A 72089-nucleotide genomic window follows, 5' to 3' on the forward strand; every position below is an offset into this window, starting at 1 on the left:
CAGGACAGTTCCAATCCTGTCAATCTTTTTCTAGTTATCATATCTGGGGTCTGTCACAACATGAGGGCTTTCTCATGTACCAGACCCTCTTTTCGGAAGTCTTAAATCAGTGAAGTGGCTTTCCCAACATCAATTTTATCCCATAAGTAGCAGCAGTATGGTTTGGGGAGTTGATCTCAACTTAAGGGGTAGGCCTGTTTAGTCAAAATGTTATCTCGTCCTCTATACCAGTCACTGATTCAAGTATGAGCATGTGACCGAGTTCTGGCCAAAGAGATAGGAAGAGATGTTTCCTGGCATCTGGAAAAGTTGATCTCCCAAGAGAAGTTTGGGGGAATTCAGTCTATCCCCGTCATCTGAATTGAAGAAAGAAGGTCTGATTGTCCCTGGAAGCCGTTCTACAAACATAAGGGAAGTTGATTTAGGATAAAGCTTACATAATCTAGAGCAGAGCAAAAGGAAGGGAAACATTCAATGATACACAATGGGATTGCTAAAGCAATGACTCTGGAATCCCACCTACCTTTACACTTCCTTTCCGGTTAGCCCACCCAAGATGTAGAGGCTTAAATCAACAGCATTTTATCATTATTTAGCTTCTGAATGCTATAGGGGCAGGGCTCAGTGGGGAAGGCTGCCTTTGCTCCACTAGGTGTCGACTGGGGCAGCTCAACCAGGGGCTGAAGGATCCAATTCCAAGATGGCTCCATCGGCTCTGAGGGTCTTGGCCCTTGGTTCTTTTTGTGTGGGCCTCTCCCTGTGGGTCTCTCCACAAACTGCTGTGGCTTCCTTAGAGCAAGGTGGCTGGATTGCAAGAGCAAGCACGCAAAGACAGCCAAGTAGAAATTGTACAGCTTTTTAGGTCCTATTTCCTTATTTCCACATTCCATAATTTCCATAGTACTCTCTTGGTCAACCAGTCACTATTGGTTAGCCTACATAAAGGAGAGAGGACATAGAGCCCAACCTTTGATGAGAGGAATTTCAAAGAATTATGAACATGATTTAAGCCACCACACAAGTTAATACATTTCCTTATTTTTATGACCATTTCAGTTGGTCTTCTTTTTTTTTTTAAAGATTTTATTTATTTATTTGAGAGAGAGAGAATGAGAGAGAGCACATGAGAGGGGGGAGGGTCAGAGGGAGAAGAAGACTCCCCGCTGAGCAGGGAGCCCGATGCGGGACTCGATCCCGGGACTCCAGGATCACGACCTGAGCCGAAGGCAGTCGCTTAACCAACTGAGCCACCCAGGCGCCCCTCAGTTGGGTCTTCTTGTTACTTGTGGCTGACAGTATCCTCATTGATACAGTTAGCGTCATCTCAGCGCTTGGCAGCAGAATGTCCCACATTAACAGCTTTTAATTACAATGCCAATTGTAGCATGGCTTCCAGTGATTTGTTACTAGTAATTGAATACCAAGGTTTGAAACTATTTACTTTTTTTTCTTTTTCTTTTTGCAAATTGGAGCAGAATCAAACTTACCACTATAATAGCAGAAGAGGCATTTATTTCAATTCTAGTAGACTTCTCTGAATGGGTGATAAACGGATGGAATCAGAGCAAGGATATGTTACATGGAAGCATTAATTCTCAGTTGAGAGCTATTGGCCTGGATGCTTCTTTAAATAAGAGTTAGAAGGACCTCTAGATAGTCTGTGTGCTCAGGGTCAAATTCTTTTTCTTCTCCACTAGGCACCTAAGCCAGTGAGGTTAAAGACTTGTGATCACATTTTATATTCTCTTTCTAGTTCTGTTGGTCTTTCTGTGGGCGAGGAAAAGAGTGAAGACATTCTTCTTGGTCATCTGCATTGTCCTGCCCCACGATGAACTCTAACAAAGCAAACAATGTTTAAGTGTCCACTGTGTTCTTAGCACTCCCCTAGGCATTGCAACATAAAGATAAGATGTGGTTCTCTAGGAGCCTAGAAGATAAAAGGCATTTGGAGAACAAGAGGAGGCAACTTAAAGTTGAGTGCTAAAGCAGGTGCATAAGCCAGCCTTGTAAAGAAAAGGAGAATAAGAGCTGAGCACTTACTGGATTTCAGGGTGCTTCCCTGCCCACAAGGTGCAGCAGCAGATCATGTGATCCTCCCTTCCCCACTGCCTTGGACTGGGCCAAGGTCAACATCTGACCCAGGGGTGCCCAACTGTAAGCTGAGGAAGACCAGCCAGCAACCTGTGCCTTGTGTGTGGAAACATTGAGCTGAGCCTATCAGATGGCTGGAATCTGGAAAGGGACATGCAGTTACTTCCTTTGGGTTGTGGGCCCTGAGCTCAAAGGTCTAGCAGAGTTGCCCTCAAGGCAGACTGTGGGACTGGGTGCAGATTGCAGCTCTGAGGGATTAGAGACTCTAAGAGGTGGGTTTGGATGTGCAGGTGTGCAGAAAGAAGCAGTCTCTGGAAGATGTGGGGCCGAGGCGTGTCTGGTCTACCAGGGTCTACCAGGGTCCTGTCCTTCCTGGGGCTCATTTGTTGAGATTCCTGAAAAAGTGTGTTCCTTTTGTCTCCTTGCCCAGAATACCATGTTCTATCTTTTACTTGAACTAATTTGAGTGGGTTTCTGTTTCTTGTAACCATTGGAGCTCTGTCTGGAAGAAGTCAAGAATTCATAGAGGAGATGGCGATTTCAATGGACCTTAAGTAATGAATTGGATTTATATAAACATAACTCCTATGTCTGGACTTCCCAGTTTGCTGACCAAGCCTGTGATTTAATAAAAGGAGCTTGACCTTCAGAGTCACACAAAGCCTCGGGGTCAAATCCTGACTCCTTCATCACTTCCTGTGATCTCAGAAAGGTTATTTATTTATAAAGTTTAGATAATAATCCCCACTCTGCAGGGTTGTCACAAGAATTAAAAAAAAAATATATATATATATATACATATACACACACACCATTACACAGTGCCTGGCATATGATAGGTCAGCAGAGAATGGCAGCTATTATCATTCCAAATGTATTTGGATGGGAGAAGGGAAGTAATTTTTAACCCTCTTCTCAGTAATGCCAAGTGGTTTTGATTGAGGCATTTTGTATTTCTCAACATTTTTAAGTGGCTTTATATGTTAAGTATATGTATATGTTAAGTATGCGTATAAGCGTGTAGGCATGTGTGCATGCGTATCCATTTGGCAAGGGTGTTGTTTGTTCTCCTGCCCCCTTTTCCTATTGAAGTTGTATTCACTATGTTCTCGGACTAGTTACTGTTATTAATTAGGCATGCGGTATGAGATGAACAGGGGTGATGAGTTGGCCAGACTGCCAAGCTAGTTCATGTTTTGCAGGAAATGCCAAATTGTTTCCTGAGGGGATGTTTTTTAGGAATGGGAGAGTATGCTTCACTGGGCCTCACAGACCCTGTCCTATCCCTGGAGTGTTGTCACCTCACAGAGTGATACAATAGCTCTTTAAAACCCAGTCCATGGAGCTGCTGTCCAGTTTTGCTGGAAGTGTGTTTGCCTTGTTGTTTTTCTTTTTCCTTCTGGTAAATGAAGCTCACATCAAGTAGGAAATGGATTGCAGACTTCCCACATTTCCTCAAAAAATGTCCCAACTTCATCCATCCCCTCATAAAGTAGAAGGGTGGAGGAGGAAGCTAGCGAAAGGCAGGGAGTCATGGGGAAAGAAGGAATGTCTGAAGAAAAAAATGACTGTAAAATATTTTGAGGACACCTCCCCTTCCAACCAATGCCTCTAATATATATAGATCAATGCATGCTTCGAACTAACAAATTAAGATGAAATTGTCATAAGAATACATCTTTGCATATGTGGTTCATCTGCCAACCACATTTATTCATGAATTTTCCTTATGGAGTTGGAGCAATTTTAAAGAGAATGAAAGAAAGTCTTGGCATCCTACACTGCCCGGGGATTTTGCTGGGCGGATGAGTTTTCCTAAAACTCTGATGAAAACAAAAGTCACAAATGATAGCCTTCAAATTTTATTTCAGATACTGAGTTTGAGTTGCGTTTGTAAACAACCACTAATCTTCAGACGTAGTCTTCCGAAGAGTTTTGAAATCTTTCTCTTTTCCTGTTGTGTCAGATATTTAGATTTTATGTCTGACCAAAAGGATAGAAAATGTCAAACAGAATTTTATTGAGGGTGTGGGGCCGAATCCTCTTACTTACTGTTGGCCCAGTTAGTGCCCCCTGGTGACTTGAGAGGGCGTCCTGGGCACACTGGCATGGAACTCTGGGGCCACAGTGGGCTGGGAGCACCTCCTCCACCTCACCACAGAAAATTACGGTTGGGGGGCGCCTGGGTGGCTCAGTCGTTGAGCATCTGCCTTCAGCTCAGGTCATGATCCCAGGGTCCTGGGATGGAGCCCCGCATTGGGCTCCCTGCTCAGTGGGAAGCCTGCTTCTCCCTCTCCCACTCCCCCTGCTTGTGTTCTTGCTCTCGCTATCTCTCTCTGTCAAATAAATAAATAAAATCTTAAAAAAAAAAAAAAAAAGAAAAGAAAATCATGGTTGGGGGTGTGTCAAGAAACTATTGCTGTGTAACAGTCACCATTTGCCACAACATAAGATGACAATCATCTCTCATTTCTCATATGTCTGCTAGTCAGCTGGGGATTAGCTCATCCAGTCTGGGCTTATCTGGAATGACTCCACTCCATGTCTCTCATCCTCCTTGGATCAGCTGGCTGGCTCAGGCAAAATCTCCTCATGGCATTGGCAGAAGCACAAAAGGGTAAGCAGAAACATGCGAGGCCTCTTCAGCTAAGCTCAGAACTTTCACATTCTTGGTTCTGTATCACCTTATTAGCCAAAGCAAGTCAAATAGCTGAACCCATAATCAAAGGGTAGGGAAATATATTCCACTCCTTGAGTGGAAGAAATTCAAAGTCATGGCAAAGACGATAGGTACAGTAAGGGATGAAGAACTGGGACCAAGACTGTAATCTACCACAAAGAGGTGTATATGTAAGACTGTACCCTTGGTGAGTGAATCCACACAGCTTGTCTGCAACTGTGACAGGCCAGTCTGTTCTGTGGTATTGATGATGGCTATCATTACTTGCTGCTATTAATCACTCGGTATTTCCTAACTCCTTTAATTTTGGTTCTACTTCCCACCCCAAGCAACCGTCTGATGATCATTCAGCCTCCCATGTGGTTGTTTCTGCAGGGTGTAGTGTTTGGACCATAAGATAGAAATGTCTGGGACCTGCAACAATTCTATTCCTCATGCTATATTCAGAGATAGGCCCTATTAATATTCATAGACCCTATTGTCTAGCTTAGCCCTTAGTGAGCTTGACTGAGACTTCTTCTTCAACAGAGTTTAACTTATAATGCTAAAGGGGAAAGGAAGCAAGTTTCTAAGCTTGAAAAGTGGAGAGTCAGTTTCTTTTTTTTTTTTTTTAAGATTTATTTATTTATTTGACAGAGAGAGACACAGCGAGAGACGGAACACAAGCAGGGGGAGTGGGAGAGGGAGAAGCAGGCTTCCCGCGGAGCAGGGAGCCCGATGCGGGGCTCGATCCCAGGACCCTGGGACCATGACCCGAGCCGAAGGCAGATGCTTAACGACTGAGCCACTCAGGTGCCCCAAGAGAGTCACTTTCTATACTACAGTAGAGTCATACCAGAGGACAACTAAATAACTACCCTCACTTGGAGAGATCTCTACCAGTGTGTAATTTTACCTAAATGTTTGTAGTCCTATATATAACACCAGCACTTTGTCTTTCATAGGGGAAGGGAAGAAAGGTACAATCCATGTAATCTTCCCACTGGGCAGCCAAGTACATGCATGGCAAATCAGAGGGCTTCCATGAGGGAAGCAGAACCATTAGAGTATTAATAATGTAAGAATAAGATCTTACAGAATTGTGGGAGAAACGGGGGAAATAAAGGTCTGGAAGTGAGATTGAAGGATCAAAGTCTAACCTGCCCCCAAGAAGCCCTGGTGTAGGTGAACTTTGAGGGTCAGAACTCAGAATGCATCTAGAAAGTGGGGCACACCTAGCCCCTCAAGTAGAATCCACAGAAGAGCTGTGGAAAAGCCTTTGGACAGCTGTCAGCTCTGTAGATCCCCAGCCAAGCTTTGGATGTGGGCCTGGGACTCAGGTAGTCAGCAGGGCCAGTGGTTAGGAAGAAGAGTGAGACATGGGGAGCAAGGACAAGCTAGAACCTGACAGCATCTCTGTTTTTCTGCCACTGTAATCATGGGAATCTTTCAAGAGTAAAATCTTTGTTTCATTTGTACCTTCCAAATCTTGTCCAAATTCTTCTTTTGGTCAGTCTAACATAGAACCATATAGAGAAAGAAATTGTGGAAAATGTAGTTTCAGCTTAAGCAAGTTGGCACAGTGTAAGCCACTGTACATGGAGTCCAGAAGAATGCAGAGCATTTTCTTCAGGTTTGAATCATTTCTTCCAACCCACGCAGAGTTCACAGGAAGTAGGGATTTAGATGTCTTTCTGCTTTATTCAGTGAGTCTGGGGGCATTTATTCTGGAATCCTGAGGCAGGTCCACATGATGCGCTCCACCTGTCTTTCTCCTCTTTGGACCAGCTTTCCATCCAGGTGAGTTGATATTATCATTGGTAGAAAATCCTCTTTTTTTCTGAATCTTCTCTTTCTTCCTATCCTCTTTTATAACCTTCCTTTGATCCCACTGGTGCTATTCCTCTTGTCCTAGGGGCTGAATATTTTTCATTTAGGCTTCCATGAAACCGTCAGCCTTTGGTGCTATGAAGTTTCATTGATTAACGGGGTTTGGAGGAGGAGGATGGTCATGTGTTGGGGAAGGACTTTGGGGCAAGGGCACTGAGAAAAGAGGCCTCCATCATGTTAGGTCTCTTGGTGGAGCATCTATGACCAGCCATTTTCCCACTTTTACCTTAGCTTTAGTGGCTACTAGTTACCCGGGAAAGAAGATGACGGGAGAAGGAAAAGAAAAAAGAAGAAACTCACCCCACTGTAAACAATCCCGTTTATTCAGCATGTGTCCTGAAGATTAGCATACAACCTCTCTTCTAAGCCTTCAGAGCTTATCTCCTCACTCCTATTTTATATCTCTCAACAAACAGTTGACCTTTGAACAAGGCAGGGTTAGGGGTGCCAGCCCCTTAAGCAGTCAAACATCTGGGTATAACTTTTGACTCCCCCAGAACTTAACTAGTAATAGCTTACTGTTGACTGGAAGCCTTACTGATAACATAAACCGTCAATTAACACATATTTTGTATGTTATATATATTATATGCTATATTCTTATAATGAAGTAAGCTGGAGGAAAAAAATGTTACTAAAAATCATAAGGGAGAGAGAATACATTTACAGTGCTGTCCTGTAAAAAATTCATGTATAAATGGATCTGTGCAATTCAAACCCATGCTGTCCAAGAGTAAACTCTGTACTCCACTTTGAGGGACACTGGACCTCCTGCAGCTCACTCAGGGAAATTCTTCAAAGTGTATGTAAGAGATTCACAAGGGCTGATAAAGATGATGGAGATGATGTGATGAATCTGATTCTATGCTAGCTTTCAGGTCAAGATGTCAGCATTCTTTTCTTTTAAAGATTTTATTTATTTATTTATTTGAGGGAGAGAGAGCGAGAGTGAGCACACACACATGAGCAGAAGGAGGGGCAGAGGGAGAGGAAGAAGCAGACTCCCCACTAAGCAAGGAGCCTGATGCAGAACTCTATCCCAGGACCCTGAGATCATGACCTGAGCCGAAGGCAGATGCTTAACTGACTGAGCCACCCATGTGCCCCAAAATGTCAACATTCTGATCTGGTGGCCACCTGAGAGAGAGCACAGAGAGCTGTGTATCCATAAAGATATTTATTTGTCCACTTGGGACAAACTTAAAGTCTCTATGACCTTAATACCTTTGATAGATTTTCATGTTCCATGTCTCCCATGCAATCCCTAGAGCAGGAGACAACAATTTTCTAGTGTCTTAATCTTTATGCCATCATTTATGACTGTGTTAATCAGGGTATATAAAGTTACCTGCGGGGGGGGGGAATCCACAAATGTTAGTAGTTCATACCATAAAGTTTATTTTTCACTTACATCACAATCCAGTCAAGATTTTTTTTTTAAAGATTTTATTTATTTTTTAACAGAGAGAGACACCGCGAGAGAGGGAACACAAGCAGGGAGAGTGGGAGACGGAGAAGCAGGCTTCTCGCCAAGCAGGGAGCCTGATGCAGGGCTCAATCCCAGGACCCTGGGATCATGACCTGAGCCGAAGGCAGACGTTTAACGACTGCGCCACCCAGGCGCCCATAATCCAGTCAAGATTAGTGGGTGGTGGGGGGCGCCTTGTTCTTTGAAGTCAATCAGGGACCTGGGCTTCCATCTGGTTGCATTTTCAGCTTTAGCAATGGTCTAAGGTAGTCAAAGAATGGGAAGAAGGAGAGAGTGGGGAAAAGACTCACCAGTTCTTAATTGCCTAGACCCAGAAGTGAAATTCTACCTCTGCTCAAATTCCATCAGTGAGAACTGGCCACATGTATGGGGGAATGGACAAAGTAGCTTAGCTTTATGTTCAGGAAAATGAAAGTTTGGTGAGCATTTATGGCTCTGCTGAAAGGTCACTTCCCTCTGAAGCAAGTGCTCAGGACTGTTCCTGGTACATCATGGGTACTCAAGATTGTTAGTTGCATAAGCACATGAAAGAACGAATGAATAACTATGTACAGGCTTCTGTTTTCTAGGGCAGAAAATCTGTCTGCTACCCCTTTCTATCCAAATGACCATTTATATTTGCGAAATTTTTTCATGAGTGCTCTAAGAGTTCATATTCTTTTAAAGATTTTTCTTTTCTCATTCATTCCACAAATACTTGAGGGCCTTCTATGTGGCAGGTACTGTGCTAGGTGCTTGGGAAGTCATAATTCCTGTCTATTGGTAACTCACATAGAATGAGTTTAGTAGGAAGAGGGAAAAGAAGCCAACAATTACAATTATTGTGTAGGGGCCATGACAGAGATATGGATGCATGGTGGTGGGAAGGCTGAGGTAGAGTACCTAATTCACTCTGGGATGGGTTTTATGAAGTTTCACCTTCCAGAAGAGGTGATACTTCAGCTGAATGAACATGTATTTGTCAACTCATGACCTATAAAATAGAGGTCAGGGGAACAGAGGTGCAAATTTGGCAATTTAGGGAATAGCAACAATTCAGAAGGTCAAAAATGTGTGGTGGGGGTAGTGGGAGGTGAGGCTAAAAGGTAGGGCTGGACTGAGTCACCAAGCATTTGTAAACTGCATTGAAGGAAGGATGAATGAAAAGGGATTAGGACAGGGATTAAGTGATTTATCTCTATCAAATGAAAGAATAGGGATAGCAAAATCTAAGCAGCAGTGTTATCTGCATCAACCCGATTATATTTTTCTCCTCAGATCTGCTCCAACGAATAAAAGACATTAAACATTAAAAACATATTTAACATTAAAAATCAACACACAAAAGCCACTCGGAATGTTGCAACACTTTATGGGAAGAGTTTAAACGGAAGGACACAAAGAAAGGTGTGCAGTATCCTCCATCCCTATCAGTGTAGCCTTTTGCCTCTGAAAGCAGAACAGGAAGAAGGCCCATTTCAAGGAAAACAAAGGGAATGGTTTCATTGTTTCAAAGAACTCTGTCAATAGGAGTGGATTCTTCTAAGAAAGACTTTTTAGATGGAAGATGGACTGAAACTAAGAACAATTCAGGGAGTGCTTTCTCTTGGGACTCCTCCATCAGTGAGGCGGTTGTTAAGATTGTTCAGTTAGGGAACCAAGTTCTCAGTCTAGTTTAATAAGTATTACTGAGCATTCACACATTCACTCATTCTTTGTTCATTCAGCACATTCGAGTGACAGACACTTCTGTGCCCTGCACTATGATGTCAGGTGCCCCAGGAGAGTAAAAGATAGGTAAAGGTCCTTCACCTTGAGAACTAACACAGGCATCTGGAGGTTGCTAGCCAAGGATTGGCTCTATTTAAGGGTGTGAGATAATAGAAAATAAATATTGATCTCTGCCCCTGGTTCCTAGCTGAGCGCTCCTAAAACTCATGGAAATTTCCAAGCGATAAGAGCACTAGGAGCATCTTTTGTTCTCATGAGGTGACTCTATGTGGGCTCCTGGATGAGGGCCAGTCACCAGAAAGACCAAGCCATGATTAGAAACTCAGAATTTCCTACCTACCCCCCGCCCCATCCTCCTAAGAGGGGAGAGTGGCTGGAAATGGGGTTAGTAAGTGATCATGCCAATGTGAGGAAGCTTCCCAATAGTGCAGGGATTGGGGAGCTTCCAGGTTGGCAAAGATATCCACACTGGAAGGGTGATACACCCCAACTCCATGGGGACAGAAGCTCCTGTGTTCAGGACCCTCCCAGACCTTGCCTTATATATCTCCTCATCTGGCTGTTCATCTGTATCCTTTATCATATCCTTTGATAAACTGGTAAAATTAAGTAAGCATTTCCCTGAGTTCTTCTGTGAGATGCTCTCACAAATGAATTGAACCCAAGGAAGGGGGGGGGGTCATTGGAACCTCTGATCTATAGTTGGTTGGTCAGAAGCACAGATGATAACCTGGGCTTTTGGCTGGCATGTGATGTTGGAGGGGGGGCAGTGCAGGGAGGCAGTCTTAGGGGACTGAGCCCTTCATCTGTGGGATCTGATGCTCTCTCTGGGAAGTAATGTCAGAATTGAATTGAATTGTAGGACATCTAGCTGGTGTTGCAGAGAATTGCGTGGTGTGGGGGAAAACCTTCACATAGTTGGAGACCAGAAATGAGAAACAATGAAACAATGAAAGTGTTTTGTATGAGGAGTCAAGAAGGTACAGGGGCAAGAGAAACACAGGAGGAAAGAACTGGGTTTTCCCCTACAACAGGTGGAAAACTGAGTTTTTCTAATACAAAGTGTCAGAGAAAATATATATATTTGCTTTCTCATTTGACCTTTAAGTACAGCACATCATATATGTATATATACATATATGTGCACACACATGTTTTATATAATATATATTTAAGAGCTTTGGAGTCTGAAGTCCAGAGTCAATCTTGACTCTATACTTGGGCAACCACTATTTGTTTGACTCTCAGTATTTTCAACTGTAAAACAAGGATAATAACAGTTACCTCATAATTGTGAGAGTTCAATGAGATGACTCATGTGAGAGCTTTGTGTAAACAGTACAGGACTTTGCAAACATTTGTCACAGAGAAATTATCGAAGGTGAATGTACGAGGGCTTTCAAGTAGTGTTTATCAAACTGTGTGCATCTGAACATTAATGGCCCAGGATGGCGACAGGCATTTCTTAAGAAGACAGTTGTGTGGTGTGTAGGGGAAGCAAAACGTTACCACCACCCTTTTAGGGTTTCTGGCTGGGGCTGAGAATTAAATTGACACAGATTAAGAAGAGCAAAGCATACAGTGTTTTACATGCTGCACAGCAGCCCTTGTAGGAAAACGGAGATCAAAAGCAGTTAGAGCTGAACACTTACACACTAAGTTGGACAAAGGGTCGTAAATAGTGAAAAAGGGGCTTGAGCTGAGGCAGTTAATGGTGAAGTGACTAGGAAGGTTTGTGTGTATTGATTTCCTTTGTCCTCGACTCCCCGTCTCTGGTGATAAGAATGTTTCTTGTCTCCTGGTACAGGGACGATGTGTTTCGTTTGGGAGTTTCATCTTCTGTTTTCAGGAAGAAAAAGGAAGGTCAGAACGATCTTGTATCTGCTGTTTCTCAAGTGCTTTTAACTTAAAAAAAAAAAAAACAAAACCGTTATGCCAAAGTGGCATATTTTGGCCTGCCACACTTCAGGTCAAATAAATTTGGGAACTACAGGATGATACCAAGTAAAACACAGTTCTTAGGTCTGTAAGTGTGTCGTGACCCTCAAGGAGAGTAATTTCAATTTATACCTCATCAGCCATTCCAAAGCTGAGCCATTCAACAGATCATCTAGGAAGTCACTCAACAACTTCCTAAGAACAGTGTTGAGATTCCCAGCACGGGAAGCATAAAAGGGCCATCCCACTCCTTGTCAGGGCGCTAGAAGGGATTCCAGCGTAATATGGGGGGCCAGGGCACTGTAGCAGATGCCTTTAGGATTCCTTCCAACATACCTATCGCTGGCAAGGTGGTAGTAGGTGTAAAGCCACAAAAGTGAAGAGAAGCAGGCTGATTCTTAGGTAACAAATACAAGGCAGCTTAGAAAAGGTTCTTCTGCTTCCAAGAAAAGGGTGCAGCCACCCCTCTGGCAAGAAAGACCGCTCCATCCTCCCTATACAAAGAAGTTCATCAGGCCAGTAACTTTCCTCCTATGCCTCTCTTCGTTTTTAATCTCCCTTCTGACCCCTCAGCGCACTCCAAACTCCGCCTGGCTCCGAGTTAGATCTTGCCAGAGGGCGCAGCCCAGAGCAGGGGCTGGGAGTGGCGAGACGGGAGAAGCCGAGGGCGCCAGCCCAGCGCGCTCAGGTAATCGGCGGGGCGGCCCCGCCCCGCCCCGCCCCGCCCCGCCCCTCGGCGCGCACCTCCGGGGGGGCGGGGCGGACTCGGAGGGGCCGGAGGCGGGGTCTCAGGGCGCGGCCGCGCGAGGTGACCGGGCCCGGCTCCCGCGGGAGGCCACGGCGGAGTGGCCGCTGCGGGCCCGGAGGTACGCGGCGCCGGCTCAGCGCGGCGTGGAGCGGGGGCGCCCGGGGAGCCGCTCGTGGAGACCCCGCGCACGGCGGCCGGGCGGCAGGTCTCTGGCGGCGAGGGGGCCGCGGGCTCAGGTGCGCCGTGGGGCGCTGCCGGGCGCGCAGCGTGGCGCGGGCCTGGCGCCGCAGCTGTCTCGGGCCTCCGGGTCGGGCGCGCGGAGTGCGGGGGGCGGGGGGCGGAGCGAGAGCGGCCCCTGCCCCAGCAGAGGAGCTTCTCGCCCCCAGCCGCACCGGGCGAACTGTTCTGTATGGGGTTTCATCTCCTTTAACTCTTCAGAAATATCGTCTGCGTTGGGGGGCCCCGGGGGCCGTTCCCGGGTCTCCTCAGCGACACCTGCTCTCGGGAGCCCTGGGCAGGTTTGGGGCCCCTCGACGGCCGGGTTCACCGTGGGCGGGGCGGGGGGTTGGCCGTAACGTGGGGGGGGGCGCGAGACCGGGCCCCCGCCCTGCCGGAGTCTGTTCAGTGGGAGCCCCCGACCGCAGGGAGGGGAGACCCTAGTCCGGCGGGGCTCTGGGCAAAGATGGAGAGTCGGATAAGAACAGGTTCGCTGAGAATCTTTTATCTGTGATGTTCCTGAAACTTTTAGAAGCAGAGAAGGGGTGTTAACAATGGTACTTCCCTATGGTTTTTGCAAAACACGAGTTGTACACTCAGCTTGATTTTAGATTTGGCTTCTGTCTCTTCCAATTTTTTTTTTTTTCTTCCTCCTCCTTCGCCGTCCCTTCCTTTAAATAAAGGGAAACGGCATGGCTGATTTGTGGGGTATATTGCACCCAGATAGACGTCCAGATATAGGCAAGATAGATGCCAAGCCAAAAACATGGATTCCTTTAGAATACTTAAAATACAGCATGTGAAAGGATTGCTTTGGTTTTTAGAATATTATTCTGATTCTTACTCCAGGTAAGCTTATAGTAGAATTTGTTTTGTAAAAAGTGGCCTGGAAGACATTGAGTTAACAACAACACTCCCTATTTACTGATTTAATATTTTGATATGTAACTTTATTGTGGTTAAAAACTGCTTCTTCTGGAAGGAAATGTTAATATTGCTTGCCCTTGAGAGCTGGAATTGGAGATTTACCTTTTATCTCTTGTATTTTGTAGTTTTTGTCAATGGCTGTGAGTTACCTTCATACCTGGAGGAAAAAGTCTTCTTAAAAATTTGTGTTTCTTTAAACCCTTCAAGAAAAATATTTCAAAAGTATCTCTTGTATTGGCTCCACTTGAATTACCATTGTATTCGTGAATAAAGCTAACACATGGAGAGAGAGCACATGGGCGCTCTCTCTCAGTGGATAAAATCTTAAAAAAAAGGAACCAGATTAATTCAGGTTGAGAGAAAAGGAGTAAGGTTCTTGTAGGACGGCTGGCAGAACTGTTTGGTTGGCAGATGTGTTAGTATTGGGATTTTCTGTAGTCAAGAGTTGTAAATGTTAGAAGCATGGTGGGTTTGCGGTCATTAGTCCTGTGGGAGTGGAAGAAATCACTCAAGTAAGTAGAGTGAGAAGAGAAGACCAAGGATGGGAAACACCAACATTTAAGTGATGTAGAGAGACAGCCGTGGAGAGTGAGGAGAAGTCAGGAAAGAAGGAGGAAAATCTAGCAGACAGTAGTTCATAGGAGCCTGGAGAGGAAAGAGTTTTAATCAGGAGAGAAATCTATCTCAAATGAGTCAGAGGGATCTGGAAAATAGGAACTGGTTAAGGGTGTCCTGGCTTTGGTAGTTAGGATAGGAGGTCATTGATCTCAGCAAACACAATATAAGCAAAATGATAAGGATGAAAGTCAAATATGAATGAATTTGAAGAGTAAATAGAGAATGAAGAAATAAAGATAAGGAGAGTAGAGTCCTTATTTTGAGAAACAAAGATTAGAAGAGGTGACAGGGTGGTAGAAGGGAGTTTACAGTCCCATTTGGAAAGAACGTAAGGACAACAGAATAATACCTTTATGTTAAAGTGCATCTCACAGCGTTGTTCCTGTCTCATGGTTAAGTAGGAGAAGCTGAGAGCAAGTAGCTGAGCATATTGAATAGAACTACTATAAGAAAGATTTTCATCTTCCCCCATTCAAATTATGACCACTATCATAGTGGTATTTTGGTCTGTTGGGTTCAGGTGTTATTAGTGGTAAAGTGACACTTTCACAAACTGTGTCAGATGGCATTTCACCTAAGTTCCAGTACTGTGATACTCCCGGCTTACCTTTAAGTCATGTGATTCTTTCTTGTCTATCTATGATTCTTCTCAATATCTTATGTAGAAATCAGACGTTTTGGTTAAATCAGAATTCATGAGGCATATGTCAGGGGCTTTGCTTCAGTTATTATTATGCATTCAAGGGAAAATGCTCTTAGGTGAAAATTTCTTTATAAGGGGTTTTATTTCAATCATCATTGAAAGTTTGTTTTTTTGTTGTTGCTTGTTCAGACACGTTTTATGTGTATTTACATTTGGAATATGAAAATAATAGCTAAAATGGAAAAGGCCAATAATCAAGTGTTGGCGAGGATATAAAGCAACTGGAACTCTTGTACTCTGCTGGTAGAAGTGTAAATTGGTAAATCATTTTGGAAAAATGTATCAACAACAGCAAATCATATGCATAAACTATGTTCAAACTGTACCTGACAAAATTCTAGAAAATGCAAACTAGCTGAAAGCAACAGAAAACAGATTAGTGGTTACTTGAGGATGAGGCAAGGGAAAGTTAGGAGGGATGGATCGGAAAGAGGGGTGAGGAAACTTTTGGGGTTGGTGGGTTATTCATTTTCTTGATTGTGAAGATGCTTTCACCAATGTATACATATGTTTGACTCATGAAATTGTACATTTTAAATACGTGCAATTTACTGGAAGTCAGTACTTAAATAAGGCTGTAAAAAAAGTAAACAAAATCGTGGAAGAAAACACACTATATTTTTTCTTTTCCTTTCTTTTCTTTTTTAGAGATTTTATTTATTTATTTGAGAGAGAGCGAGCACGAGCAGGGGAATGGGCAGAGGGAGAGGGAGAAGTGGAAGCAGATTCCCCACTGACCAGGGAGCCCAACATGGGGGCTTGATCCCAGGACCCTGAAATCATGACCTGAGTCAAAGGCAGGTGCTTAACTGACGGAGCCACCCAGGCGCCCCTATTTTTTCTTCTAAATATTGTAGTTACCTCAGGGTGTTGGGATTATTGATAATTTTTATATTCTTCATATAGTTTTCAGTATTTTTCGTATTTGCTACCATGACCATACATTTCTTTAATTTTTATTTTATTTATTTTTATTTTTTATTTTTATTTTTTTAAAAGATTTTATTTATTTATTCATGAGAGACAAAGAGAGAGAGAGAGGCAGAGGGAGAAGCAGGCTCCCAAGGGGCAGGGAGCCCGATGCGGGACTCGATCCCAGGACCCTGGGATCATGACCTGAGCCAAAGCCAGATGCTTAACCATCTGAGCCACCCAGGCGCCCCATTTCTTTAATTTTTAAATGAGAAATTATTTCATATGTACAAAATAGTACTTTTGACCCATCCACAGATTTAGAGAATACAAATAAAAGCCACTTATATCATGCTTTAGAGATAATACATTGTCAGTATTTTCAAAGCCCTAGTTGTATCTTTCTGCGTCTTTTTCTTTCTACACTCCTTGATTTTCTGTATAGTTTTACTACATAAGTCTGTATTCATAAATAATGTAATGTTTAGTTTTGTCTATTCCATGGCTTTTTTATACATTATATTTATGAGATTCATCGATGTTGATGTGTTATAGTTCATTTACTTTTTATTGCTCTATATCATTCCATTGCTTTACCACTGTTAATCCATCTCCCTGTTAATGGATATTTAGGGGTGTTTTCAGTTTTCTTTTTTTTAATTTAATTTTTACTTTTTGCCATTAAAAGCTGTTTTGTTGGGCGCCTGGGTGGCTCAGATGGTTAAGCGTCTGCCTTCGGCTCAGGTCATGATCTCAGGGTCCTGGGATCAAGTCCCGCATCGGGCTCCCTGCTCCTTGGGAGCCTGCTTCTCCCTCTGCCTCTCTCTCTCTCTCTGTCTCTCATGAATAAATAAATAAAATTAAAAAAAAAAAAAAGCTGTTTTGTTATGGCTATTCCTTTTTCCTTTTTTTTTTTAAGATTTTATCCATTGAGAGAGAGAGCACCCACGAGTGGGGGGAGGGGCAGAGGGAGAAGCAGACTCCTGGCTGAGCGCAGAGCCCAACATGGGGCTCTATCCCAGGACCCCAAGATCACGACCCAAGCCGAAGGCAAATGCCCAACCGACTGAGCCACCTAGGCGCACCTGTTAGGGCCATTCTAATCCATGTGTCTTTGCCTAGGAGTAGAGTTGTGGGTCTTCAGTTCTGCTAGATAATACTGAATTGTTTTATAAAGTGGTTGTACCAGTTTATACTTTCACAGGCAGTGTGTTAAGTGTTCACTTTGTTCCCTTCCTCAACATTTGAGACATTTGTACACCATTTGTAGTTATCTGAATTGTTTCTTTTCAACAGTCTGGCAGGTAAGAATTGGTACTCCATTAGTGGTTTAACTTACATTTCCTTCATTACTGATGATGTCGAACCTTCCGTAATTCCTCTTGTATGAGATATCTGTTTTTTGACTATTTTTTTTTTACTTTTATAAATTGATTTCCAGAAGTTGCATTTATTTATTTATGGTACTTATTCTTATCAATTATGCATATGGCAAATATCTTTTCCCCAGGCTTGTTTTGTCTTTTACTTTATGTGTTTTTTTGTTTGTTTGTTTACTTTATGTCGTTTTTGATGGACACATTCTATAGTGTAGTTGAATGTGTCAACCTTTTCCTTTACGGTTTGTGATTTCAGCATCTTGTTTAACACATCTATCTCTTCCTTGAGGTTGTAGAGATATAGTCTGATATTTTCTTCTGAAAGCTTTAAAATACTACCTTTCATATTTATGTCTTTAATCCATGTGCAGTTGATTTTTGTGTGGTGTGAGGTGGGGATCCAGTTTCATTTTTTTTCCATATGGGTAATCAGTTTTTCCCAGCATCATTTACTGAATATTCTGGTTTTCCTCCCTGTGATCTATAAGCATCATATGTCAAGCTTCCATATATGTGTGCATATGTTTCTGGACTAATCTTTCTTTGGTCTCTTTGTGTATCCTTGCCTGCAATCTTATTTACTTTAGTTGGGTAAAGAGACATGATACCTAGAAGAACGAGTCATCTACTCATAGTTCTTTTAAAACTAGACTCCCTTTCAAATTAATTTTTTTCTAAAGTAAACTTTTCCCTGGAATATATTTTTAATCTTAAATATCTGCCGTAATCAGCTGAGGTCACAAGTAACACTGAAACTACTTTATTTTTTTATTATTTATTTTTTGGGGGGGAGGGGCAGAGGGAGAGAGAGAGAGAATCTTAAGTAGGCTCCACTCCCAGCATGGAGCCCCACGTGGGGCTTGATCTCACAGCCCTGAGATCATGACCTAAGCCAAAACTGAGAGTCGGATGCTTAACTGATTGAGTCACCCAGGTGCCCTATAATACTGAAGCTACTGTATCAGGCTGTCTTTTGTTTTTGCAAATCCTGTCTTAACTCCCTAGAGTTCATTTTAACTTGAGAAGTAAATATAGAATTTTCATGTTGGGAATATAGTTAAGATATTTGGAAAAACCTTCACACTGCAAATAGCTAAGAATGCTCATTTAAGCTTTTTTAAAAAGGTACTTAGGAATTAATATGCCAAAATCTAAAAGAAAGCTGAAAATCTGAGACTAAAGGAATCCATAAGTCTTATTTGCTCTGAGGGCATTTGCTAAACCGGGGCAACTTGGTTAGATTTGATTAAGAACTTGGTGAATTTGCAGGACTGGAGGCATAGTTAGAAGTCAGCCCTGGGCTTATTAAAATACAAGGCAAGCTAACAAAAGACTCTCTGCCTTTAATTCTGGGATTCCCAAAGGTGTGTGGTGTCAAGGACAAAAACTCACTTTACCTCTTTCAAAGATCTGTAAGGAAAGTTGCCTTGATGCCAAGTAAAACAGGGGAAGAAAACCTGTCCTTAGGAAATTGTAACCACCAGTCCATGGGTGGTGGTAGGAGCTTGTTCACATCACCTTGGTGGTCCAAAAACATTTCAAGGTCTAATTTTTTTAATATCTTATTTTTCTTTATGTATAATTCAAATACTATAAAATTCACCCTTTTAAAGTGTGCATTTCAGTGGTTTTTCATATATTCACAAAGCTGTGCAACCATCATCGCTAATCCTAGAACATTTTTATTTACCCCTGAAGGAAACCCTGTACCCTTTAGCAGTCACTCCTCATTTCTCCCTCTCCCCTCAGCCCCTGGCAGTCACTAATGTACTTTCTGTTTCTATGGATTTGCTTATTCTGGGCATTTCATAGGAACGAAATGATACAATATGTGATCTTTTATGTCTTGCCTTTTTCACTTAGCATAATGTTTTCAAGGTCTGTTTATGTTGTAACACAAATCAGTACTTCATTCTTTTTTTTTTTTTTTTAAGATTTTATTTATTTGACAGAGAGAGAGACAGCGAGAGAGAGAACACAAGCAGGGGGAGTGGGAGAGGGAGAAGCAGGCTTCCAGGCAAGCAGGGAGCCCGATGCAGGGCTCGATCCCAGGACCCTGGAATCATGACCTGAGCTGAAGGCAGAGCCTTAACGACTGAGCCACCCAGGCGCCCCTTCATTCCTTTTTAATGGCTGAATAAAATTCCCTTGTGTGGATATACCACATTTTGTTTTTCCATTTGTTAGTTGATGGACATTTGGGTCATATCCACTTTTTGGCTATTATAAATAATGCTGCCATGAACATTTGTGTACAAGTTTTTGTGTGGCTATATATTTTTCATTCTTGTAGGTATAAGAGACCTAGGGAGTGGAGTTCTTGGGTCATATGGTAATTCTGTGGTTAAGTTTTTGAGGAACTGCTGAGCCATTTTTCATTCTCACCAACAATCTGTGAGAGTTCCAGTTTGCCAACACTTGTTTTTGTCTGTCTTTTTGATTATAGCCATCCTAAGTGTTTGTGGATTGGTATCTCATTGTGGTTTTGATTTGCATTTCCCTAATAACTGATGGTGTTAAGCACCTTTTCATGCGTTTATTGGCCATTTATCTGTCTCTGGAGAAATATCTATGCACATCATTTGCCCATTTGTAAATTAGATTCTATGTCAAGGTATGAATTTAAAATGATACCGTAAGGGGCGCCTGTGTGGCTCAGTTGGTTAAGCGTCTGACTCTTGATTTCGGCTCAGGTCTTTTTTTTTTTTTTTAGATTTTATTTATTTATTTGACAGAGACAGAGAGAGAGAGGGAACACAAGCTGGAGGAGTGGGAGAGGGAGAAGCAGGCTTCCCGCAGAGCAGGGAGCCCGATGCGGGGCTCGATCCCAGGACCCTGGGATCATGACCTGAGCTGAAGGCAGACGCTCAATGACTGAGCCACCCAGGCGCCGCGTCGGCTCAGGTCTTGATCTTAGGGTCGTGAGTTCAAGCCCCGTGTGGGACTCCATGCTGGGCATGGAACCTGCTTAAATAAAATGATACGGTAAACAAATGCAAATATTCTCTGAGAGTATATTTTCATCTTTGGCCGTAAAGAGTTCTACAAGTCAAGTTTCAAGGTCACTGAATAATTTGTTAAAGATAACCAAGTGCACAGGAAATAACACAACCTGAATAAGAATCAACCAAAACAACAGATAGAAATAAACTTACAAAAGCTTACATATTGGAATTACCTGTCATAGATTATTAAAATAAGTATGATGGTGGGGGGCGCGCCTGGGTGGCTCAGTCAGTTGAGCGTCCGACTCTTGATTTTGGCTCAGGTCATGATCTCAGGGTTGTGAGCTCCATGCTCACAGTGGGGAGTCTGCTTGAAATTCTCTTTCCCTCTCTCTCTGCCCTTCTTCCCTCCCCCCAAATAAATAAATAAAGCTTAAAAAAATAAAATAACTATGATGGGCTATATTTAAGGAAATAAAAGACAAGTTCTTTTTTCTAGCTGCTTTTGAGATTTCCTCTTTATCACTGGCTTTGAGCCATGTTATTATGATGTGTCTTGGCATGGTTTTCTTCATACTTCCTATGCTTAGTGTTTGTTGAGGTTCTTAGATCTGGGGTTGGTAGTTATCAGATTTGAAGAACTTTGGTATTATTTCTTTAAATATTTTTTCTTCCTCCCCCCATCTCCTTCATGGACTTCTATTATGAGTGTATTAGGCTGCTGGAAATTGTCCCGTGGGTCACAGATTGCTCTTTTGTCTTTATTCTTCTTTGCTCTTTGTTTCATTTTGGGTAATTTCTTTTTTTTTTTTTTAATTATTATTATTTTTTTAAAGATTTTATTTATTTGTTTGACAGAGAGAGAGAGAGCAGAAACACAAGCAGGGGGAGTGGGAGAGGGAGAAGCAGGCTTCCCGCCGAGCGGGGAGCCCGATGTGGGGCTCGATCCCAGGACCCTGGGATCGTGACCTGAGCTGAAGGCAGACGCTTAACGACTGAGCCACCCAGGCGCCCCTTGGGTAATTTCTTTTAACTGTACCTTCCAGATCATTAATCTTTCCTTTTGTAATATCTAATCTGCTTTTAATCCCAGCCACTGTATTTTCCACTTCAGATATTGTAATTTTCATCTTTAGAAGTTGGGTCATTTTTTGTATCTTTTATGTCACTTCTTAACTTTTTGAACATATAGAGTTAGAATGGTTTTAATATCCTTAACTGTCTGTGTCATTTCTGGGTGGGACCCAGAATTGATTGATTTTTCTCATTATTATTTTTTTTTGCATGTTTGGTAATTTTTTTATTGGATGCTAGAATTTTATTTTTTGTGCTGGATATTATTTAGATTTTTATAACATTTGTTTGATTTGGGACATGGTTTTTTTGAAAATGGTTTGATCCTTTTGAGTCTTGCTTTTTAAATTTGTTAGGTGGAAAACAGACTAGTGTTCAGGGCTATCTATTCCTCACCAAGGAAGCAAGACCCTTCTGAGTATTCTACCCAATATCCTGTGAATTGTGTGGTTTTCCCAGTTTGGTGGGTGGGGACAGGCATTATTACCAACCTTGGTGAGTGTTGGTATGGTTTTTGTAATCTTTTCTGGTGGTCTTTGCCCAGACTTGTAATTTGCTTGCATGCATGCTCTGATCAGTACTCTGCTGAATACTGCAGTGGGACCCTCTGCTGATGTCTGTGGTTCTCTCTTTGTGTACCTCTCTGCCCTCTACTAGTTGGCCATGCAAACTCTGTCTGCCTTATTCTTATTCACATAAACTTGTTTCCTTTGCTGCCTTCCTCCCCCATAGTCCCCAGTTCATTTTGGATGACTCAAGGCCATCAACTTTGAGGACCTTTTCCCCAGAAGTAGTAATCATTTTTAACCATCCTCCCACGGCCTTCTCACGATGAATGTAAAGTATTTGCAGGCTGACTAGGGTCAGAAATGTGGTTTGATGAGTTTGTTGAGTTTTTATATGAGCTGGTTGTTCTACTTTGTTCCCTTCTCTATCAACTACATATTAGCTGAGTTCCTACTATATTCCCAGCATCATATAGGGTGCTGAGTGTGAAGTAGAAAGTGAGTATAATACTGTTTCTGAAAAGTTTATATTCTAGAAGGGGAGAGAGAACAAGTGTCACAAAGAAAAATATAAAATTCTTTTTTTAAAGTTCACTAGATGTTTACAAATGAGAGAAATTAATATGGTCTGAGTGGTCAAGGAATGCATTCTTTAAACTAGGGCTGAAAAGGGATTTTGAAAATGTATAAATTTTTAAAAAATACTTATTAGAGAGACAGAGCACGAGGTGGGGGAGGAACAGAGGGAGAGGGACAAGCAGACTCTGCTGTGAGTGCAGAGTCCGACATGGGGCTCAATCTCACAACCCTGAGATCACGACCTGAGCCGGACTCAAGAGTTGGATGCTCAACCATCTGAGCCACCCAGGCACTCTGAAAATGTATAAATTTTTAAAACAAACTAGTTACAAGATACAATGGAAGAAAAGATGCCATTTATGAGAAGCATACACTTAACAAGAAAAGTTCTGCATTTATATGAAAAAAACTGTAAAAACTCCCAAAGATACAAACGTAGACTTAATGCTCTGAGTAGGCATACACAACATCTTAAGAATGCAGGTTTTTTCTAAAATCATTTATAAATACAACAGAATCCCAATGAAAGTACCATTAGATTTTTCCTCCTGGGGCTAGACATATTATGAAATTTATTTGCAAGAACAGACAAGCAAGGATAGTTAGGAAAACCTTGAAATTGAAGAGCAGTAAGGATGGGAAGCTAGTCCTCCTACATATGAAAGCATATTATTATAAGCTGTTACAGTTTTTAAAATGTGGTACAGGAAAAGACAGACCAATTGAAGAGAACAGAAAATACAGAAATAAGCCCAATTGTGTGTAGAAATTTAGTCTGTAATAAAGACAGCATTCTAAAATCATTGAAGAAAATATGGAATTTTAAATAAATGGTGATTTATTCGATACCAGAGTAGCCAACTGGGAAAGGTAGGATTGGATCTACTTCTCATATTATATACCAGGCTGTTAGTATGGAAAGTAGTAACATCATACGAAGTATTAGAAGAAACCATGAGTCAAGTCTTTTATGGCCTATGTATGGGGAAAACTTTCTTGTGACTCCAAATCCAGAAGCACAAAGGGAAAACATAGGTAAGTATAACTACATGTGTGTGTACCCAAGCACTCATATGTTTCTATATATATGTGTACAAATATTTATATATACACACATTCTCTGTCTCAGTAGAAAATACCATAAAAAGACAATGACAAACTGGAAGAATGCTTGCGACTTACATCATGGACAATGTATTAATCTCTCAAATATATAAAAATACTCTAAAACAGAGGCAGAAAAGGACCAATAACTTTATAAAAAGATGGGCAAGAGATAATGAACAGCAAGTTCATGGAAACAAATATAGATTAGCCTTATATGAAAACGTGCCCAGCCTCACAGTGAAAGAGATGCAAATTAAAACAACACGAGATATCATTTCTTTCCCATCAGATGGGCAAAAGTCCAGCATTTTGACAAATAATTTGTTGGTGACTGTGTTTGGAAGCGAGAGCTAGTATATTACATTGAGAATATGCAGCTTATGACCTGCTGGAGGGGGAGGTGCAAGCCACCTACCGGGGTTGGCAGGTAGCTCCCTCATCATCCAAGTTCCCATTTTGGGGAAGTGGAAACCCCCGGGGTCGTTTTGATTGAAGGCGCAATTTCAGTACACCCACACAAAGGAAGTAAAGTCAGAAGATTTGTTACTTACTGATCCCAGAAACAGAAGTGGGGACGCAGAGATGAATTAAGATTCGCTGTGAATTGGTAACTGTTTAGTCTGGATGATAGGGGTTTTCTTACACCATTTTATCATCTTCTGTGAACATTTGAAATTTCCCATGAAAAATGTACAGAGTAGAAGTATGCATAAATGAAGAGAGTGCATTTGGAAGTAAGTCAGTGAGGTCAAAGTGGGCAGTTGGATGTGAAGTTCTTAGACAATTTTATGTTCCTGATTAATTTACAGCAGACTCCCGGGGTGCCTGACTGCCTCAATCAGTATAGCACGTGACTCTTGATCTTGGGGTTGTAAATTCAAGCCCCATGTTGGGTGTAGATATTACTTAAAAATAAAATCTTTAGGGCACCTGGGTGGCTCAGTTGGTTAAGTGTCTGCCTTCGGCCCAGGTCATGATCCTGGAGTCCCTGGATCGAGTCCCGCATCGGGCTCTCTGCTCAGCAGGGAGTCTGCTTCTCCCTCTGACCCTCCCCTCTCTAGTGCTCTATCTCTCTCATTTTCTCTCTCAAATAAATAAATAAAATCTTTAAAAAAGATAAAATCTTTAAAAAAAAGTAAAGCGGACTCCCTTCATTTCCAGTTTACGTTATATGTGGTTTAGGTAGCTGGTAATCTGTGTGTGTGTGTAAATATAGTGTTTAAGATATATTTTTCTGTTAGTGTAATTCTAAATGTTAAACCAACTTATAAAGTATGAAGTTGTTTATTGGCCCCATTATAGGACCTTTGGATTACCAAAAGAATAATTTGGAGGAAGTGAAATTTTTCTCACACTTTTATTTTATTTTATTTTATTTTTTTTAAGATTTTATTTTATTTTGTGAGAGAGAGAATGAGAGACAGAGAGCATGAGAGGGGGGAGGGTCAGAGGGAGAAGCAGAATCCCCGCCGAGCCGGGAGCCCGATGCGGGACTCGATCCCGGGACTCCAGGATCATGACCTGAGCCGAAGGCAGTCGCTTAACCAACTGAGCCACCCAGGCGCCCCTTTCTCACACTTTTTATGAGTGCCATATTTTCTAGGAAATTTTGCTTGGGCATTGATTTGGGTGTACCTTGCAAAAAAGAAAATTGAGGGTGGAATTTTTCTTTTTTTTCCAGATTTAACATTGGGATTGTTCAGTTAGTGATTTTTGAGTATGTCATTTTAATAACTTATAAGGTAATTTTGTATAACTGCGTCATACAGAATTACATATAAGATGAAAAACCTATTTTCCTCTAAATATTTTTGCTTTGTATTCCTCATTCATCTTAGAAAGACAGATAATACAATTTATTTAGTGATACCTAATGGCATTAAGCATGATCATGTTAACTTGTTTTCTATTCTACGAACAGATTAATATTAAAATTGGAAGTTTGGATCAATTGCTGAATATTGGAAATTGGATGTAATGGCAGCAGAATTTATAAAGAGTTGCTGTAGAGGATGTTTCTATGGTGGAACAGAAGAGCACAATTGTGAGTTTGGCTTCTTTTGACTTCAACAAACATGTATTTAATGTCTTTTTTATGGGTGGCATTTTTTAATACAAAGATAATGAGACGTATTTCCTAACTTCATGGGGGAGACAGAAACATAAATAGGAGGCACACTAGGTAAGTATTAAAGTACCCTGGAGCATGGTGGGAGAGAGAGAAATTCAACATTCAACCCCAGAGACACCCTGGGACATCACCACCAAGAGAATGGCATTTGGTATAGGAGTCTAGAATGGATTTCAGCAGCTGGGTCGGAAGAAGGAAGGAAGAAAAGGTGAAAACTGGACCTGAGTATGATAGGTGGATGAAATTGTACAGGCAAAGGCAGGGAGAGAAAAGTGTTGGGTGTGTTTGGGGACAATATACTCTGGCAAATGTTTTCATTTGAATAAAGACAATTTCTAGTTTATGAACAGTACATTAAAAAATGCCTTTTCACAAATGAAAGACTAATGGAGAAGAGATCCATTATTTCATCAAGACCCCATATTTATAAAGGACTCCTGGAGAGTTCCCTTTCAATTGCATGGTCTCCTCATCTCTTCAGAGTTACGATTGGAACTTTATTTTTCTCTGGTTTTTTCTTGTATTCCTTCATCTAGAGCATAGCTTTCTAGTATATTTGAGTACGAAGGCTTCTTTTTGCATTAAAACATTTCATAAATTCCTACACAGTAGTTGTACTTTCATTTCTAAAGTCAACAGACAATACTAATTGTACATAAAGATGAACTCTGGGTGTCCCTTACCTCCCCATCCTAAGTCACCAGCTTAGGAATCATATAGCATTTGAGATAGGGATGAAATGGGTCAAAGAAGCTAGCACAGGGAGAGTTGCTATTATATTAGGGTAAAAGTACATTTTATTTTGCGATTAGGTGAAGGTTTTTGTAGACTTTGAGACCTTCAGCTTCTTTTCAGAATTCTTTTATATATTTAAGACTGATGTTAACCACCAGTACTGACAACAAGAATTGCTTTATTGACAGTATTTTACTCGAAAGCATCGTGGAATTAAGTACAAAATAAACTTGTTTTCCATCTGTGAACTCTTTTGTGGGAATGAGTTTCTTTAAAAACTGCTTTTACCATTATGATAAGCTAATATATTTTGGCAATAGTATATTAATTTCTCAAATATTGCCTGGACAGAATTAATGTAGATTCCAGAAGTGCTTGGTAGGATTTACGAGTAGTAGTTTCTGTATCTGCAGTTTGATTACGTAAATACCAAAGCATGCTAACTTTAGATTATTATATATAACTCTACATTCATATTTGTGATTTTTCTTTTCTCTTCTTTTACATGCAGGTTCCAGGGAGAGAGACATTAAAGCAGTCTCCGAGAGTCAGAATACACCTGTCTGTGTCCCTCCTTTGACTGCTGTTTCGGTAAAGCCTCAGGTTGGCTGTACTGAGGATTACTTACTTTCCAAATTACCATCTGATGGCAAAGAAGTACCATTTGTGGTGCCCAAGTTTAAGCTATCATATGTTCAGCCCAGGGTACAAGGAACTCCTTCACATCTGGAGGGACTTGAAGGTAAACAATGACACGGCAGGATTTAAGAATCAACACATAGCATTTAAATGCTATTGTTTCTGTGATTTTGCTGTTTTGTATCTTGAAAGATATAAAATTATTTTATGTATAAATTTTTATTTTTTATGTTTTGCTTTTTCTGTAGAGGAACTTAATGTATAATATTTTTGAAAGGTCCCATTATGAAATCTGACCACAATCAACACATTTGTATGTAAATGTGGCCTTTAAAAAAATTTTTTTAATCAATTAATTAACATAGAGTGTATTATTAATTTCAGAGGTAGAGTGGAGTGATTCATCAGTTGCATACAACACCCAGTGCTCATCACATCATGTGCTGTATTTAATGTCCATCACCCAGTTACCCCATCCCCCCACCCATCTCCCCTCCAGCAACCCTCAGTTTGTTTCCTATGGTTAAGAGTCTCTTATGGTTTGTTTCCCTCTCTGATTTCGTCTTATTTTATTTTTCCTTCCCTTCCCCTATGTTCATCTGTTTTGTTTCTTAAATCCACGTATGAGTAAAATCATGTATTTGTCTTTCTCTGATTGACTTATTTCGCTTAGCATAATACTCTCTAGTTCCATCTACGTCCTTGCAAATGGTAAGATTTCTTTTTCTTTTTCTTTTTTTTATGACTGAGTAATATTCCAGTGTATATGTAACTTCCCAGTCTAAATAGCCACTTGAGTGAGATAGATTCATTGGGTAGATTTTGGCTGATGTTGTTAGAGGCCAGTGGAGTAATGATAAGAAGAAGAAACAACATGTAATTCTTGTATGTTAAAAATAATTTGGGGTGCCTGGGTGGCTCAGATGGTTAAGCGTCTGCTTTCGGCTCAGGTCATAACCCCAGAGTCCTGGGATCGAGTCCCGCATCGGGCTTCCCGCTCCTTGGGAGCCTGCTTCTCCCTCTGTTTCTCTCTGTCTCTCATGAATAAATAAATAAAATCTTAAAAAATAATAATAATAATAATTTGCTTTAGTCCATTGAAACACTGTCACAATGTTTTCCCCCCCCTCAAAGTTTTTTATGAAAAATTTCAAACATACAGAGAAGTTGAAAGAATACAACAGTGAATACCCATATATCCACCACATAGAATCGATCATTAATATTTTACCATACTTAATCACATATCTATTTATCCATTCCTCTTTCTGTTATTAATCCTTTTTGAGTTGGGGGTGGTGGAGAACACATTTCACAGTAAATTGCAGACATTAATACACTTCCTTCTAAATACTTAAGCATACATGTAATTTACCAGAGTTCACTATCTGTTTACAGTTTTCTTCTTTTGACATAAACCTTATACACAAAGAACTGCCTCAGTTTTAAGTTTGTTTTTGTTGAGTTTGGACAAATGCATGTAACAGTGTAATCCAAAATCCTATCAAAATCTAGAATATTTTTCCAAATATGTTTTTCTGCCCCATCCTTTCTTCTCATTCTGGGATTCCAATTAGACATATGTTGGACTTTTTTATATTGTTTTATGGGCCTCTGAGACTTCTTTTGCTTGTTGTTGTTCAATGTTTTTTCCCCCTCTCTTCTTAAGATTGGATATTATTAATTTTCAAGGTCACTGTCTCTTTCCTCTGTCAGCTCCATATAGCTGTTAGGCCCATCCAGTGAATTTTTATTTTAGACATTGTGTTTTTCAGTTGTTGAATTTACATTTGGTTCTTTTTTGTAGATTCTGTTTCTTTGCTGTGATTTCATTTTCTTTTTTGCATTATTGTAAGCCTATTTTCTTCTATGTCTTTGGGCTTTAGTATCTTTATCTGCTAATTCTAACATCTGAGGCTCTTAGGTTTGGATTCTGTGGTTTGTCTTTTTTTGGAGAATGGGTCACCTTTTCATGTTTCATTGTGTATGGAGTAATTTTGGATTGTATTCTGGGTTTTGGATGTTGTGTCGTGGACACTTTAGAATCTGTTATATTACTCTGAGATGAGAGGGTTTTGTTTTTTTTTTCTTTTCCTTTTCCTTTTTTCTTTCTTTTAACCAGGCAATCAACTTGGTTGGGCTATGCTGCAAATTCTGTCTCAGCTTGGTTTTTGTATCCTTAGTTGGAGTCTGCCCCGCATATGTGTGGCTCAGGGATCAGCCAGATATTTGAGCAGACTTTATTCACAGAATTCCGGGCTTTCTCCTTTCCAAGGTTCCCACCTTACTTTCTAGCAGCTGTGGTTGCTCTGAACTCTGCCATCTGGTTCTTTAGGCCAGAAAGAGTGTGGATTTTCCTTTGTCATTCTATCTGCCCTGTGCAGTGCCAACTTTGGCTTGTGCTTAGGCTAACAGTGGCCATTCCCTTTCTTCCAAGAGTCCGTGCTGTCCTGAATATGCCCTGCTTCTGCTCACTCTCCAGTCCCTTCAGGGTTTTTGTTCATTTTGTTTTTGGTCTACAGTGTACTGTTGTTATCTGTAGGAGACTTGGGTTTGGTAGGAGTGATTGACCGACCTTCCTTCCTTCCCTCCTTCCCTCCCTCCCTCCCTCTCCCCCACTTCCCTCCCTTCCTTCCTTCTTCAAGGAAAGAGGAACCCTGTGCTTGGCCCACCACCTTGTTTTGCACGTCAGCAGTGTCTCTCAAAAACAGTGTTTAAAAGCTCTTGGCTATGGTGTACCCTGATCATTGGTCTTTCTCTTTCTCTTGTACTTGTTAACAGGATTGGGATTAAACCACGTAAACAGTTTTGCAGTCTGTTCTATTCGTATCACACATTGTGAACATGTTTTCATACTCATTGCTTTTTAATGGCCCCATAGTATTAAATCTAAAGATGTACCATAATTTATTTAATAAATTCTGTATTCTTAAACATTTAGGGTATCTTATGTATTATTTTCATAATCAGAAAATAGGAAATACCTACCTGGCAATGTGTGGTAGTTCTTCTTTTGTCTGTTTTATTAGATCACTAGAACACAGATTGCTTTTTGATTTGAATGAATGAGGAAATTGGTTTACACTTAAATTATAGGCTCAAAGAGTATGTGGTAAAGCCATCTGATTTTGATCATATTGGAGAGAAAGATGACTTTATTAGAGTCAAGAAAGTGTTCTTGGTGTCTAACTCTAGAAGTCAGGCGCATGCTGTATGTGTATGTGCTTGTGAGTAGTGATGGGCTGACAAGGAAATTTTGAGAGGGAGATAGGGCAGACCACTGTCAGTAATGACTGAAATTATGTGTCAGGTATTTGAAATGTGTTTTGTTTCATTGCTTATTTACTGATGGGTCTGATTACAGCCGTTGCTTACTGCTTTGTAACACACAGATTCTATCATTAACATCTTACTGAGCTTGCTTTATACCTATCCATTAAGAGAATGCATTTTGCATAAATATTGAAATTTTAAATAGAGCTTTTGAGAGGTATAATGTAAATGTTACTTTATGTTAATTTTATAGCACTGTGGTTCTATAAATTGAGAGAAATTCCTCTTGAACTTTAAAAATGGTATCACTGTATACCGTTTGAGGGGAAAATTGGAATTCTGTAAAGGAGAAATGAAATCAGAATATTCTTTTTTAGGTATAGCCTATAAAGGTAGTGAGTCATCTTTGGTGCTCTACTCCTGACAGTATTCTTGTTACCATGAACAGACTTGTGGTGGCGCTTGTGTGCTGAATGATTTAAGGGTCCTTACAAAGGTCCCTGGCATCATAACTCCCTCTTGGCACCCCTCTGCCTATGTATTGTGCTTGGATTACACACATAGCTATTTGAACTGGGGTGAGTCTTTTTCCGATTTGGGGCCATGCTGGATAATGATGCTTATGCACATTCTTGTACGAGTCTCGAGGTGCACACGTGCGCGCATTTCAGTTGTGTGTGTGTCCCAGAATGAGAATTGCTCTGTGTATCTCAGCATGCGGTCAATTTTTATAAATGTTCTGCATCTTCATCAAAAAATGATAATCTTTTTACTTAAAAGTTGTTCTTTGTGTAAGTAGAAAAATGAAAGGAAACTCAGATCACAAAATACAGAATTGTTTATGGGGCAAAAAAAAAATGCTAAAAATTTACCAGACTGTCTTGAGAGCAGGGTTCATGGCTGATCCCTGGCAGAAGATTCCATGCAGAGCTCAATAAATATGTGCTTATTTTTTTATATTTCAAACACATGTGATTTGGTGTCACTTGAGACAAAATTTTTTCCTCTGCCTTGGATGCACCAGCTGTTAGCTAATAACTCCAAGAAAAGGGTGTTATAGGGCGCCTGGGTGGCTCAGATGGTTAAGTGTCTGCCTTCGGCTCAGGTCATGATCCCAGGGTCCTGGGATCGAGTCCTGCATCGGGCTCCCTGCTCGGCGGGGAGCCTGCTTCTCCCTCTGCCTCTCTCTCTGTCTCTTATGAACAAATAAATAAAATCTTTAAAAGAAAAGAAAAGAAAAGAAAAGGGTGTTATAAAACTTTAGACTTACTTTCAGGATCTGCCAGAGCATCTTTTGGAGATCGAAAGGTAGAACTTTCCAGTTCATCCCAGCACGGACCCAGCTGTGATATATACAACCCATGCTTTAGTTATCAGCACATTTCACCCGATTTGAGCCGGCGCCTTCCTCCTCGTTCAGAAGCAGTGAGACTGTATGGATCAGGTATGAAAATTTTTTTGTGTGTTTTCTCTTTTATTTATTTATTTATTTAGTTAGTTATTTAGTTATTTATTTAATTCTTATGTTAATCCCCATACATTACATCATTAGTTTTAGATGATGTGTTCCATGATTCATTGTTTGTGCATAACACCCAGTGCTCCATGCAGAATGTGCCCTCCTCAGTACCCACCACCAGGCTAACCCATCCTCCCACCCCCCCTCCCCTCTAGAACCCTCAGTTTGTTTTTCCGAGTCCATCGTCTCTCATGGTTCGTCTCCCCCTCCGATTTCCCCCGCTTCATTCTTCCCCTCCCGCTACCTTCTTATTCTTCTTTTTACTCTTTGTGTTTCTCTTTAACAAATGTAGAAATCAAGTTAAATCTAAGACCCTGGAAGAAATGATTCTTATCAAAAACAAAAAAAAAAAAGAGAGAAAAGCAGGCTTCAGAAGTGATATGGTAAACATGATGATGTCTCTGTGGTATTCTATTTAATGGAAAAATTGAAGGATTAATTAATTATGTGTATTGGTAGTTCCAAATTCTATTTTATTTGTCCTTCTTTGAAAAGTTTCATTTTTTGTATATCATCTATCCATTCAGAAATTCTACAACAGATATTTATTAGCTTTTTTTTTTTAAAGATTTTATTTATTTATTTGACAGAGAGAGAGATAGCAAGAGCAGGAACACAAGTAGGGGGAGTGGGAGAGGGAGAAGCAGGCTTCCCGCGGAGCAGGGAGCCCGATGTGGGGCTCGATCCCAGGACCCCGGGACCATGACCTGAGCCGAAGGCAGACGCTTAACTATTGAACCACCCAGGCGCCCCTTTTTTAGCTTTTTTCTTTCCTGCTTCAGTCAGTGAAAATTATAAATTTACAAACTCATGAGATTACAGATGTAAACAAAGAAAACAAAATGCCTACATGATCATAGAAGTTTCTTAGTTTAATATTTGAGGACTGTATCAATTTTAGACTGTCATACATATCTGATTCACAAAATTCTGTGTTTTAGGTTTTTAATGTATATAGCTATCTCAACAACTGAATTCACGGTGAGGTGCTAAAAACAAGGCAGAAGTATTTATTTAAATATTTATTTCAGCACTGTGTTAGAATACACAGTTAATATACCGAGTTCCATTCTTTAAGAATCTTCTAGTTTATCTCTCTCTGTCAAATAAATAAATAAAATTAAAAAATAAAGGGGGGGTGCCTGGGTGGCTCAGTTGGTTAACTGTCTGCCTTTGGCTCAGGTCATGATCCCAGGGTCCTAGGATTGAGCCCCCACTTTGGCTCCCTGCTCAGCGGGGAGTCTGCTTCTCCCTCTTCCACTTGTGTTCCCTCTCTCTCTCTGTCAACTAAATAAAATCTTTAAGAAAAAAGAATCTTCTAGTTTAGGTGGGAAAACTAGAAATATAAACTAGAAATACGGAATTCAGTATTTTTTTTAATGTAGTAAATGCTCATTATGTAGATGAATTGCATTTAGCACAGAAAACCTACATTCTCTTACTAGAGTATTCCTATGGAATGGAGAAATGTAATGTAAGCAAAAAGAACAAATTTTTCCTGCTTGATATTTGATGTGGTTGTGAAAATGTGTTGTTTGATTTATGTTGGTTTCTATTTAGAACAAAAGTAAAATAATTGAAAAAAAAATTTAAACTTTAGTAGACTTTATTTCTTAAGTAGTTTGCATTAATATTCATGATGCAGTCCTATAGAGATTTAGTTCATGGTGATTAAGTAAAATTCCAATGTTTATTCTTCTTTAATATAAAGAAATTTTTCCATGTCCCTTCATAGTTTGTGATTTAAGGACCAGCAAACTTCCCAGTTCCCCTGGACTAAGCAAGTCTATGTTTGATCTTACAAGTTCATCTCAGTGGTTCATGCAGGTGAATTATTGATATAAATTTAATTGTATACGATAATTTATTTTCAAGCTAAAAATTGAGGAATGTGTGAATTACGTTAGAAGCAACATGTGTAGATCTTTTGTAGATAAATCTGTGGTAATAGCTGAAGAATAAACACTTAGCATTTCCCATGTGCATTTTTTCACTCAGCTGAATACTAAAAGGCAGTCTTTTTTTAAAAAAAATCTTACATCTCTCAGTTGGTAGGTACTCAGGCAATCTTGAAGGCAGTTGGAATTTAAAATGGTATGGTTAGAAGTGCTTATTGATTTAACCTTCCTTATTGAAGATAGCTACCTACTTAGTAAAAATTAGTATTTCTATTGAGATACAGGATTTTAATTATTCATTAATATTAACACAGCATCCTCCTGTTTTTGAAATAGAATAATTTTTTGATGTTTAAAAAGTTTCTTTTAAAAGTATAAATAAATTGTGATTATTATTAAAAATTAGAAAATATAGAGTTAAGCAAAGTAAAAAGACAAATCACCTATATTCCTGTAACTGAGGTTAAAAGCACCATAAAAATACTGTTACATATACTTGCCGGCTTTTTTCCATGTGCATGTATATGCATGTATTTTATTAAAATGGAAATGTATTCTAAATAATCGTTTGTAGTCCTCAGTCGAGTTAATTTTTTGCAGAATTACTTCTTTATAGCACCAGCTCTTGAACGTGTATCAGAATAGGTTGGAGAGCTTGTTAGAATACAGGCTGCCCGGTCTCACCCCCAGAGCTTTTAATTCAGTAGCTCTGCACTGGGGGCTTCAGTTTATATTACCAACAAGTTCCCCGCTGATTTTGATCTTGCTGGTTCAGAGGGACCACACTTTGATGACTGCTACTTAACAGGTTTTTAGGTAATAGGACGCTTCCAAATGTATTCTTATTTTTATGGGTACTTTCAAGTAGGAAACATAAGCAGTAACCCCTTTTTCCTTATTATAAAACCAAACCCCAAACAACAAAGGCTTTCCCCATATGTGATTGAGTAAGCTATTGAAGATTTTCCTGATAACACACACAGAAAGCTTTTCTCCCCCTTTAGTGTCTAAAAGAGGGGCATTCTGACCAATAACACTTTCAACATGGTTAGCATGCAGTTTGATACTAGGGTGGATGTTGGGGCATAAGTTTGAGAATCTTTAAAGTTTGATGTGTGATACCGGACTTAAGAACAATTTTTATCTCTAGAGACATGATTCATGGTCCAGCATGCCTAGTACTTCTTCTTCAAGGAAAAATTCCCAGGGCAGTAACAGAAGCCTGGGTAAGGAATAAAGTGCCTTCTTTTTATATTCTTTTTTGAAGTGAATTATTTCTACCTAATAGTAATTTGAGCAAATATATGGTAAGGTAAAAAAGAAAACCTCCAGGTGGTTATATCTGTTATCTGCATATGAATACTCAGATCAGGTGGCCCATTTTTTAGTGTTCAGACATGAATGCATCTTTAAAAAAACAAAACAGTTAAATGCCTTTTGTTTGTTTTGAAGTATTCTAGTGAAGGAAGTTCCAGAAGCGTCCAGGATTAAAGCCATATCAGTGTTATTTGGGAAAGTTTATCTTAGTTTTAACTTAAGTCTCAGACTATATTTGAGTTAAGTTTTCAAGCCATGTACTTTTTATAGGAGGTCTTTCCCTAGCACTCCAATAATAACATTGAAGTGTGATTTTTGTCTTATTAAAGTGGCAAATTTCCATTTTTTAGAAAAAAAATAATAATGGTATTTTTCAGTTGTGCTCTTAAAATTGGATTGTATCAAAGCGTAATTGGATTAGAAGGATTGCATAGCCTTTCAAATGTCCTTGTCCTTTTACAATTTAGATACAATTACTCTGTCAGGAGATGAAAGAGATTTTGGGAGATTGAATGTGAAAGTGGTTTATAATTCTTCAGTAGAGCAGATCTGGATCACAGTTTTGCAGGTAAGTTAATTTAGTTAATATCAGCTTTTCTTACAAAATTGAATGTTTTCATTATAAACATCTGTTACTCTCTCTGTGGAACAGGACAATACCTTCTTTAGAATTTAGGATTCTGTGGTATTTTGTAGAAAACAATATTTTAAAAAGACTCTAAAGAAAATAAATCTGTAGGTCTGATGGAATTGTGGTTTTAACCTCAAGAAGGAAATTGATATGATGTCTGGAACATTAAATGTCAAATTATTTTAATGTAGATGAAACAAAAGATCTCTGTACACTAATGTTTACTTTTTATAGTTTTTATTTAAGTCATTAACTCAAGAAATACATCAAATATTTGTATTGTTAGGGTCCTCTGTAAAATTCAAATTGTATTTTTAATTTTTTTAGTGCAGAGATTTAAGTTGGCCTTCTAGTTGTGGAGACACTCCTACTATTTCAATAAAAGGAACACTAACATTGCCCAAACCCGTGCATTTCAAATCTTCAGCAAAGGAGGGCTCTAATGTAAGTGGCTTTTTGTGTTTGAATTTCTTTTTGTGGTTTTTTTTTTTTTCCATATTTGTCACTTTAAACTATGTGAAGAATTGGAATGAGAAAGTGTTTTATTTTGGGGAAATTGCAAATTACATATTCCTTGCTTTTTAAACACAATTTTGTGCCTCAAAAATACTTGATATTTCATTGTCCAATATTAAGATGCATTTAAAAAGAAAATCTTAAATCACTAAAGTATATACAAAATGAACAATATCTAAGGAGACTACTTTTCTTGTATGAAAGGAAAATAAATGTCTGTATTTTCATCTTCTTTCCTCCTAGCCCACTTTGATTTTGAAGAGTAATTGCATGATTGTAATAAATTTCTTTTAAGTATTCCCAATTATTATAATCGGAAGACTTGTGATCCTATATTTGGTTTTACAGATTTTAAATTTCACATTAGTTTAAATACATCTTCATTTTTGTCTTCTCATATATGTTGAAAGGCTAGTGTTTTTCCATGCAAATGAAAGGTGTTTTCTGTAAGGACATATGATTTAAAAATAAGGTAATTCAAATAACTAATAACCATGAAAAAATTTACTCTCACTAGTAATTATAGAAATAAAAATTTAAATTACACATTGCTCTCTCTTTCTTTGCTTATTAAAATTAGGAAAAAATTTGTAGGATACTCTAGAACAGAGAACTTTCTGGAAATTATTTTTACAAAACACATCAAAGCCTTAAAATATTTATACGCCTTTACATAGTAATTCTACTTAGAATGTGTTCCATGAAAATAATTTAAAATGCAAGTAAAAAATATATAAAGTATTCTTGGCAATTTTGTTCATAGGGGAATACCTGGAAACTATCTAAATGTCTTATATAGGGGAATGGTTGAGAAAATTCATGGTATATATACCATGGGCATTATACTTTCTTTGGATTGCTGTAACAAAGTACCACAAGTTGGATGGCTTAGAACAACAGAATTTTCTTTCTCACAGTTTTGGAGAAAGTCCGAAATCAAGGTGTCAGCAGTGAGGGAGAATCTGTTCCATGCTGCTCTCCTAGCTTCTGGTAATGGTCAGCAATCTCTGGCATTCCTTGACTTCATTCTGTGCTTCCATCTTCACATGCCATTTTCCATCTGTCGCTGTGTCTTCACTCCACTGTGACCTCACCTTAACTTCACCAGTTACATCTTTAAGGACCCTGTTTCCAAATAAGGTCACTTTCTGAGTTACTGGACATCAGGGCTTCAGCATATCTTTTTTGGGGCCAAAATTAAACCATAACACCGTGCGATCGAATACTTAGGCAGCTATAAAGAATAATGTTTAGGAAGAGTTTTTAAGGACATGGAAAAATGTTCTTAGTAAGTGAAAAGGCAGTAATCAAAATTGATGAACCTGTCTTAGTATCTCACTTTATGAAAATATGCATTATAGAAAGTCAAGATGGAAATAAGTCTTAACTCTGGTTATAATGCTGACATTCAAGATGAATCCTTCCCGTTTAATTCAGGATCACTTTTTGATTTTCAAATAAAACTAAGTTAACTTAGGAAAAGTTGGGATAATTTGTTCTCATATTAAAACTTGCATGGAATCTTACTCTTAAAATTTGTTATTATTTATCAACTTGTTTACCCCTATTGTAGCAAAATGTGAAGTGGACCAGCACACTTGCATTAGGTGTAAGCTCATTGCATCTCAGTTTAAAAACATTTTATGTATACTAAATTGTTGGTGTGATCCTGTGGCTCAAGACTCTGAGAGAAAAAGATAGCTTTGGTGGTTGGGAGGCTCTCAGAAACACAATTCTGACTATACAGATGTAAGCAATTACAATAAAAGTGAAAATGTGGGCACAGTATTTAAAATATTGATGTTAGTTGTCCAGATATCTTGTCTTTTCAAAAGGCAAAAGAAAGCTCCTTTTCAAAAGAATGCAGTAAACATGGGAAGAAGGAAGTGTAGAGCAAAATCAGTCTAATGTCAAGAAGATGTTAGCCCATGGTAAGCCAAGGCTTTTAAAATATTAGGGGTAATGAAAGGAACATTTGAAAATACTCTGAGCACAGAAAACCCTGACTTGCTTGCCTGGGGTGGATGATTATGAGAGAAGGTAGCGCTTTTCAAGACTGATTTCCAGATTGGAAAGAGTGAAGCAAACATCACTGAAGAAGAAATCAAAGCCCAAAGTAGGTGGGAAGAACATTAGACAAAGAATAGAAGTAATTCATGTCTCTTAATGTGAGCAATTAGATTTGGGGTACTTAGCACACATGAGATTCTTAAACCACTTACTAACTGTTGAAAAATTGTGGTGAATAGCAGGAAAGAGACCCCAGAACCAAAGATGGAAAACAATCCAATTTTCAAAAAGGAGAAAAGCTATATTCTGCTTAACTTGGTGTTGATGTTGACCTGAATTCCTTAGTAATTAAAAGGATGATTTGTGAAATTAAGAAAGGCAATATTCAGGATAAATTCTGGAAAAACAATTCATGGTCATTGTCATTTTAAGTTACATTGAAAAATATTTTTTTTGTTGTAAAAAAAATTGTATCTTCCTTTCCTAGATCATAAAATGTTATTTTCTTTTCTTTTTTTTTTTTTTAAGATTTATTTATTTATTTATTTATTTGAGAGAGAGAGAGAATGAGAGACAGAGAGCATGAGAGGGAGGAGGGTCAGAGGGAGAAGCAGACTCCCTGCCGAGCAGGGAGCCCGATGCGGGACTCGATCCCGGGACTCCAGGATCATGACCTGAGCCGAAGGCAGTCGCTTAACCAACTGAGCCACCCAGGCGCCCTTCGTTTCTTTTGTATCGGTGTATCTTTTTTTCAGTCCTTCTATTTATATATTTTTTATTATTTTCTTGTGTTTTTTTTAGACTATTGAATTTATGGAAACTTTTGTATTTGCTATTAAACTCCAAAGCCTACAAACTGTAAGGCTTGTATTTAAGATTCAAACCCAGACTCCCAGGAAGAAAACCATCGGAGAATGCTCACTATCACTCAGAACTCTCAGCACACAGGAAATGGATTACTCTTTGGATATAATGCCACCTTCAAAAATTTCTGTAAGTGATAGAACTATTTTGTGGGTGAGTTTTGGTTGGAGTGTAATTTGAACACTAGAATACACTAGAGGATCAGGAAGGCTCTCAAGAAGCAATAATAATAATAATGTCATTGTTAAATAATACTTTTTAAGTAATTGATAAAAGGTTAACAGAGACCCTTTGCCTTCTCTATTGCAAAATAACCTTAGGGTTACCTTCTCCTAGTACATTTTATTTAAATGTTTCACACTTGAGGGAGAATAATCCTGAAGTTAGTTAGCTGATAATTTAGGAATAGCAAGAAAGAATCATAAACTCCAAACTCAGAGATTGCCTTAAAATAGATTAGGAAGGTGCATGAGTAAGCTAAATATTTGTCCATAAATTGGGTAAAATGGAGGTTCTTACAGCTGGGGTGTTGTTTGTTTGTTTGTTTTGGTAAAGAACTTGATTATGTATCTGTACTGCATATTGATTTCTGAGACCTGATTTTAATTCTCTTAACTAATCAGCTGAAGACTGTCTTTAAATTGTTTAGAAATCCCTAATAATTTAGTTCTATAGTTTTGTGTCAGGGTTAACAGTTATAGAAATCAGTCATAAGCTTCTATAAGGTCAAACCTATATGTGACTTTAAGTTTATATGGGATTTATATTTTACCTGCCTTCAAAAATATTTAATATAACTTTAAGTGAATCACCTGGGGAGCTTTACATGCCCACACCTAAACCAATTAAATCAGAATTTTGTGGGGGTAGGGGGCGAGGAGAGCTGGAGTAGGCCGGAAGCATCTGTAGTTTTCAGAAGCTTTCTGGGTGATTCTACGATGCAGCCTGGCTTGAGAACCACTGAATTAGAGGGGAATTAAATTAGAGATTAAAAAATAAAAAAAACAAAAGATTTCTCTAATTGATCAAGAAGTGACATTTTTAATAGGTATTTCTTGTGTATTATTTTCTGTCTCCATCTCCAGTGTGTTCTCTGTACAGCATTTATTACAACTTAGAATTCAGTTACTTGTTTTAAACAAAACTAGGCTCAAGCTTCCATCTGTTTTCTTCATATTTTACTGTGCTTAGTAAGGGCCTGTGATATTCTTGGCATTGAGTATTGGTACATAGGTAGGTATGAAAGAATAAATGATGAATGAAAGCATGCTATATTAGATTATTTTTATATTCTGTTTAAATATAGCAAATTTGCTTTGTAACTGACAGGAGTTTGTCACCTGCATCTTTGAAATTAGCTTGGTAGACAGTAATCTGCAACCGTATTTTACAGAAGGCACAAATGCGCTGTTCAAGTGGATAATTCATATATTAAAACTTTAAAGACTAGTAGAGTACATCAAAAGATAACTTAGCAAAGCTATTTTCTGGGGAATTGAGATGTTGAAATCTTATCTGCCTTGGAGAATCTGAATAAATGATTATGGCTAAGTTTCCACCAAATTATTTCATGTATTAGAGGTCTTACAAACATTTGTGTATCTGTTGTGTGCTAGGTGCTAGGGATACAAAAAGATTGATGGCCTGAAAGAAGAGCTATACTGGACTGGTGAATTTATGTTACTCAGGGTGAATGTTTCATTTATTGGCTAATGCAAAAATAGTAAGCTTTGTTTCCTGTGTCAAGGAGGAAAATTGATACTCTGATGGTGAAAGTGACAGAGCCAGACTTACACACTGACGACTATGTCACCACAAACAGCAGAAGTTTCGTGTAGAGCTAATGTTTTCCTTGGTACAAAATTGTTGACCTTGACAAATAGTAATGGAAGTATTTATTTGAGAACCCAGATTTCTGTGTTGAATAATGCGGAAGAGGTTCGCAGGCAGAAATAGCTGGTGTTTACCCTTAACCACACAGCTGAGGTGGTGTTAGGTGACTTAATGCTCACACCAAACTTAGGAGCTTTCCGCTCTTGTTATCCCTACCGTGGAGACCAACACATTGAAGCACTTGCCTGGTTTCCTCCAGCTGGTAGTTGGTGAGCCAGGATTTGAACAGAAGCACTGATTCTAGGACCGGCTCTCTTAGCTCGACTGTATATCGCTCCCGCCAAGGAGATATTCTCCAACATCACCAGATCATGGTTTCCTCCAATTATGCTTAACTTGTCACTTTCAACAACAATTCTAGGAAGGCTCAGAAAGTTTTCTTTTCTTTGAAAAATGATACATTATTCAGGACCAGAGATCATATCTTATATCTTCCACAGTTTTGTGCCCATTAAAAATGCACTGAATATATACCTGCTGATTGATTGGAATTTTAATTTTTTGGTGATTGGGAGATTGACAGCTACTTTGAATAGTTTTTCATGATCTAAATTAATATCCTGGAACATAATAAGTAAGTTGAATAAGTAAGTTGAATTCCAAAATGACACTGGCAAGTTAGGAATGGCCAACCCTTTGCCAAATGCTGCTCGGTGAGAGTGAGCTCTACGAGTGTGTAACATTGAGGGAAGTTTTTGCCACCATTAGGTATTTTCATAAGTATGATCACATTATGGGTACAAAACCATAATAGAAACATTTTATCCATAGTTTCCTTGTTTTGTGAACAGTAAGTAATGTCCTTTTTAATCTATTTTTTTAAATGCTGAGAACAAGAGCATTTTTTTTTTTAACCAGCAAAGACTTTAATTTATTTTAACTTTTCCCTTCTCTGTATCTCCTTCATTTCATTGTTTGCCTCAAGTTTTCTTTGACCTTTTCCTTATTATTTACTGCCTCATCACTTTCACTAGCTCACTTCTTGCTGACTTTCTTCTTTGGCTGGCTGTCATTCAGCATAGTAATTCAGCTCTTAGCCCACACATTTGTTCCTTGTAGTAATCCTTTTTCTGAGTTGGGTAGCACCTACTGTCATGTCTACAATTAGGAAAAATAATGGTGATTTTCATATTGGAAACTTTTTATTGTAGTTTGTGTATTCTTAAAAATAATTCAAGTGACTACATTTAAGTGTTTTGGAAGTGTGCTTTTTTGGTGTTTATTTTGGTGACATTTTCCTTAGTACAGCTGCTTAGGAATTTAATTTGTGTTCAATTTGAATTGTCTTTTGACTGCCCTGATTTTGAAGGATCAAGGATGTAGGTGTGACTTGGATTTTCAGAATCCATGAAAAGTGAGTACCTCATATTTACAGAATTCATGACATTTATCCTAACCATCTTTTAGATCATAGCTTTGTGTGTCAATAAAAAGCAGTGTTTTCAAAACTGCTAACTGTAGCTCTTTATTTCTGAATTTTTGAAATGTCCCCAAAACCTTATTTTTAATTCTCAAATGGCACTTTTTTGATACCCAGGTTTGCCATGCAGAACTTCAACTGGGGACTTGTTTTCAAGCCGTAAATAGCAGAATTCAGTTACAAATTCTCGAGGCACAGTACCTCCCAAGCTCTTCAACACCTCTCACTTTGAGTAAGTATATCCGTGGTTCAAAATGGAATCTTCAGAAAATATTACTAAAAGGTAGTTTATCCTACATTTCTTAATAGTGGACATTAAAATCTTAGATACTTTTGTTATTTAACTTAAATACCTTTAACTTAAAATTACTTTATTAGATTTCAAATTTTAGCCATTGTGCCTACTTTAATCCATGGTCGCTTGGTTTCTTGTTTTGTTTTGTTTTTAAAGATTTTATTTTTTGACAGAGAGAGACAGCAAGAGAGGGAACACAAGCAAGGGGGAGTGGGAGAGGGAGAAGCAGGCTTCCCGCAGAGCAGGGAGCCCGATGCAGGGCTTGATCCCAGGACCCTGAGATCATGACCTGAGCCGAAGGCAGATGCTTAACGACTGAGCCACCCAGGCCCCCCTTGTTTTGTTTTTTTATTAACATATAATGTGTTATTTGTTTCAGATGTATAGGTCTGTGGTTCATCAGTCTTACACAGTTCACAGCGCTCACCATAGCACATACCCTCCCCAATGTCCATCACCCAGCCACCCCATCCCTCACCCCCCCCCCCCACTCCAGCAACCCTCAGTTTCCTGAGATTAAGAGTCTCTTATGGTTTGTCTCCCTCTCTGGTTTCGTCTTGTTTCATTTTTCCCTCCCTTCCCCTATGATCCTCTGTCTTGTTTCTCAAATTCTTCATATTGGTGAGATCATATGATACTTGTCTTTCTCTGACTGACTAATTTCGCTCTACATAATACCCTCTATTTCCATCCATGTCATTGCAAATGGCAAGATTTCATTTTTGATAGCTGCATAATATTCCATTGTGTGTGTGTGTGTGTGTGTGTGTATACACACACCACATCATCTTTATCCATTCATCTGCATGCTCGCTTGGTTTTTATCCATTTGATGGATATTCCTTATTGATCTCATTAGTTAATATAGGTTGAGTGTCCAGAGGACGGTCTGATATATTTCATCAGCCTAGATAATTTATCCTTTCTCTGGTTCGCCCTTCGTTGAATGTTCTGCTAACCAGAAACTTAATTAAAAAAACAAAACAAAACTGAAAATATCAAACACAAACCTTGAAACACTTTTCCTTCCCTGTGCCTTGGGGCACAAGAAGGGTTCTACTTTGCGTTGTGTAGGCTTGGTTCACATGGCTGTTCCTAGAGCTGGGGTTTGTGGTCAGTTGAACCTGGAGGGCTAAGAGTGGGGTAAGAGTGCTCCTTTATTCTGCTACAAGAAGAGAGAATATTGGGAGGCAGGCCAAAGCAATGGATGTCCACCATAACTACAAAGACTGAAAATAAATGCAACTGAGCGTTCAGTTCACGAAGCTAGGAAAACAACAGCAAACACAAGGGAAGGTAGAGGTAAGGAATTAAAGGTAAAGTTGAAGTTGATAATTATGGAGACAACAGCAAAAGACATAATCAATAAAACCAAAAGCTTTTTCTTTGAAAAGATCAGCGAAATAGACAAACCTGGAGTAAGCTGGATTGAACAAAAAATAAAGAAAACATGAACAAGGAAGAGGATAACATCTCAAATTCAGAAGAGGTTCGATAATAAGATAATACCATTTAAAACGATACCAATTCATTTGAACATCTATATAAAATAACTGATTTTCGGAGAGAAAAAAAACTGTTGAAATTCACTCCAGAAGAGGGAGAACAGCTGAAAATGATAACCATGTGTAGGTAGTTAAAGAATTGCCTCTAATAAAAGCACCAGGCCAAGATGATTTTACTGGTGGAGTCTACCAAACTTTCAAGGAACATTGAATTCCTATTTTATATAAGCTGTTCCAAAGCATGAGAAACGATGGAAAAACTAACTTTATGAGGTGAGCATATTCTCAATATCAAAACAGAAAAGACAGTGCATAGAAAAAATAGCTATAGACTGTTACCACTTATGTAGATAGATGGAAAAATCATAAAATAAAAATAAGCAAATAAAATCCAACTTGGCATGAAAAGAATAAATTACCAGGACTACATCGGGTTAGTTGTAGGAAACAAGGATGTCAGTACAGATGTGGTCTATTACATTAAGAGGTGTCTTTCTTTAATCAACACTGCTAATTGGGGTTATCCATGATCTGCATTTTGTAAATCTAATGGTCCGTCTAGGTCCTCACTTTACAGCCCCCTCCTTTCTGGGAGTTCCCTCCTCCCTTTCTTGCTGCCCTGGCAGTTCCAGCTCTATCCCATGATGACTCAAACTGGTCAGACTGCACTCTCTGCCTGAGCTGTGGGCCCCGTGTGTCCGCCAGACGGGGGAGGATGCTAAGGTGGAAAGCTGCATAAACCTGAACATTAGCCAGTGCGGTTACCATCTTTTAAGACTTGACACTCCTCCAGTTTCTTCCTGCGTTTGTCAGTCTTTAATGTCTTGAACAGTGGTTTTTTTGTTTTGTTTTGTTTTTTAATATATTTTTTCCCAGAGTTTATAATTGTTATCTATGGGAAGGTTAGTTCGTACAACTATTACTAGAAGCTCTCCATCTCAATTTAAAGAATAGATTTTCTCTAGCAGGCCTATGTCTAACTTCTGGAGTCTCAAGCAGAGAGTTGTACCTGCATAAAATTGGGAAGTAAATCCCTCCCACTGTCCAAAGAGTTGGCCCCTCTCTGTTGTGTAATACTTTTCAGTGTGTACTCCCCTACTGTTGATTGTTATGTATGCCTGCAATTTCCAGTCTTTAATGGCATTGAGGTTAGAGGAAGATTCAGTTCATTTGAGGTCGCTGTCGTCCTTTGTAAAGCGTGATTAAAATGATAAAGTTTACTAGCAGCATTTTTACTGTTATGACGGTAGCTCATCAGGTCTTTGTAAGTGGCTTATATATTTTCACACCAAATACAATATATAGGTATATATCTTTATATGGGATTTAAAATAAAATTTTACATCTCAAATATCTTATTTTTTAGGTTTTTTTGTGAAGGTGGGAATGTTTAGTTCAGGAGAGTTGATTTATAAGAAGAAGACACGCTTACTGAAGGCCTCCAGTGGAAGAGTAAAGTGGGGAGAAACTATGATTTTTCCACTTATACAAAATGAAAAAGAAATCCTTTTTCTCATCAAGCTTTATAGTCGGAGCTCTGTAAGAAGAAGACACTTTGTGGGGCAGGTTAGTAGTGAGTTTCTATCTTGAATTCTTTCCTTGAACTTCTCTGTGCATTGAAACAGTTGGTTAACAAAAGGAATATAGGGTAAAATTGAAGTTGAATAGAGTAAACTTCTACAGCATCATAAATTAAAATTTAATGTTGCCACAAAATGAAATCCTGTCAGATTTTGCTTTCATACAAATAGTTGGAATTTCTGTGCAGTTAGGTTTCTTATCTTAAAAATAAGTCTGTTTCTGAGCTTCTCAATTATAAATACTATAAGAAAGATCAGTTTTTCCATACCATTGACTGGTTAATGGCATTAATGCTAAGTATTTATTTTTCCTCTATCCAATACCATTTATTTATTTATTTATATTTTTAATATAATTTTTAAATTTAAATTAAATTAATTAACATATAACATTATCGGTTTCAGAGGTAGAGGTCAGTGATTCATCAGTCTTATAGAATACCCAGTGCTCATTACATTATGTGCCCTTCTTAATGCCTGTCACCCAGTTACCCCATCCCCCTGGCCCCACCCCTCCAGCAACCCTCAGTTTGATTCCTATGATTAAGAGTCTCTTATGGTTTGTCTGGCTCTCTTATTTCGAACACTAATTATTTAAATCAAAATTTTTAAGGCTGCAGATGTCCAACTTACTTCATTTTGTTTCATGTTCAGTTTAGTGTTTAACTCTGTATGCTATTAACTGAATTATGTTAGATTCGAATTCCTAGAAAACATTAGTTTTGGCAGTGGTCATGATGGTATTTAGATAGTTGATTTTGGTGTCTGGATTACTCTATTTAAAAATTCTTAGTAGTCCGGGGCGCCTGGGTGGCTCAGTTGGTTAAGCGACTGCCTTCGGCTCAGGTCGTGATCCTGGAGACCCAGGATCGAGTCCCGCATCGGGCTCCCCGCTCAGCGGGGAGTCTGCTTCTCCCTCTGACCCTCCCCCCTCTCATGTGCTCTCTCTCTCTCAAATAAATAAATAAAATTTAAAAAAAAAATGAAAAGAAAAAAAATTCTTAGTAGTCTGTGTAAGACAACATAACACTTGCTTACTTGCCAATCCTATGGGGACTTGTTTCCTTTGTAGTTTCTTTTACTCTGAGCAGATTAATGGTAGCTGTCCATTATCTTTTATCTTAATTATGATTGTTTGATTTCCATTTAAATTCTAAAATATACATTATTGGTTTAAAAGCTTTTGCTTGATAACAAGATGTTATTAGCAGTTTACATGAAATCCTCAAATTATATGTGAATATTCAAAGGTTGATAATAACTGACTCACTTCTTCATGCATTTTACTTAAAATATTTGTATAAAAAATCTATAGTTTTGTTCTTCATTTATTCCTATTTGGGAAGGAATTTGGACTCAAGAATTCGTATAAGTAGCATACTTTTCAAGGTCTTGAGGCCTATGAAGTGCGTTCAGTTAAAGTTTTCCTATATCCTCAAGCCCCGGTTATCATGTATGAATGGAATGGGCAATTTCCTTGACAGGTGATTTTCAAGATAACTTTTTTGGTGATTCCACTTTCTTGGTTGAGAGTCTAGTTAAGAATTACAATTCTGGAAGGGATCTTGCTGGCTCTCTGTTCCTGTGGCTTCTCTGGTATCCTCAGGAACCACTATGGTGGGGGAGCCAAATGCAGACTCAAGGTCTCCCACTCATATTAGCCAAAGAACCCTGGTGTTACCTGTTTCATATATTAGGTTCTTTGTAAGATTTTATTTAAAGGAAAAGTTCTTCAGACTAGGAAATTAAGGGGAAAAAGTTTGAAAATCAGTGACCTGCTCCAATTTCTTTATTTAAAAGAATTAGAAACTGAGTCTCAGAGAAGTTAATTCCTGTTAGTGCTAAAGCTGAGGTGAGCATTCAGCCTTCATATTCCTTGTCCCCCTTTGCCTCTGGGCAGGTGTGATGTCTTATGTCTGCATAATGCTCTGCACTTGTTCTCAAGTTCATTTATATCTATTACCTAAAGTTATGGTTTAGATTTCAGTTAAAAATCACAGCTTTATCTAATGTAAAAAGTCCTTTAAAATGTACATTTCTTACGAGTCTAACTTAAATCATGATTAGTCTCCGTTTATTCTCACAAAAATGATTTTGAATGGTTGGGATCAATTGTAAGTTGAGCTCCTAGATTTATTCGTTAATGAAGGATACTAATTACTGTTTTGGGAGAAATGATTTTAGAATATCTCACATCCAGTTTTGAAGTTGGATTGGATCATATAACATTAGTCTTCAGAGTGACTAAACAGGTTAAGTGTTTTGACATATTTTTGGAAAAATGGAAAGATTGTTTAATTGAAAAATATGTGAGCCAGCCTTCCACTTGTCTTTCATCAGTAAGAGGAATTAACTGAACTCAGTTGCTGTTCTCGTGTTAAGTTAAATGATTGTACTGTTCCTTTACAGATTTGGATAAGCGAAGATAGTAATCACACCGAAGCAGCGAGTCAGTGGAAAGAGACAGTTACAAATCCAGAAAAGGTTGTTATCAAGTGGCACAAATTAAACCCATCTTGAAGACATCACACGTTAATTTGGTGAAGAACTTGACATTCTTTTAGAAGACTTACGATTTCAATTTGCTACCAAGGAGGAGAGACAAATCAATACATTTGTCAATGTATTTATGGAGGTCATAATTACAATTGATAATGGATCTTATGGAAAATTAAATTTGATTAAAAAATGGGATGAATTATATCGAATATCCAAAGTAAAGGGAATGTTTTAAAACTTGCCAAAATAGACAGTAAAATAAAGAGTAGTATGCTGGGGCAACTAAATAAGTTACACAATCAATGAGAATTTCAACCATAGGTCGTTATTGCTATATTGTGTTTATGGGTTTTTTTTAAAGCTTTACCTGGATATTAAAAATCTAGTATATCAAATCTCTGTTAGTACTGTTAGAATGTAGAAGACTTTACTACTGATTATTTCAGTGCTAGTCATTATTGATTAGATCTTGACTCCAGTGTTTACCTCTTGCTATATATTTTCTCGCAGAAAGGAAAAATGAATTAAACCGCTTCAACTCTTCTGGATTTGGGGAAAACTTGTGCCCTGTTTTTCTCATTTCTTACCCATAAGGCGTCATATTGCCACTTTGTAAATTATTTATCTCCAAGAAACTTCAAATCTAAAACACTGTATTTTGGCAAGAATAAATGAAAACACCAGAAGGTTGAAGTTAAATTGGAAACCTAGTGTATACACATTTTGCTATATGTTTTCCTCTCTCAAGTATTTTACCCTTTGTTTTAATTGGAGTTGGAGTAAGATTATCATCCATATGGTCCATCCTAATTAGCAGAATTAAATGAGCTTAATTAGCAAGTTCAATATTTTATGATAATCATTTCCTTCTTTTTAGTTTTTTAAAATATAAACTATTTGTTCTATAATCCATGACATTATTTTCCCATGATTTTAAAGAAACCACATTGTAGTAAATTCTTTCTTTCTTTCTTTCTTTTTTTTTTTTTTGTGGGGAGGGGCAGAGGGAGAGTCCTGGAGAGAGAGAATCTTAAGCGGGCTCCATGCCCAGTGCAGAACCCAATGTGGGGCTCGATCTCACGACCCTGAGATCATGACCTGAGCTGAAATCAAGAGTTGGATGCTTAACCAACAGAGCCACCCAGATGCCCCGCAAATATTTTCTATTGCAGTTTCTCTCAGGTACTCGTTAGAAGTCAGTATGTGGGCATAATGTCAGGTTAGTTGGCTGAATTATTCAAGCTATGGCCAAAAAGAACAGCTGTTTGGAGAAACAAAGAATTCCATCTTTGATCTTGGAAAGTCTGACTTTAGTTTTGCTAATGAGTGGACCAAGTGCTCTGTGATTATGGTCTTCCATTTTTCTTTCTCTCTTACCTTGTTCTACAGATGCCAAGAGATAGATGGTGATATTTTAGGCCGGAAGATACTTTGGTATAGCTTCAGCATATCCTCTTCATTCTAGTTCTTATGGTCTGCATATCTCATTAAGATTTTCTCAAATAAACAATTCCTCTTTTCCTAGGTACCATGTGCGCAAGGTACAAAATATACGTAGTTTACGTGTCCTTTGCTTCCACTCCCTAGGGTTTATGTTATACAGTTGGCAGGGACTCTCTAACACTGCATTTGGAAATAATTTTTTTCCTTAGATTTGTGAAAAATGGCATATTGGTCAGTACTCACATGAACTTTCACGAGAAATCACCTTGTATGGTAGTGTTTTAAATCTTTGAGACAAATGACTTTATTTTTTAGAGCAATTTTAGGTTCACAGCAAAATTGAGAGGAAGGAAGTACAAAGAGTTCCCAGATACCCCTTACCCCCACATACACACAGCCTCCCCCGTCATCAGCATCTCCCACCAGCGTGATAACATTTGTTAAAATCAATGAACATACATTGACACAGCATTATCACCCGAAGTCTGTAGATTACATTAAGGTTCATTCCTGGTATTGTCCATTCTGTGAGTTTTAACAAGTGCATAATGTCATATATCCACCACTCTAGTATCATACAGAGTAGTTTCACTGCCTTAAAAATCCTCTGGAAATGCACCTATTTTAATAGCCACCAAATAAGTGTATTGGCTTTTAGATAATAAATAACAGATGTTGTTTTAAAAAAATCTAGAATTTTATTTGGCTAATTTTTTTTGTGTTCTATTAAAGCTCTCAATTCCTAAATTTATTATAGGTAGTCATGTATTTAACTCAATTTTAAATTATTTAATTTTTAATATTTTTGCAATATGTATATAATGTATAATTTCAGAGAAAGTGTGATTTCTTGGTTTCTTGTATGTCTTAGAATCCTAGGTAAATTAAAAAAAAACCTTTTCATTTAAAAGACTTTTCAGTTAGGCTAGTATTGACACAGCTAAGGTCCCAAATATTTTAATTAGTTTTACTTAAGCCTTTTTCAGGTGTAAGAGGTACCGAATGCAGATGATATTCTGGTCGTTCCTTTGAAGCTTTGCATGAAATATAAAAAGAAACACACTCTTCTGTTAATAGCTGTTCATATTATGAGAAAAACATTAGAAGCTGGTAATAAAAAATGAGACGGTAAGCAAAAATCACTTGTCTTTGTTTTTGCTTAAGCATTTCTTTCTTTTTTTTTTTTTAAGATTTTATTTGTTTATTTGACAGAGAAAGAGACAGTGAGAGAGGGAACACAAGCAGTGGGAGTGAGAGAAGGAGAAGCAGGCTTCCCGCTGAGCAGGGAGCCCGATTCAGGGCTCGATCCCAGGACCCTGAGATCATGACCTGAGCTGAAGGCAGATACCTAATGACTGAGCCACCCAGGTGCCCCAGCTTAAGCATTTCTTGACCTTTACTCACTTATAACAAGGAGAAGGGAATCAAAGTGATGCTGGTTGGCCAGAGGAAGCCATGGAAGGGTTCCCATGGATAGCTGATAGTTTGTACAACTCATCCTTTACATTGTGCTTATTTATAAGCTTTCCAGTTGATACAGTTGGGTAGCTGCAGCCCATGTCAAAATACGTCATCACTATTTGGCTTTCATTTGGTTTTGCATGATTTTTGGTTTTTTTTTAGCAGACCACCTAGAGAAATTATCATTGAAGTATATCAGTTCCAGCACTTACCAGACTGTTAAGAAGGAGCCAGTGGGATTTTGAACATGTAATTGTGATCTGAAAATAACCTAAAATGAACTTCTGCTTGAAAGTAGTTATGTGAATTGCTCTGATAATGTACTGAAACTATATTTCCCAGCAAAAATTTCTGTTGTTTGTTTGATCAAATCATCACTTATTTTTTAAGGATTTTAGAAATTTTCAGTAAATGTCACCATTTTATATCATGGCAGTAATGGATACTTTTTTTTTTTTTTGAAACTTTTGTAATAGATATTTCAAAGGATATATATTTCCTTTTGATATTTGGTGAGGTATATTGAGGGAAGTACCAGATAAAATATCTGTATGTACACTGTATTAGGTAGGGTTTTTCAGAGAAACAGAACCAATAGGATGTATGTATATCTAAAAATATATGTATTTTTTAATTACGAGAAATTGGCTCTTGTGTTTATGGAAGCTAAGAAATCCCACAATCTGCCATGAAGGCTGGAGACCCAGGAAGTCCAGTAGTCTAGTTCAGTCTGAATCTGAAGGCCTGAGAACCAGAGGAACCAATGGGATGAATCCCAGTGTGAGGGCAGGAGAAAAGGATCAATTCCTTCTTCATCTCCCTTATGTTCTATTCAGGTGCTCAGCAGACCAAAAGATGCCCACCCACATTGAGGAGCACGATTTACTGAGCCCACTGATCCAAATGTTAATCATGTCCAGAAACATCCTCTTAGACACACCTAGAAATAACGTCACCTGGGCACCCCTGGCCAGTCAAATTGACACATAAAATTAACAGACATCTACTAGTGTTCTCTTGATGGGTCAGCTGAAATTAGTGTTCAATAGTCAACCTCAAATGCTTGAAGTGTTGGTTGAAACATTTGAGTTGAGGAAAGAATTATGAAAAGTGAATGTATATGAAGTACCATGTCCATGTTGAAATAGAGGTTTAGTGTTTAAAAGATACTAAAAGAGTTAATGTTGCCCTCTAAAATTGGATATTTTGTCTGAAGACGAATGCTGCCTACATTTTAAATCATATCCTGGTAGAATTTTTTTAACTTGGCAATTACTGATTTTTAACTTTCTCATGTATAGAAAATCTGATCTCTAAAATAACTATTATTAGTTAAAACTGGTAACTAAATTATAGAACGATAACTGTATTAACGGTATGACTATATTAAACTGTAGGACTCTGATAATAGCAGTAGATGTCCAGAAAGAAAGTTCTATATGTCTTCTCAGGTGGCTAAAAGGTATCTGATTACATGCATAGCTAAATCACTGAGTAAGATATGTCTTTAGATGAAGATGGGGTTTATTCAGTATTGATTTTCATATTCTCATGCTGTGGAATTTGTTTTCTGAGCCACCATTATTTAGTTTCTGAGGCAGGAGGATGATAAAAAATATCTGTTCATGATAGAACTAGATTTATTTTAACAGATTTTGTTGACTGTGGCTCTTACTGTCTTTTAGTTTAATTTCTGGGTCTTTAATATTTCTTGATTAATGCGCTGTATGGAGACTTGATCTTGAAACAACTAAATTTTTAAATGAGCTATTTTATATACTTAATAATTAACTGTAAAAATATCTATATAGTACTTTTTGCAAAGAACTGTTGTAGGTGCTTGCAGGGACAGAGATGAATAAGCCATCACTCTTTACTCTGGGTTTTATATTTTAGTAGGGAAATAAAATAGTATAAAGCAGAATTGTAGTAAAAAGCAGGATTCGAGGTATGGACAACATGCTTTAGAGGCTCAAATAAAATCAAATGCAGCTGAAGGAATTAGCATCTCTGGGTTTTTTTTGTTTTTTTTTATTTTAGTAGGCTCCATATGCAATCTGTTGGAACATCCAATGCTGAGATCAAGAGTCACACAGCCAGCCAGGTGCCCCTGCAGATGAAGGAATTAGGAAAACTTTGGTAAATCTCTGATTTGGAACACCCAAAACCAGGCAGATTGGTGGCACTGTTATTGGTCACTCTGATTCTGCCTGACTGGGAGTCTTGCTTTATTTATTTTGTCAGCTGAAGTCACTGTGAAAAAGTTTATATTTCCTTCCACTCTCTTCTGACCTTCGGCCCACCTGCTCCTTTCTTGACTCTCAGTGGAACATCTTATTTCATGCCTCACAAAGAAAACAGTGTCAGGCATTCTTTCCACTTTCCACCATCATATCCACAAGCTTATTTTATCTACATCCATCCTCCATGATGTTAGAAAGTCAGTCAGTTCTTGTGAATTCTGAATCCAGTCCTCTGCTTTTCCAGCGATCTCATTCCATTTGTTATACCTATTTTCTCTACTATTCCTTGAGTCCCTCCTTCTCTACTGGGTTCTTCTAGCGTCATTCCAACCTCCCTGGTGCATGCGCGACTGTCTCAGGATAGGTGGGTGATGTGTCCAGTGGAAAGAACCCAATGGATATCATCTTGGGGATTAAGTCTGTACTGATGAGGAAGCTGTGGAGACACCATAATGCAGGGAAGTGCAGCATGCTCCTTGTGAAGCACCCCCACTCCCACACTACCACAACTGAGCCTAACTGCGACCAGTGGAGATTTCCAGAAGCTCTGTTTTCACTCTCACTGGGGTCTTTATTCTTTCCTCACTTTCCCTCTCCCACCTGACCATTCCCAAGCCTTTCTTTCTGCTTCCTCAACAGGCTTTAGTAACTAGTAGAGAACAATGCCAACAAATTCCTCCAGTGTAAACGAATTCAGGGAGTAGGAAGTTTATTTTCTCAGCACAGCCTCTCTTAGGTCTCCTATACTTCAGGCCTCTCTCTGGTCTATGTCCTTCTTTTAAAAAGTTCCTAGACTTCTCACCCTGTTCTAGATTCTGCCTTATTTGGTCTCCCCTTTATAAATAATTTCTAACTGTTCTGTTCTTGGCCTAGTCTCTTCTGTCTTTCATCCAGACACAGCACTGAACTTCATTCTGAAGTCTTAAATGCTTTTCAGTTATTTTTTCTTTATTACTCATCAACTTCCTTCCTTTTTTTTTTTTTAAAGATTTTATTTATTTATTTTGACACAGAGAGAGAGACAGCGAGAGGGAACACAAGCAGGGGGGAATGGAAGAGGGAGAAGCAGGCTCCCCGCCGAGCAGGGAGCCCGATGCGGGGCATTTTTTTTTTTTTTTTTAATTAGAGAGAGAGAGAGTGCATACTTAGCTGGTGGGGGAGACGGCAGGGCAGAGGGAGAGGGAGAGAATCTTAAAGAGGCTACATGCCCAGCAAGGAGCTGGATGTGGGGCTCGATCTCATGACCCTGAGATCATGACCTAAGCCAAAAATCAAGGGTTGGAGGCTTAACCAACTGAGCCACCCTGGTGCCCCACTCATAAACTTTCTTAACGATAGAACTCTCCCTCCTTGAAATCACATCTTTCCTTAGCTTTCATGTCATTATGCTCTGTTTGCTGTCTTTTTACCTTTCTAGCCTTTCCTTTTCTTTCTTCTCTGTTGGCTCATCTTTGTGCACTTTAAACGTTAGGACTTCTTGAGGACTCAGTCCTAGGCCCTCTTCTCCCACTCTATGTTATTACTCGGGGCAATCTCATCTATTCCCATGGCTTCCCATCTACTGGCCAAAGGCTGCCAAATTTTTATCCCTGCCCTAGTTTACTAATGAGCTCCAATATCATTTGGCTAATGTGGACATCTTTTCTAGAACATATACCAAACCAAACTGTGGATTTCCCATTCTACCACAGTCTGGCCTGCATTGTTCCGCCATCTTAATAAAAAGAGCTCTCATCCACCTGGTTAGTCATTACAGAAAACTAGGAGCCACCTTGGAACTTCTCTCTCTCATCGCCCATACTCAATCAATCACCTTATTCAGTAGTGTGTGTGCTGTGTATATCTTGAATCCACCCACTTCTGCATCCCCACTGTAACATCTCTAGTCAAAGACAGCATCACCTCCCACCTATAAATTCTGCACTCTCCACCCCGCCCCCCAAGTTGGTCTTCCTGCCTCCTTCTGGTTTCCCTCTGAACCATTCTCCACCCAGCAGCCAGGGTGATTGATACATTTTAAATACAAATACAATGGTCACTCCTTAGTTACCATTACTCTTGGTGCGAAATCCAAAATTTTTCAATCTACAAGGCCCTTTCATTGTCTGAGCTCTTCCTTTCATTCCAGCCTCATCTTTCCCACTGGTCTTTTTTCAGTTCTTGGGAGGCAGGACGCCCCTCCCTTCTAAAGGATTTCACACACATCATTTCATCCACGTGCAATAGTTTTCCTCTTTGTGCTTCCCTTTGCTAATCTCCCCCAACCCACCCACTTAGGTGCTAGCTTAAAAGTCTGTTCCTCAGAAGTCTTTTTTTTTTTTTTTTTTAACATCTTAGGCAGTGTTAGATTCTATTTTCATATGTAACTCTCCTTTGTTGCTTTTATCATAATTGTAATTGAATAATTACATAATTTTCATTCAGTTCAGTGCATCTTCTCCAGTGCAGTTTCCATGAGAACGGGGTCATGTTTGTTGCTGTGTTCCTGAGGCTAGCATAGTACCTGGCACGCAGGAAGTACATATCTGTTTATTCATTCACTTAGCTGATAAGGCAGTGTTTTGAGTGTTTGGGGTAGAGCAATGAATAAACAGAAAAAAATGAATGAACTCATTGAGTCATGTCTTATTGCACAATATGGTGGGACTTGAAGGCTAATATCATCCTGTTGAGAGAGAGAATGCTGGATTATTTACCTTATTAGTAAATTTACTTTTAAAATTCATTGACACATTTCTTAATTATAGAAAATAGAAATACGATAGCCTCACACTAGGAGTTCTGGCCTAGAAAAAAAAATTCTGAAATTCTCAACAGTGTTTATAACATACGATTCTATTCAATAGCATTTAATTTGAAATTTTGTAGATTGCTGAGATATTAATCAGATTTTACCTTATTATTGCATGATAACAGCTTACTATGTATTATTACCAAGCACAAAAATTGTATTAATTTATTTAAAACATTTATTTTCGGCAGTTAAGTTTGATTCCTGTATAAAATAAGGGTTCTGGGGCGCCTGGGTGGCTCAGATGGTTAAGCATCTGCCTTCGGCTCAGGTCATGATCCCAGGGTCCTGGGATCGAGTCCCGCATCGGGCTCCCTGCTCCTTGGGAGCCTGCTTCTCCCTCTGCTTCTCTCTCTCTCTCTCTCTGTGTCTCTCATGAATAAATAAATAAAATCTTTAAAAAAAAAAATAAGAAGGGTACTTAGACTGAAAATTTCCTGTATGATGTAAATAACCTATTTAAGTTATTTACCAGCCAAACAGGATTCGAATGACTTCTGTAGAAAAGAAGACGAGCAGAAGATCGGATCGTTGACAGGATAAGAATGAGAGATTTGGAGGGCTTCTGCGATAGAATTTTTTTTTTTTTAATTTTATTTATTTATTTGACAGAGAGAGACACAGTGAGAGAGGGAACACAAGCATGGGGAGTGGGAGAGGGAGAAGCAGGTTTCCCACCCAGCAGGGAGCCGATCCCAGGACCCTGGGATCATGACCTGAACTGAAGGCAGACGCTTAACCGACTGAGCCACCCAGGCACCCCTCTGCAATAGAATTTAAGGACAGGATTCAGGGAAGAGGCTGTAAGAGAAGCAAGCCTAACCTCACATATGTCTCAGTGCTAAGGACAGGTCCTCAATGTATAAATAGTCTGGAGATGAGGAAGGTGGGAGGATTGCTGAGTTATGTTTTCTTATTCGTAATGGAAAAGGAGCCCTGGGAAGGAGAACAGATTGGCAGTCAGAAGGAAGAGAGGCCTCAAGGAGGAAGCAAAGCTTACGGAAAGCAGTTAAGGACGGAGTGGGAAGGTAAGGATGTCATTCTATGAGGTGCTTATATGCTTCCTGATACTGTATATTCTTTCTTCTAACATGAGACACCTTGTAATTCAGATTTCCTTCAGAGGAACATATACAGAGCTGTCCCTCCCCCTCCTTTCCTCAGCCCTGTTCCCTTCCCTCCTTCCTCCCTCCCTCCCTCCCTCTTCCTACTGTTTACCAAAACTCACGCTCAATTTTTGCTTTCTTGATAGAAAATCTGAAAATTAGTTTGGCCTAAGATAGTAAAATCTTTGACTCTTATGTCTGGAAAAGACCTGAAGAGTCCTCTAGTGTAAATGCCCATCTGCCTACAACATAGGGATATTTATTCAACAAATAAATATTGGGTAGCTAACAACATTGTGCCTCTCATTTTAGGTGCTGGGAATGCATCTAGTAAGCCCCCACCCCCGAGAGTTTATATTCTAGTGAATATATCAGAATGTACAGAATATTTCCAAATAAAATTTGATGGATTTTATGCAGTAAGTGAGCAAATAGAAGATCAGAAAATCTATTCCTGGTCTTTCCTTCTGTATAACTGTTTCATATACTGATCGTCATCCTTCAGTTTCCTTCTGTGTTAGTTTACCTCAAATACTTATGTTCATATATTGTGAGTTACTATCTAGGGTTTTTTTTAAAGATACATTTAAAGATACTATTTTCCGTAAGTTACTCTGAGCTAAAACAGAACATAGAGAGATGTCCAGTGACCATTTGAAAAGAACCACCTCAGAGTTCTTAACCCAGGCAAATACTGTGATGATTTTAAGAACAGCCCACTTGCAAATAATTTTTATCTGTGCTGCTTGTGTGTTTGGGTTTTCCTGGCTTTAAAAGACAGTAGAGATGAAGTTGATTTTCTAAATGTGATTTTGTTTTTACTGAGTTAGGCAAAAAAGACAGTGGACATCTTTGTATTGTAGGAAATTATTTTCAGAGTATTTGGAAGGGGCAAAAAGAAAATATGTTTGATTTTCTGCATTTACTTTGTGTGTGTGTGTGTTCATATTTATACACCTCAGTGTAGTCAAATGTCAGTCCTTTGCTGGCTTTTTAAAAAAAAGATTTGTTTATTTATTTTAGAGAGAGAGAGCATGAGTGAGCCAGGGGAGGGGTAGAGGGAGAGAAGCAGACTCCCTACTGAGTGGGGAGCCCAACGTGGGGCTTGATCTCAAGATCCTGAGATCATGACCTGAACTGAAATCAAGAGTTAGACACTCAACCAGCTGAGCCACCCAAACACCCAATCCTTTTCTGGCTTTTAAGGCTGGAAGCTAAAGGAAGGAAAGGCAAAATGTATCAAAAGCATTTTCTTAAAATGGTAAAACTAGATTGTTTATTAACTAAGTACAGTTTCTTCTCTGGGACACTGAAAAAGTACTTGAGTCTTTTCTGAAAGTATTTCATTTCTTCTTTTCTTTTTTTCTTTTTTTTTTTTTAAGTTTTTTAATTTTTATTTATTTGACAGCAAGAGAGGGAACACAAGCAGGGGGAGTGGGAGAGGGAGAAGCAGGCTTCCCACCAAGTAGGGAGCCCGATGCGGGGCTCGATACCAGGACCCTGGCATCATGACCTGACTCGAAGGCAGACGCTTAACGACTGAGACACCCAGGCGCACCTCATTTCTTTTTTTCTTAAAGATATTTTTATTATTTTGAAGCCTATGGGCAAGGCAGAAGGAGGGTGAGCTAAGGATAGTGGGCTTTTGTAGGGAAATGGTGACATCAGGGGCCCAGAAAACCACATTAGGCAGTAGGATTTGGCTTATGGGTGTGTGTCTGTGTCTGTCCATGCACCCCGCACACATGTCCTTTATCTTGTAGAATTAGAAAAATGACATCTGTTTTCTTGAAAGGAAGGGGAAGAGATGATTCCAACAGGATTGGAAGAATGAGGGAAACATTATGACAGATTTGATCTACAGTCAAGTTTGTTTCTTTTCCCAGTCCAGAAAAAACTAAGCTTGAGAAATAACAAAGGGAAAAGTTTCCCCTTTCCTAGTCCAGGAGAAAGTAAGTTGCAGAAACAAGAAAATGGGAAAATGTTTGGAATGATGCGTTTGTTTATTTGGCTTAAGAGAGTATGGTTCTGATGGGCAGGAGTTGCTCATGCGTCTACATTCTATTTCCGCCATGTGGATAATAAATAATACATGCTCTGGGGGTTCCGATTCCTGGTTCCTTCTTGAAAGCTGAAAGCGTTAAAACAATTTTTTTTTTCCCCAAACGATCTTACCTGGGTATGTGAAACAAGATAATAGTTTTTGACTTGGCTTTTCTTCTTCCCCTATATGCCCAGGGGTGTGACACACTTCTTTCACTAACAGTGAGTCACAGTGGCAATAATTTGCACCAGCTTGTGAATCTGGAAGAAGCCCTCAGGGTGATTTATCGAGTTATTGAAGTAGGTAGACCACAGTGAAATTCATACACATACCTAGGCTATGAAGTTTTCTGATTTTTTTTTAGGGTTTTTTTTTTTTTTATTGTGGTAACAGACACACCATAATATTTACCATCTTAACCAATTTTCAGTGTATAGTTCATTAGTACTAAATATATTCAGAATGTTCTGCAGCCATCACTACCATCCATCACCCTAACTCTTTCCATCTTGTAAAACCCGAACTCCGTACCCATTAAAGGGCTCCCCATTTCTCTACCCTCTCCCAGCCCCTTGCAACCACTGTTCTACTTTTTGTCTCTATGATTTTGACTATTCTAGGTCTCTCATGTTAGTGGAATCATACAGAATTTATCCTTTTGTGACTGGATTATTTTACTTAGCAGCATGTCTTCAAGGTTCATCGTGTTATAGCATGTGTCAGCACTTCCCTCCTTTTTATGGCTGAATATATGCCTGTATATACCACATTTTGCTTATTCATTCATCACACAGTGGACACTTGGGTTGCTTCTGTATTTTAGCTGTTGTGAATAATGCTGATACGAATATGGGTGTACAAATATTTCTTCGCGATTCTACTTTCAGTTCTTTCATGTATATATACTCACAAGTAGACTTGCTGGATCCAGTAATTCCATTTTTTCTTACAGATTTTATTTGTTTTAGAGATTGATAGAAAGAGAGTGTGAGCTGGGGGAGGAGCAGAGGGAGAGAGACAAGCAGACTCTCTGCTGAGTGCAGAGCCGGCCGCGGGGCTCAATCCCAGGACCATGAGATGACGACCTGAGCCGAAATCAAGAGTTGGATGCTCAACCAACTGATAATTCTATCTTTAGTGTTTTGTGTTTTTTTTTAAGATTTTATTTATTCATTTCAGACACAGAGATAGAGAGGGAGAGAGCATGAGCAGGGGGAGAGGCAGAGGCAGAGGGAGAAGCGGGCTCCACGCTGAGCCAGGAACCTGATGTGGGGCTCGATCCCAGGACCCTGAGATCATGACCTGAGCCGAAGGCAGACCCTTAACCATCTGAGCCACCCAGGCGCCCCCTATCTTTAATTTTTTGAGGAACCATCATACTATTTTCCATAGCCACTGTACCGTTTTACATTCCTATCAACAGGGTGGGAACAACAAAGTTTCCAATTTCTCCACATCCTTACCAACATGTGTTATTTTCTGTTTTTTTGTTTTTTTGTTTTTAATCATAGTCCTAGTGGGTAGGTGGTGGTATCTCATTGTAGCTTTGATTTGCATTTCCCTGATGATGAGTGACATTGATTATCTTTTCATGTGCTTATTGGCCATTTGTATGTCTTGGAGAAATGCCTATTCATTTTTAATTTGGGGTTTTTTGTTTATTTAGTTTTAGGAGTTTTCTATATGTTCTGGTTATTAATTCCCTATCAGATATATGGTTTGCAAATATATTCTTCCATAGTGTGACCTGCCTTTTACTGTGGTGATACTGCCTTTTGATGCACACAATTTTAAAATTTTTATGAAGTCTAATTTGTCTGTTGTTACTTTTGTTGCCTGGGCCTTTGGTGTCATATCCAAGAAACATCGCCAAATCCCAGGTTATGTAGTTTTATCTTTAGGCAGTTCAGACATTAAAATGTAATTTAACCTTTTGAATTTTTCAAAGCCCTTGTTCCTTTTTTTTCTTCCAAATTTTTATTTAAATTCTAGTTAGTTAACATATAGTATAATATTGGTTGCAGCAGTAGAATTTCGTGATTTATCATTTACATATAACACCCAGTGCTCATCACAAGTGTCCTTCTTAATGCCCATCCCCCATCTAGCCCATCCCCCATCTAGCCCATCCCCCAAGCACCTCCCTCCATCAGCCCTCAGTTTGTTCTCTATCTTTAAGAGTCTCTTATGGTTTACCTTTATCTCTCTCTCCTTTTTTTTTTCCTTCCCCTATGTTCATTTGTTTTGTTTCTTAAATTCCACATATAAGTGAAATCATGGTATTTTTCTTTTCTCTATTTCACTTAGCATAGTACACTCTAGTTCCATCCACATCATTGCAAATGGCAAGATTTCATTCTTTTTGATGGCTGAGTAATATTCCATTTTATATATACATATACACACACATACCACATCTTCTTTATCCATTCATCAGTCGATGGACATTTGTCAAAGCCCTTGTTCCTTATTAATGTTTAATATTAATAATAACATTATTAATACTTTTTCAGTCCTAGGAATGAGGAAAATAAACAAAATACGTATACTTTATTTTATTTATTTATTTATTTTTTATTTATTTGAGAGAGAGAGAATGAGAGACAGAGAGGACGAGAGGGAAGAGGGTCAGAGGGAGAAGCAGACCCCCCACTGAGTAGGGAGCCCGATGCAGGACTCGATCCCAGGACTCCAGGATCATGACCTGAGCCGAAGGCAGTCGCTTAACCAACTGAGCCACCCAGGTGCCCTTATACTTTATTTTAAAATCAAGATGTTGGAAGGTTAATCTTTTGGTCTTTGGGCCACATTTGGGAAGATTCAATTTGATTACTCAAATTATTCCTTTGTAAAGTAGAAAAACATGTTTCAAGACCTTGTGTAATTGATGTTGCTTGCCATAAGAGAGTAGATAAGCTTGGGTGTTGCCGGAGAAAGGAGGTGGGAATAATGGGGAGACCAGCACTGCTCAGGACAGCTCCGCCTGAGTGAAGTCTCTGAGGGCAGCATCTGGGCACCCAGTTTTGCAAGTTTTGCTAGAATGTTCATTCTGTCAGAACACTAATGAATTTGGACAATTGGCTCAGCTAACCACACTTTCCAAAGGCTGATTTACAAACTACAATACCAGTTTACTAATTTATAAAGGGAAGATAGTCCCTTCCATTGACAGAAGTATTATGTCTGCCTTCACAATTAATCTGTTTTGTGTCAAGGCACCTACATAATTTTATTTTGGAAGCCAGATGATTGTGTGGAGAACATGAAATCAAAGCAAAGGGAAGTGGATTGTAGACAGAGCTATTACCCAGGCTCTGGTGTGGCCCGTTTAGCACTGTGCCCCTAACGGGGGATTGCTGAAGATCTTTACCATCTGTGTCCATTTTTACTGTCTTTCTCCTGGACTCACACAGTTCTTTCTGCCGCTTTCCCTTTTGCTATATACCATTCTAATCATCCTCACCTATTCAGAGTCTGTGGCTAGGCAAGTTTCCACTTAGTTGAAGTTTTAGGCAAGTTTTCACTTAGTTGAAGTTTCAGCTTGCTGCTAAGTTATAATCCCGTTTTATGATGTCTCTCAGACACCCAGGTCCTCTGAAGTGTAGTTTTAAGAATTCCCCTCACATTTTGGTAATACATAAATGTATGTCTGAAGTCTCCAGTTTTTAATTTCTGTTTTATCGGTGGCATTTGAAGTATTTAACACAGTTCATTATTCTTCCTTTTAAAAACACTTGTCTTCATTTTTGAGGACCAAAAAAAAAATTTTTTTTTTTTTTTTTTACCCATTTATCACTGCATTAGCAGGGGTAACTCTAAGCACTGTATGAGCTTTGAAGGAAATACGGCACTGTCGTCCACAGGGTAAGGAAACTAGATGGGGCTTGTATTATGCTTGTTTGAGAGGCTTCATAGCACAGGGAGGGTAAGAGAAATTTATCAGTGCAGAATTCGTCTCTGGCTTGTCAGAGAACATCTCCAGTCATCCTCCTCCTCCTCCTCATGTGAATCTGCATCCCAAGAATATGGCATTTTGAGGCTGGGATGGCTGGAGCTCAGCTCAGACAGCTCAAATAATGATCGGTTTTCCGAAGATAATAGGGAAATTGTTGTTATAAAACACCTGTGCTGCTCACATTCCAGCAAGATTTCCATTTTTATCACAGGGTCATTTGAAAGTATTCAAAGTGTACCTTTGATACTTCTTCTCGTCTTAGTTTACTTATCTGAAAGTGACAGTGCTCTATTATTTCTTCTGCCTTAGGAAGAAAATGATGAGAAACAGCTTTTTCATTCCAAGTATGGTGTATAGCTGTTTTGAAAGAAATGTAGTCTTATATTGGTATTATGTGTTAAAGATTGAGATTCCCTGTTCTGTCACAATATTTTCTGCAAGTTTCAGGAGTTTTCCTTACTATGAGAATATTTAGTTCATAATATAAAATTACAAATTTTATACTTACAAAGGTAAATTAGTTTATATGTCCATACATTTGAAGGAGAGCGATTCCTTCATGCAGTGCTGTCTTTCCCCCTTTTGTGGGGTGGTGGTACTGAAAGTTACCTGAGAGCCATTTATCATCTGCATTGTTAACCAACATGGCAGGGAGGTCATTATCTGTTTGGCATATTACTGTAGTGTTTGCTAGGGAAGTTACAAGTTCTCAGAGCTAAAGCTACTGAGGAATGTACTTACTCTAAGATGAACTGTCCTTAGGATATGGCTACAATTACAAGTACCACTATCTGCTAAGTTTCCAAATAATTTTGTCATGGAGATGGGAGAACCAGTGAGAAAACAAATACGTACAAAATTCTAGCTTCCAAGCATGGAGGAAAAAACAAGAGTAAAACATCACTTACCACCATTGCTAATTGGTTTTAAGTGTGATCATGTCCGTTTGAAGAGGTTAATGTCCATAACCAAAGAAAATGATAAACTATAAGTACATGAGAAATAGTTTATCTTATAAAGATATGTGACTTAAAATTAATCCTGTCTAGAAGTGGCTTTTCAAATCAACCAATGTATACCGAGTATCTCTTATATGTGGGATCCAGAGAAGACTGTATCTCTGTGTTTTTTTAAGTTTCATAACTAAATCTATGTGCCAGTCATTTAAAATTTTTAATTTTTAATTTATTCAGCATGTATTTTCATCCTGCCTCACATACGTGTCTATGACAATGAGGTGGGAAGGCTCAGCTGATTTTCAAATAACAGAATGATCATTAATGGTTAGATAGCTTCCAAACTGAGTGTGACTCAAGTTAAATAGCAATAGTTAATATTAACCAAGAGAGATTAATTACATGCCAGAAGTCTCTTCAAATAGTCTTTCTTGAGAAAAAGAGAAGTAATTTGATAATATGTAAATCCATATTCTCTGGGAATGCTTATCTCCTATTTTCTCAGGACACAGAATAAGAGACAGACTCTGATAACATCTCAGTACGTGGTATCATTAGCTCAGGTCTTACAGTTTATGTATGAATGCCTCATATACAGTCTTGCCCTTTGGGGCTATGCTCATGCTGCTTTCCACTGCCTTCCCCTTTCTTCTCCACTTTACCTACCTAATTTCTACATACTATGAGAGTCTCAGCCTGGAATCACTTTCTCTAGGAAAACTTCTGTATTAGGCAGGGTTCTCTGGAGAAACAGAATCAATGGGATAATTCCTATTTTAAAATATTATTAGTTATTTAGCCCATCTGATTGATTTTAGAGCCATGGAACCCTAGAAGCAAAATGAACATTTTATAGCAAAGAACTGGGGTCCAGGGGCACCTGTGTGGCTCAGTCGGCTAAGCGTCTGACTTCATCTCAGATCATGATCCTGGGGTTCTGGGATCGAGCCCAGCGTCAGGCTCCGCACTCCTCTGCCCCTTCCCTCCACTCAAGCCCTCTCTCTCTCTTTCAAATAAATAAATAAAGTCTTAAAAAAAGTGGGGTGCCAAGCCAATGTGGCATAGATTTATTAGCTAATTAGGGACTCATGTTTACTGATGCCTAGTGTAGTGATTCAACAGACAGCAAGTACCTGTTATATCTCCAGGTAATGTATTAAATGCTATATTTTGGTTAAAATTGTTTTATTTATTTATTTATTTTTGGTCAAAATTGTTTTAGAATGTATAACAACTTTATTACACAAGTCACTGTCCATTTTAGTTACGGAAGAGGAAATACTGAGATATCAAATGTTATTCAGGCCGATGTCTGTGTAATTTGAAGTTCAGTCATTTTATTATATCTTTGCCTTAGTTATTGATAATATTAATTCTACTTGCTCTGTCTGCTACTAGGAGCTGTTCCTTTAATAAGTATGCTTTAAAAATAATTTATTTATTATTTAACCAAATAGAGATTTACCTAGTTGAATAACACTACTTCCCTTCCCTATCTCGTTTGGATATGACTGGACAGGAAACATGTCTTACTTTGAGGGTGTGCTTTGCCTTGATTTTTTTGTTGTTTCCACATCAAATAAGGATTGATATGTCGACCTGTGAAGAAATAAAATATTGTTTTTAAGTTTATTACTATTTCTTAAATACTGCAAGTGGCAGTAAAACAGCCTTCGTTTGAACCACTACACTACCCTCAGTCGCCCCACACTTTGAAGAATGAATGTATTTTACTGAAGCATATTGGAAAATCCGGAGTTGAATCTCAATAAATGTTAATTCCATTTTCTTCGATTATATACAGTATCCCTGTGAGATGAAAGGCGTAACATGGGTAAAAAAAAAAATTGCCATTTTTTAGAAAATTTTGCATTTAATAACCATAAGCAGTATGAATCACAGCTTAACATATTTACTTTTCTTCTGACTAAAACAGGGGTAGTTGTATTAGAGTAAATATTCAGCTTTGAGACCTTGGATCTGAAATGTCAAAAGACTGTATTTCTTTTTTTTTTTTTTTTAAGATTTTATTTATTTGAGAGAGAGCATGAGAGGGAGGAGGGTCAGAGGGAGAAGCAGACTCCCTGCCGAGCAGGGAGCCCGATGCGGGACTCGATCCCGGGACTCCAGGATCATGACCTGAGCCGAAGGCAGTCGCTTAACCAACTGAGCCACCCAGGCGCCCAAAAGACTGTATTTCTGTTAAACACGTATTCGTTTGACAGTTGACAGCAGGTGGTTGAAGCGCTTTGTGGTGTGAGTTGTAGTACTTAGGATCCAGGCCCTTCTCCTGATGAGGGGGTCTGCCAAAGACACCAGAGAGAGGAGAGTATGCCTGTCCTTGCCCGGTTCCTGATGAGCCAGGCTTGAGTGAAGTGCAGGGTGTAGGCCATCCATCTCTGGAGCCAAATGAAAACTTTGGGCTCCCAACTCAGCTGCCACCCTGCATTTCAATGGACAGCCACTAGTCTTTAATAAAAAAAAATTTTAAGCACCTTAGCAGATTTCTGATGCACATTTCAAATATCATTATCAAAGATGAAAGAAAATTCATGATGTCAGACCTACTTCAAAAAGGAAGTTTATTCTTAAATCACTTTCTAAGAAACCAACAATCCAGGAGTAAATGTTTTCATTTTAGCCTACCTGTTGTGGTTACTGGAACAGGGCACCTATCTGATAATGAAACTGAGAAACCTTTTCATTTCTAGAATTTCCTGTTGGGAGTGTAGAGTTTTCTAAGTAATATGTGACATTGGCTGGTTACACAGTATGTTGGATTTTACTGCCACCTCTTTGTTTAAGAAGGGCGTGAGAGGTTTGGACCAATAGGAATGTGAAGTCAAAGTTAACTATGATGTCATCTTACTGCCTGTCACATTAATAAACCAGACTCATAAGTAAATACATTGTATATTAAAAGCTTTTATTAACTGATAAGTCAGCTATAAAATAATTAGCTTTCTCTAGCACTTACCTGCATATGATTTGGGGAAACTTTCTCTTCTCCATTCAAGGAACATGTTTTTTTTTGTTTTTTGTTTTTTGTTTTTTAAAGATTTTATTTACTTATTTGACAGAGAGATACACAGTGAGAGAGGGAACACAAGCAGGAGGAGAGGGAGAGGGAGAAGCAGGCTTCCTGCCGAGCAGGGAGCCTGATGTGGGGCTCGATCCCAGGACCCTGGGATCACGACCCAAGCCGAAGGCAGACGCTTAACCATCTGAGCCACCCAGGTGCCCCTCAAGGAACATGTTTAGAGGAGGAAACTTGGTCCCCAGAATTGTATCCACAGGTGAGTGGACATGTGAGGGAGGTTTCTTTGGTGATTGCAGGGGAGAGGGATGTGCACTCATTGAATATTTAAATCCTCATACATGCCTGAGAGTTGATTCTTCAGAATCATGTCCAACTTGCTAAGATTCGGGCCCCTGCTGTCCTCTGTCTCTAGGTGCATGCACAGGTGCTTAGTTCTGCCACATAACATTTCAAGTTCTGCTTAGAATAAGAATCTTACACAGAAAAGTGTCTGTAGTCTATGCTGGTTTTTTTTTTTTTTTTTTTTTTAAGGTTTTATTTATTTGAGAGAGAGAGAGAACAGGCTGGGGGAATGGCAGAGGGAGAAGCAGGCTCCTTGCTGAGCAGAGAGCCTGACTCAGGGCTCAATCCCAGGACCCCAGGATCATGACCTGAGCTAAAGGCAGACGCTCAACCAACTGAGCCACCCAGGCACCTCTATAGTCTATGCTGTTCTTAAAGGTGTATTTAGAGACCATGCTGTATGGTTCCCTTCAACATATCGCCTCATTTAATAGTTGTAACCATCAGGAATTCCTTAAGCTAATATCTAATTTGTCTCTGTAAGACAGGGTTTCTCAACCTCGGAACTACTGACACTTTGGGCTGGAGAATTCTTTGTTGGGGCGGGTGGGACTGGGGGGACTGCCCTGTACAATGTAGAATGTTGAGCAGCATCTCTGGCCTCTATTCACTAGATGCATCCCTGCCCCAGTTATGACAACCAAAAATGTCTCCAAACATTACCAAATGTTCCCTAGGGGGCAAAAATTGCCCCTGGTTAAGAACCACTGTTATGAGAAAAAATAGAATGTTAGAGAAAAAGATCTTAGCAATTATCCAGTTTCTATTTTCTCATTTTCCATATGGCTGTGATTTACTTAAGTCATGACTCCTTAGTCTCAGAGATGACTCGGGTTTCCTAACTTTTTAGTTTCTTTTCCTATCAGACCATGCTTTCTTGGTTTGGGTTTAGGATACTCTGACGCCCTCCTCAGGGGCTTGTGCAACCCCATGGGTTCTGTTAGGGCATAACCACCACTTAATAATGTATTCCATACCGTGTACACAAAATCTGTAGTTGTCCTTAAGTATCCATGTGTACATATTATTTTAGGTTTTTCCTCTTAGAAGCAACCCTGAGATGCGGATTTGAATAGAAGTGGTTTATTCAGAAGTGTTCTTAGGAAAAATTGTTGGGGCAGTGGGGAAGTGGACAGGGAGGAGAAGGAAGCCAAATAAGGACACAATAGCAGGCAGACTTCCAAGGAGGTAATTTTAGCTCAGTCTGACAGGAGAGCTCTGGAGAGAGTATAGATCCTGTCTCAGAATTTTCCAGATTTGGCACAAAAGACCTGGAGTAAACACTTCCCTGCCTGTCAGTCATTGTTTATGGTGGAGTTTCTCAACCTGGACACTACTGACATTTCGGGGCTAGTTCTTTGTCCTTTGTTGCAGGAGTCTGTCCCCTGCACTGTAGGGTGTCCAGCAGCATCCCTGGCTTCCGCCTGCTGGATGCCAGGATTCTCCCAACCCCTCCCCCGGCCAGGGATGACAACCCAGAGTGCCTCTAGACATTTTCACCCCCAGAGGTCAAAATTACCCCCCAGTTGAGAACCACTGGTTTAAGGGTTGCCCCTGGGGAGGTTTGAATTCCCAGGACCTTGAGGCTATCAGGCAAAGTGGTCTTGGGCAGCCTGAAAGCAGTCTTCAGACAGACACAGGTGGCGGCTGTGGGGCGGGAAGGCACACCAGTTGCCAGTGTGCGGGAAAGGCTAATGAGTCCCAGCAGACGTGTGCACAGTGCTGACATCACCTCCTACACGTATATCACCTCCTACACGTATATCACCTCCTACACATATATCACTTCCTACATGTATATCACCTCCTACACGTATGTCATCTACACATATATCACCTCCTACACGTATATCACCACCTACACGTATGTCACCTCCTACACGTATGTCACCTCCTACACGTGTATCAACATGAGCAGTAGGAAGGATCCGATACAAAGGCCCCATTTTCCTTTAAGGACTTGTGCTGTACTGACTCAACCAAGCGTGACCTGCGTCACAGCGAGCACCACTGTAGCAGTACCAGAATCACCCTGCGTGGGCCGCCGTGCACCTGAACTGCACGGGGCTCCACTGGGGCTCAGGTTAATCTCTGTGGAATTGCTTTGATCAGAAATACAATTTGAGGAAGACTTCAATAACCTGGAACCATTCCTGCAAGATTAGAGTTTCTGATTTTTTCTGTTGCCTCACAGGAAATAACTATGTTTTGGCTGTGATCTTGGACATATTTTCTTGTTTCCCTTCCTCCTGTCCAGCTATTCATTTATTCAACAAGTGTTTATTGAGCACTTCATAGATGCCCAGCACTTTGCCAGATGCTGGGAATACAGGAGGAGACAGAAGAGATACGGCTCTGGCTTTCAGTCTAGTAGAGGAGAAAGACAAGAAATAAGTTGTAGTTCCAAGAGCAGGGTTGTTTGAAAATGGCCATGAGTCCTCACTCTGAGCTTTCCAGACAGTGAGAACCGGGGGCTCATCTTCTCCCAGTAAGAGGGGGGGCTCCTCATCTCCCAGTAAGAGGGGCTGGGCAAAATTCTTATGGGACTGGTGGGTTTGTCTTCCCAGCAGAGGTGATTGCAACTTTGTAGGGAAGCTGGCATTCTTAGACAACTCCAGTAAACAGCCTGCCTGGCTGCCAGAGTGGTTTGTGCACTCCTCTAATGTGAAGGCTCTATAAACAGGGGCCCATTGTCTTTCTACTAGAAGCAAAGCCCAGTAGTTTGGTGGTTCCTATAGGAAGAGGGCAAGATACTCATATTTTCTTCTAAACACTGAGGAAGTTAATCCTATGAAGACCTAGGGGAAGAGCCTTCTAGGCAGAGGCAGATTATGGGAAGGCCCTGAGGTGGAGAGGAGATCGATGTGTTTGAGGAATTAGATAAGGCTAATTTAGGTGTGCAGAGCATAGTGATTGAGGGAGGGAAGGATGAAAGTGGCATGAAACAGCCATCAAAAAAAAAAAAAAATGAAATCTTGCCATTTGCAATGACGTGGACGGAACTAGAGGGTATTATGCTAAGCGGAATAAGTCAAAAAGAGAAAGACAATTATTTTTTTTTTAAAAGATTTTATTTATTTGAGAGAGAGAGAATGAGAGAGAGCGAGTACATGAGAGGGGGGAGGGTCAAAGGGAGAAGCAGACTCCCTGCCGAGCAGGGAGCCCGATGCGGGACTCGATCCAGGGACTCCGGGATCAGGACCTGAGCCGAAGGCAGTCGCTTAACCAGCTGAGCCACCCAGGTGCCCGAGAAAGACAATTATTATTATTATTATTTTTTAAAGATTTTATTTATTTGACAGAGAGAGATACAGCGAGAGAGGGAACACAAGCAGGGGGAGTGGGAGAGGGAGAAACAGGCTTCCCACTGAGCGGGGAGCCCGATGCGGGGCTCGATCCCAGTACCCTGGATCATGACCTGAGCCGAAGGCAGCCGCTTAACGACTGAGCCACCCAGGCGCCCCGAGAAAGACAATTATTATATGATCTCACTGATATGTGGAATTTGAGAAACAAGGCAAAGGATCATAGGGGAAGAGAGGAAAAAATGAAACAAGATGAAACCATAAGAGACTCTTAATCTCAAGAAACGGTTGCTGGAGTGGAGGGGGGGTGGGAGGGATGGAGTGGCTGGGTGATGGACATTGGAGAGGGTATGTGCTATGGTGAGTGCTGTGAATTGTGTAAGACTGATGAATCACAGACCTGTACCCCTGAAATAAAGAATACATTATATGTTAATAAAAAAAAGATAAATTATCCAAAAAAAAAGTGGCATGAAACATAGGTGGAGAAGTTCAAAATACAGGTGGGATCAGATTGTAATAAATGGCCTCGTTGGCCATGGTTAGGAATTCTTATTTTATCCAAAGTACAGTGGGAAGCAGTTGATTTAGGTTTTTAAAACATAACCGTTGTTCCTAGATGGAGAATGGTTTAGAACGGGAGCAGCAAGATCAGGAAACTGATGTAGTAATCTAGCTGAGAGATGGTGATAGCTTTGGGTAGGGTGATGGCACTGTAAGTGGAAACGAGTGTAGAGCTGAGATCAACTTTGGAGGCACAATCTGCTGGATAAGTTGGGCAACAGGATGGAAAGGAGAGAGGGAGAGTCAAGAATGACTCCCGAGCGTTTGACCTATGCTGCTGGTAGGTGCTGAGATCAGGGTGTGTGTGGGGCGATGCCAGGAGGAGAAGATTTGTAGGACAGCATGAAGACTGCAATTTTTGTCATGTCAAATTTGAAATGTGAGTCATCTGAATAGAGATCGAAGTGGGCAGCTGACTATATACCAGTTAGAGGTTTGGAGACAAGGTCTAGGCTGGAAATGTAAATTCTGGAGTCATTGGCATACATGTGATATTTAAAGCTAAGGACCTGAATAGTTTCATCAAGGGAACGAGTGTAGACAGAGAGGAGTACCAGGGACTGAGCCCTGAGGTTCTCCGATATGAAGAGGACAGAGAGGTGAGGAGGAACCAGGAAAAGATA

General features: G+C 39.3%; 1 protein-coding gene and 1 long non-coding RNA gene across 5 annotated transcripts; both read left to right on the top strand.

The window, feature by feature from the left end:
• Window positions 1-12446: 12446 nt before the first annotated feature.
• Window positions 12447-48720, top strand: TC2N (tandem C2 domains, nuclear). 4 transcript variants are annotated; one of them, XM_034992519.1, is made up of 12 exons: window positions 12447-12465; window positions 25413-25535; window positions 26869-27099; window positions 31546-31713; window positions 33524-33615; window positions 34837-34912; window positions 35471-35571; window positions 35962-36078; window positions 38962-39153; window positions 42455-42569; window positions 45504-45703; window positions 48127-48720. In XM_034992519.1, the coding sequence occupies exons 2-12, from the start codon at window positions 25469-25471 to the stop codon at window positions 48235-48237; spliced, it is 1470 nt and encodes a 489-aa protein (XP_034848410.1). In that variant the 5' UTR covers window positions 12447-12465; window positions 25413-25468; the 3' UTR covers window positions 48238-48720. The 4 variants fall into 4 exon arrangements, with proteins under 4 accessions (XP_034848410.1, XP_034848406.1, XP_034848407.1 ...); XM_034992515.1 differs by lacking the exon at window positions 12447-12465 and adding an exon at window positions 12557-12643; XM_034992516.1 differs by lacking the exon at window positions 12447-12465 and adding an exon at window positions 12686-12761.
• A 590-nt stretch (window positions 48721-49310) lies between these two features.
• Window positions 49311-53369, top strand: LOC118002688. The gene is made up of 2 exons (XR_004677085.1): window positions 49311-50787; window positions 53161-53369. It is a non-coding gene; the product is annotated as an uncharacterized LOC118002688 (long non-coding RNA).
• The last annotated feature ends 18720 nt before the right edge of the window (window positions 53370-72089 follow it).

This window comes from Mirounga leonina, unplaced genomic scaffold (genome assembly GCF_011800145.1).
Source record: "Mirounga leonina isolate KUSES-001 unplaced genomic scaffold, KU_Mleo_1.0 Mir_82, whole genome shotgun sequence".
Taxonomy (NCBI): Eukaryota; Metazoa; Chordata; class Mammalia; order Carnivora; family Phocidae; genus Mirounga; species Mirounga leonina.

Coding starts and splice junctions, on each gene's coding strand:
- TC2N (XM_034992519.1), top strand. CDS start 25,469: ATGGCAGCAGAATTTATAAAGAGTTGCTGTAGAGGATGTTTCTATGGT. Junction 31,714..33,523: donor AGTGAGACTGTATGGATCAG/GTATGAAAATTT, acceptor GTCCCTTCATAG/TTTGTGATTTAAGGACCAGC. Junction 39,154..42,454: donor TGCCACCTTCAAAAATTTCT/GTAAGTGATAGA, acceptor TTTGATACCCAG/GTTTGCCATGCAGAACTTCA.